This window comes from Gymnoscopelus microlampas, assembly GCF_963454915.1.
Source record: "Gymnoscopelus microlampas genome assembly, chromosome: 14".
Taxonomy (NCBI): domain Eukaryota; kingdom Metazoa; phylum Chordata; class Actinopteri; order Myctophiformes; family Myctophidae; genus Gymnoscopelus; species Gymnoscopelus microlampas.
In genome coordinates, this window is record NC_139951.1 from 37,394,105 (window position 1) to 37,466,193 (window position 72,089).

Sequence of the window (72,089 nt, forward strand, 5' to 3'; positions counted from 1 at the left end):
TGAGTACCTAGCAGGCTTTCATATAATCTATTTACAATGCCTAATGCCACTTGTATGCCGATGACAAATCCGTATGAGAGCTCAGCAAATAGCTAGATGAATCAATTAATCAGTGGTGGAAAGTACTCAAATGTTTTACTTAAGTATAAGTATCAATACTGCAATGTAGAAGTACTCTGTTACAAGTAAAAGTACAATATTTGCCTCCGAGATGTAGAGGAGTAGAAGTAAAAGTATAGACAATTGTAAATACTCCAGTAAAGTAAAAGTACCTCAAAATTGCACTTAAGTACAGTACTTGAGTAAATGTACTTAGTTACTTTACACCACTGCAATTACCAATTAATTAATTAATCAATAGATTAGAACTGGGCTGGCCAATCCGCCCCCCCCCCCCAATCGCCACTGAATGGAGCTATCCTCGCATGGCTGAGATGAATAAACAGAGAGGTTCTTTTACAGCCCTGACTGGCGAGCACATCCGTGGGGAAGTAGCTATGGGCAGAGGTCTTCAACAGGGGGTCCGGGACCCCTAGGGGGTCCTCGGAGTTACTACAGGGGGTCCGCCAATTACATCTTTGTGTGATTTTTTACATTAAGCACTTCAACCAAGCATCCCTATTCTGAGGAGAACTTTAGCCAAAAATAGCAGATCTACAATTAAGCACACAACACCTAACATTTCCAGACATTTAACCACTTAAACCATCTAAGTAAATTTAATGGGGGTCCCTGCTTTATCTCTCTCTCAGCTAAGGGGTCCTTGGGCGTTGAAGACCCCTGAGCTATAGTGTAGTAGCCTATAGGACAGTGGTTCTCAACCAGTGGTCCGGGGACCACCAGTGGTCCGTCCTTGGGGGGGTACCAGGGGGTCCCCAGCGAAATTAGTTAACATAGCGTCACAATCATTTCAACCACTTAGCTTTGGCTATTCAAAAATAGCAGATCTACAAGCTCATAGCGCGGCACAGAGTGCCGCACTATGAGCTTGTAGATCTGCTATTTTTGAAAAATCTTGAAAATGTGTGCATATCTTTGAAAATATATATTTTTTAAAGCGAACATTTTTAACTCAAATCTTTGCTTCTGGGGGTCCTTGGCACAAAACATTTTCAGATGGGGGTCCGCGGGCCAAATGTATATCAATTTAGGGGTCCTTGGCATGAAAAAGGTTGAGAACCACTGACAGGCCTATAAGGAGGAGAGTCAGAATGATGGTGTTGCTTTGGTTGTGTGTTTCCTGGGCTATGCAGGGGTGGCACTATAACAGATCAATTGATATTGATCAGTAACAGAGGTGACTGAAAGCCATTGGTCAGAATGTTATACCCATAAACAGCTTGAACTATAGTCCTCAATGGTCTCCTTTTGAATGCTATTTCATTCAATATGGTACAGTATAACTATAAGCCTTTAGTGGTCACTTCATGGATAATTATAAAGGTCAAAATGTATGCTTTAAAAACAACATTCAATCATTAACACCTTAAAGGACAACTTTGGTTTTTTACAACCAAGGTTTATATTTTAGTGAGTTATTGGGGGCTAGAAGAGCTACTGTAAATAATAATAAAGAAAACGCCGGGTTAATGTGTTAAAAAAATACATATTTAGCCACCGGACAGAATGCCCCCGCCCACTGTGAAAACACTGTAAAAAAAGATTGTGAAAATTGCTAAAACTATAGAAAGCAGTAAATTTAAATTTTTTAACACTCATCTTTTATTTACTTTAATTACAATCTAAAACATAAACATTGGTTGTAAAAAAACAAAGTTGTCCTTTAAGTCAATATATGTATTAGGCTGCCATATATAAGCGCGCACACGCACGCGCGCGCGCGCGCGCACACACACACACACACACACACACACACACACACACACACACACACACACACACACACACACTAGGATCCTACATACAACAGTCCAAACGTCATTGCTAATTGTTGCTTTATGCCAGCGGCACCTGTCATTCTTTCTAGATTTTTCTTTACATAATTAGATAAAAGACAGACAACTGTGAGAAAATGACCTGAAAACAGTATCGCCCCGTTATAAAAGGTGGCCTTTCATCACCAATTAACATGCACATGCTCAATTAATACTAAAGATTAGAACTAATAAAGATGTAATAATTAGTAGGCCTGTCACAATTATTACTAATTATTGTCTAATCGCAATTATTTGAGAAAATTGCAATTATTTTGTCAAAATTGTTTCCATGTTGAAAAAGGTTCATATTTTCAAACATTTTCAAAAATAGTGGAAATAGCCGATCTACAAGCTCTCAACGCGTGGCGTTGCGACGCGTTGAGAGCTTGTAGGTCTGCTATTTCCACTATTAATGGGGTTTTCTAAGTATAAAGTTATTAAATAGTTCAGTCATTTCTTTTCCATATTTACGTTATGTGTCACATTAGCCATGTGCAACTTCAACGCCTATAAAAGCCAAACAGAAATGCAATTTTCAAGACAAAATTAAGACAATTAAATCGTTAAATCGCAATTATTTGAGTGAATCGTAATATAAATTGACAGCCCTAACAATTAGGCTACATTGTAACAACAACAAAACCCAACGGACTCACGTCTCTGAAGCGGTTCCAGTGTTTGATCTTACGGCCGTACTGAGAGATCGTTGACAGCCATTTCTCATCTTCCATGAAATTTCCAGCTGATTTCTCCTTCTCTCCTCCTTCTCCTCCTTCTTTCCCGGTACTTTTCATCATCACATCTACCTGCACCGACCAGCCCGCCAGTAGGACGAGCGGCACCAGCAGACAGGCGACATTTCTTCTTCCCCCAACAACCATGTTGTTGTTATTATAGCAGCTTGTATCTCCCTGCTGCGTCCTCTGTCCAAGGTTTCACCTGCACGAGACTCAATGTGTTGCTGCTGCTGCTGCCGCTACTGAAGAATGGGTCTCTCTCTCTGCCTCGCTCTCGCGCTCGCTCTCTCTCTACGCGGTGCTTGAGCTGAGAGCGAGCAGTCTATTGAATAAGAATGAGAGAGAGAGGGGGGGGGGCGAGAGAGGGGGAGAGGGAGAGAGAGGCAGAGATAGATAGAAGGGGAGAGAGAGAGAGGCAGAGAGAGGGGGGAGAGGGAGAGAGGGGGGCAGAGAGAGAGAGAGCGAGACAGAGGGAGGGAGGGAGAGAGAGAGAGAGAGAGAGGCAGAGAGAGAGAAAGAGAGAGAGAGAGACAGAGAGAGAGAGAGAGGGTGAGGGTGAGAGAGGGAGAGACAGAGGGAGGGAGAGAGACATAGAGGGAGGGAGGGAGAGAGGGAGGGAGGGAGAGGGATAGAGAGATGGGGAGAGAGATAGAAAGAAAGAAGGGGAGAGAAGACATGGCAGCATTGGGAATCTAATTATCAAAAACAACATAAATCAACATAAACTTAATCAGCTTTGATTTGTCTTTCTTGACATTGAAAATGTGATGCCTGCCATATAACGCACTTCCCCACATGAGAAGCTATATAGGAAGTATTGAACCACATTCTTAATGCTCCCTAAATTCTGCAGTCTGCATGCTCTCTCTCTCTCTCTCTCTCTCTCTCTCTCTCTCTCTCTCTCTCTCTCTCTCTCTCTCTCTCTCTCTCTCTCTCTCTCTCTCTCTCTCTCTCTCTCTCTCTCTCTCTCTCTCTCTCTCTCTCTCTCTCTCTCTCTCTCTCTCTCTCTCTCTCTCTCTCTCTCTCTCTCTCTCTCTCTCTCTCTAAAGTAATCCAATTCACGGCTCAGATGACTTATTATTTGGGTATAAGCCAGTGGTTGTCAATTTTATTTATTTCAAGGACCCCCAGTTTGTTATGCATTATTAGGGTAACTCTGAGAGCGTGTAAATGGAACCATTGGATCCATTTGTACGCTCTCAGAGTTACAGACCTGTAAAAGGCTCCATTTAGTTCCCCCTGGGAACAACCTCAAGGTCCCCCTGGTTTACGGTTTACGGTTACCAATTTTGGGCAAACAGTATCGCTTTCCCTGTGTTGTTGGTGCTTTAGCTGGCCCCAGCCAGTGGTGAAAAAAGTACTCAAATGTTTGACTTTATCAGTAAAAGTATCAATACTGCATATGGAAATTCTCTGTAACAAGTAAAAGTCCGGAATTCAAAATGTACTTGAGTAAAAGCACAAAAGTATTTGCATCAAAATCTACTTAAATTACCAAAAGCAGATCTACAAGTTCGGCTATTCGAAAATAGCAGATCTACAAGCTCTCAGCTTGTAGATCGGCTATTTTCAAATAGCCTACGTATAAAATAGGGCTAAAGGGGTTAATGTATGTTTTATTAATATAATAATTTATATCTGCAGAGTAACTAGAAACGTTTTCAAATAATTGTAGAGGAGTACAATATTTGCCTCTGAGATGTAGTGGAGGAGTAAAAGTACTGAAAATTGGAAATACTCCAGTAAATTAAAAATACTGTACCTCACAACTGTACTTAAGTACAGTTCTTGGGTAAATGTACTTAGTTACTTCACACCACTGGCCCCAGCTAACTGTCAGTGTCATCAAAACATGTGGCAGACGCAGACATTGCTTTTTTCTCTCTCTCCCTCTCTCTCTCTCCCCTGAATCTGCAGAACTATGTGGGAATGGGGAAGGAGGGCAGAGGGAGTCAGCGTCCCGCAGAGGCAGCCAGCTGTGCACATCAACCCACCGTTGCCCCGGACATGATGTATTCATTAAGGGGATCATCATTATTCACGTCCCGATCAGGATGGATGTACCGTTACTGTTACAGCAGAGGCGCGCTAATGGCGATGATGATAAAGTTGGCACCGGGTTTCTCAAAGGCATATTAACCTCATATTAATCTCTGCTCCATTTGGGCTTAAAATAATTGTTTTAGGACTGAAAAAACGCTGTTGAGATCCTCATCCTATGCGGGCGTCAGGAAAAGGCATTCTCTCCCAAGAGAGAAACCTATACACGTGTAAGAATCGAAATAAGTGGGGGGGAAAACAGTTTTGGCTTGTTGACAGATAGCGGCTTTGACGAGGGTTTATTGGCTAGATGGAACTAGGCTGCCAGTTCCTATGGACTGGACTCGCACAGATAACCTCTCTCAGTGAAGAAAGCTCCTGTGAGCCCAAAGGCTGCCTCTTCTAATCCATCAATATCTGAAGTGGAAAGACAATGGCCCTCACATAGGAGCCCATAGGAGTCAGGGTAAGCCTATTTCTGGTGAATAACACAATAGTACGGACACCAAATAATAGAGATTTCCCTGAGGGGATGTACGATAGCTTATATATAGGTAGGGGATCTTGATTTGTCCAGAAATATCTTTAGTTCACTCGTCTTGTCGAGGTCTCGTTGAGGTCAACACCAATCAGCACATAGTAAGGTGTTTATCTGGCCCACGCATCCTTATGACAGCATTGAAATATTGCAAAATATCTGTAAGCTTTTTTGCGTTATCCTGTTGATTATGGTGGGTAAGATGTTTGTTACAGATGTATGTATGTGACATATATGATTTTATTTCATGATCAATAAATACATCAATCAATCAATCAATCAAATGCTCAAATGAGTATTTCTGATGACTACAAGAACACTTGCCCCAAAAACACGCTCGCCCCAGGTCAAATCCGGTGACCTCGGAACGGTCGCCACCAGGTATTCCTAAACTTAACCTCAGTAAAACTATGCCTAAACCTTAACTTATTTCTAACCGTAAAACAAATACGATAAGAATATAAGAATCGCTGGGGGTGAGCGGTCCGCGAAAGAATGGTGCAGACACATTGGATCCGTTGGCGGATGTCAAGTCAGCTGATCTCCTTCATTGGAGATCCAGCCGAGTGGTGCATGATGGATACAGCGCTGCGATTTGACGGGCCAACGGCTGTATCTGAATTTGCATAATCACAACTCACCCTCAACTTCATGCAAATGAGGTGCATCCAGCACAACACGGCCGGCTCACTAAACTCAGGTCAAACTATCAAACGAGGCAGTGCTGATCAAATATGAATCAGGGTTCTGTTACTGCATGGATTATTTTACGCCGCAAGTGTACCGTTTAGCTGTAAAATGAGAGGGTTTTTGACGCAGAGGAAAAACCGAGCACTCCTCTTGTTCGCTCTAGACCAAATGTCTTTGTCCAAAATAGCCACTCAAGGCGTGAGCTTGTAGATCGGCAATTTTCATCAAATGTTCGTCGCCAGAACAGGGATGCTTGGCTTCATGTGGTGAATCATGAGTTTGCATAAAATAAGTTGAAGGGACAAGGGAGGGGCCTTTGATTTGAATAACACGAGACTGCACACTTTGCATTATTACAGAATTGCTTATCTATAAGTATATGCCATCCGCAGAACACAAGCAAATCCTGTCCTGTCTGACAAATGCGCCATGCATCCCCACAAAGCCCAGATGCAGCCTTTTGTTCTTTATCCCGGCTGTGCGTATTGCACACATGACACAATACCTCGGTTAAGAACAGCTTTAGAAATTCTAAAGCTGTTTACAACACTTAATTACAGGCAGGCCAAGCATAGCTGGTTTGCAGTCTGTTGTTTATTTTGGCAAACGTTCAACAGCCTGTACCAAAAAAAATACAGCATCTTATGGTACCCAAGAGGGAGAATTACAACCCAAAACATATGTACATACTGCTTAATTTCATGTTCAAGCAAATATGCATAAATGCCTCAGATAAACAACTTGATGGAGCCTTTGCGTGAGCGGCGGTGGTGGTGTTGAAGTGATTAACGCCCCTCCATGATGCAGACAACACCCGGTGGCCCAGGCCATATGGACCGTTGGTCAAGGAATGGAGGAACAGAGAGTTCCTCCGCCTTCGACAGCAGGCCTGGCTGAACACTTCCCATCTTGTCGCAGTATTCATCTGTGACCTACACAACACATAATCAGCAGTAATATTAATTATTTATCATGCGGCTATAACTGAAGCAACACACGTCCACTCCACACACCAACATACAGTACAAGTCGTTCATACAGTGTGGAAATACCCATACAAGGGGCTACAACAGAGAATGGATAATGAAGGAATTTGCATTTATTTCAGCATTATTTTGTCAGGCACATTAGTTTTAGAATTATGTACGGTTTACAGCAAAAGTCTGCATACAAGGAAAATAAACAAAACAAGTGCACTATCTGCTGTAATTATTAATGTGTTTCATTTCCTAAGGATCCCACTCTCAACTAATTGTTTCAGAACAACAGCCATAAGTCTATAATTGCTTTTTCACAAAGCAGTATTAGCTCAAGGGCCCTACTGCTGATATACATAAAAAGTAAACAAAACACAAATGTAATCAACTAGCCAGTAACAGTTTTTTTTGTTTGCTGGCAGGCAAATTCCATTTATTTCCACTAATATTTATACAAAATGCCGAAAAGCTTTCAGTGGACATTTCTCAGTAAGCTTCCAAGCATAAAAAAAACACGTAACTATCCCTTTAAATCAAGTCGACTCTGTAAAAAAAAACGTGTATAGATTTAATTCATCTGGGTTCAAACTGGGTCACACGGCTATTAAAAGTGCAAGAGAGCAGTCTGTTTTGTAGTGCAGGCAGCCACATCCAGGATGCCAGAGTTTGCAGTACCTCTTCAATTAAAAGTGAACAATAGACAGAAACGTGACTGATATTTCAAACTCACACATTGTCCGTCCCAGCGGATGATTTATTTTACATCTACTGCATGATCTACTGCTAGCAGAAAAACTAAACGAAATCAGCCTCATCCGGACTGACAATAAAATTAACTACAGCAAACTATACAGGGATTCTACACTTGCACGACACAGCAGTGGGTGATGGCAAGAGATGAATGAAGTGATTCCCTCGATGCACATTAAAAGACTGAAACTGATAAGAGACAACATGACTGATTGTAAGAGCTGCCGGTTGAGAAGAGAGATATTAATCAAATAAGACACACTTTCAAAAGTTCCAGCTTCATTGAAACCCTTTATATACTCTATCGCGGTCCCCCAGGGGTCTGTATTTAGCCCTCACCATTTTTCCACTACACCAAATCTGTTCAATGAAAATAGATTGCCTATTTTCTACAAGCTCACAAAATAGGTGGAACATTCACCAATTCTTTGACAAATGCTCCCCTATTATGACATGCCAAGAACAGGGACGCTAGGGTTCATATGTGGTTAATTTTTACAGGCGCCCTTACAGTATCTGTGAACTAGGGGTGTGCCAATACACACATTTCACGATACGATACACAATATTGGACTTGCGATATTGATACGATACGATATATGGCACTTTTTTATTATGAAAATATATGGGGGGGGGAGCTAATACTTCTGTTTTTGCATTATTATTATATATTGCAAAACAAAAAAAAACCATATATATATATATATACGTCGATTTCTTTTTCTTCAAAAACAGCACAACGATACATATCGTCACGAAAACGATATATCGGCACACCCCTATTGTGAACGCTTGCGAGTTGCGACCGCACCCTACAAGTAAAAGGGTCTGTGAGTGAAGAGTCCAGCACGTTTTCATCATCTGCACAGAATACACAACACAAAGCCAGCCCTTTCCCTGGCTGACAAGCTACTGTATACTGTTCAAACACACCGAGTGGCCGTGGCTCTCTTTCTCTCCTCTGATGTGGATGGATCCAGTGGTAAACACACACTGACAGCTGCAGGTAGTGTCTCCGCACTCAGCACTCTGAATGATAAAAAGACTTGCTGCCGGGGATCAGCAGCCTGCTTCGCCCCGGTAGAGAGACACACACCAACCAAGCATAGAGACGTTTCAAAAATCCTCCAGACTCGGGTGTCTGTCTGTCCATCAAGGGCCCTTTTTTTTGTTGTTGCGCCCATTAGCGAAGACGGTGATTAGTGTGGAACGCAAACGCCAGTGGCACTCAACTCGCGCGTAGCGTCAAACATAATGGAACACTGCCGATCCCGAGGAAGGTGTGCCTGTCATATTTCAGCGCTAATGATATCCAGTTAAGATTCGCTGGGATCTGCTTGAGAGGGGGGGGACATTTGTATACCGGCTCTGTTCTCTCTCTCTCTCCCTCTCTTCTCTTTTTAAGCCTGCCAACAGCCTCCTAAGGAAGCAAACAATCTTATTATTCATGCCCGTTAATAGGACAACCTGACACTATGGTTATCAGGCAAGCCTGCCGGAATGTCAGCACGGTGTTAGATGTGTGAGATTTCCGTCTTTTTATAGGTTGGTGTGTAAAACACTGGTTCTCAACGTCGGGTTCGGTGGACCATCAGGGGGTCCAAATGGACCCTTTTACGGGTCTGTAACTCTGAGTGTGTACAAATGGAACACTGTGGGACCCCCAATCTACATCGTTTAATCCTCAGTGTTCATGTAACTCACTGTCAAATTTGGACCCCTGGTGGTCTCCAGATCCTACGTTGAGAAACAGTGGTGTAAAATGCTGTGTGAACGATAGTTGGGGACCAAATGGAGCCTTGCAGGTCTGTAACTCTGAGAGTGTACAAATGGCAGGTCCATTTGGTTCCATTTGTACTCTCTTGGGCCACGTTTACACGGTAACGATCAGAACCGAAAACGTCAATGTGTCGTTGCATTAAAAAAAATCACACCCAGTGTGAAGTGGCCGGTGTGTGGTCATCACAACATGACTCACTTAAAAAAAAGTATGAATTACTTTTTTTTTAAAAAGTATGAATTACTTTTTTTTAAGTCCATACTGCTATTCATAGGGCTGCACATGTGTCATGTGTTTCGCTAGCCAATCACAGTCCTGAATTTGCAAAGTCAGCCAATCACATTACAGCTAGTGGTGATGACACTAGCTGTAATGTGATTGGCTGACTTTGCAAAAGTATAGATTTGCATTGACTGTGGAAGGGTTAGGGGTGTAGACTGCGTTGTAGACTATTGGCCAATCACGGTGGACCCCTGGTGGTCTCCAGATCCTACGTTGAGAAACAGTGGTGTAAAATGCTGTGTGAACGATAGTTGGGGACCAAATGGAGCCTTGCAGGTCTGTAACTCTGAGAGTGTACAAATGGCAGGTCCATTTGGTTCCATTTGTACTCTCTTGGGCCACGTTTACACAGTAACGATCAGAACCGAAAACGTCAATGTGTCGTTGCATTAAAAAAAATCACACCCAGTGTGAAGTGGCCGGTGTGTGGTCATCACAACATGACTCACTTAAAAAAAAGTATTAATTACTTTTTTTTAAGTCCATACTGCTATTCATAGGGCTGCACATGTGTCATGTGTTTCGCTAGCCAATCACAGTCCTGAATTTGCAAAGTCAGCCAATCACATTACAGCTAGTGGTGATGACACTAGCTGTAATGTGATTGGCTGACTTTGCAAAAGTATAGATTTGCATTGACTGTGGAAGGGTTAGGGGTGTAGACTGCGTTGTAGACTATTGGCCAATCACGGTGCAGGATTGGTCAGTGTCCAAAAATCACTTATAGGGGGCGGTTACACCGCCCCCAAAAAATCAGCGTTAACACGGACACGCCGAAATGATTGAAAACACTGTAGTGTGCATGCCAGGTGGCTAGGTGGCGCTGCCAGATAGACCAGTCACGCACATCGATCTAATAGCATACGCCCACGTGAGCCGACGTGAGTCATGACGTCACACGTTTTGCCGTTTCCCCCCGTATGTTTAAACGGAGACGCAAGGCGGAGCGTTTTTCAAAGATTTCCACTCTGGAAGGGGGTTTCACTTTGTTGCGGTTTCAACCCCACGAAAACGCCGTTGGCGTCTAAACGGAAGGCACATCTGATATTCTATGTTGCCGTTTTCTCTAGAGACCGTTATCGTCTGAACGAGGCCTCAGAGTTATGGGGGTCGGTAGCCCTCATGCATAGCGTGTGCCGCTCAGTTAAAATTAACCCTCTAAGCATTAGCGGTTTAACAGGTAGCCCTTACCCTGACCGTAGAAAGTAATTAACAGCTTAATCGGTTTCACTCAGTGTCCCTCAGTCACTCCGATCATGTACATCAAACATGGCTACCATCTTAAAATGTCAAAGGTCTCTGACACCCCCCCCACACACACACACACACACACAGCCACACACACATATGTTGCAAAACCAAATCCTTGATCAAGATTACATGTGTAATTACACCGCGGAAAGCTGGACGGTGTGGTCTTGAATATCAATTTGCAATATTTCTTGACATTTTTGACATTGATAGAGAGAGAAAGCGTTTCTAAAGCAGCTTTCGAGATAAAAGGCTAATTTTGGAAACGGGCATGAAATTAAATATGCTAATTATCAAAAAAACATGATTTTCAAGACAAACTATGAGGAAAGCATCAGTTTTCAAGGATGGTGGATATTAACCACTTCAACCCTATATACTTAGATCAGTGGTTCTCAACATTTTCATGCCACAACCCCCCAACATAATCATAATTGAACTGGGGACCCCCCGGCCTGGTAAGCACTTGGAATGTAGGAGTTGAGGCATTACATTTTGTTTGACTCAGTTCCCACAGATAAATATTGTGAAAATAGCAGATCTACAAGGTCACGACGCCTCGCAACGGTGAGCTTGTAGATCAGCTATTTTCGGCCTCTTTCATAAATGATTTGACAATTTGGCCGATGTGAGGCCAGTTTTTATTGTATAGTTTGTTGATTACTTTTGATGCAGTAATGGTCTTTTTTCATTTCACTTATTTAGGTATTAAAAAAGCCTTTAAATTGTGACTTCACCCCAGACTGTCGGGACCCCCAGACTGTCATCTGGGGGTCTATACTTTGTCATCTGACCAAGTATAGAAGACCCTCTGTCCAAGGCTGGCCACATCAAGCCCCAGATCCACATTGTAGCCACACCGTTCCCATGTGGAATTTAACTGAAGCATTTGAAACACTTTTTATCATGCATTATCATGTATTTATACATTTTGTGTGTGTGTGTGAGGGGGGGGGGGGGTAGTAGTAGGGGCTATCACGATTACAAGTTTAAATTGACGATTAATAGTCACACAAATAATTGCGATTAAGGATTTAATCGTGTTTTTGGCATTGGAACACTGAGAGATGAATAAAAACTTGATTTGTGTTTGACTTTTAGGCTTCGTATTTAAAAAAATTGTACAGGGAGGATATGACAAAAAACGTATACAGGGAGATGTAGACATATTTAATAATTTTACATTCAGTATAATTTTATACTAAATGTAAAATTAGCTGATCTACAAGCATGGCTATGGATCTACGAAGTGACACGTCGTAAGCTTGTTTATCTGCCATATGGTATTTTTTTTAAACATTTTTCAACACGGAAACGATTATGCAAAGATAATTGCGATTATCTCAAATAATTGCGATTAGGCGATTATGTAATAATTGTGACAGGCCTGGGTGACAGTTTTACTCTGGGCTTCTCTCAAAAGAAAATCCCCACAGTTTAAAACTCTGCTTTTTCCTACGCTGAACGAAGCAGAAATGTCAATGGGAGGGGCGGGGCGGGGTAGCATGTCTTATCACCTAGGGACATATAACACTGCATAGGCTTGCTGCCTCTCCGGGCAAAACATTTTACAACACTGCCCTAGTAAACATCCTACTATAATTCTAGTAACCTCTGTGCGTGCGTTTGTAGTGGTGGTGGTGAAGCTACCCGGTTCTCCCCACTGGCTGGACCAATTGCTCTGATTTTGCACACAGCCATTGACCATTACCATCTGAACTTAACTGTGAAGCCCGTTTTTCAATTTAATCAAATCTCAGCTTCTTATTAGCACTTATGTGTCAAAGAATGTCGTCCCATAGCTGCGGCTGCCCAGCTATGGGACAAACTGCCTCCCGGGTTGCCAGATCATGTGCGCATATCCCCCCACGGATGCGCTGCGCCGACCGGGTATGGTCTAGTGTGGTTAATTCTTACAGGCGCTCTTACAGTATCTGTGAACTAGGGGTGTGCCGATACACACATTTCACCATACGATACACAATATTGGACTTGCGATATTGATACGATACGATATATGGCACTTTTTTATTATGAAAATATATGGGGGGGGAAGCTAATGCAAACAAATACTTCTGTTTTTGCAGTATTATTATTGCAAAAAAAGACATTTGAAAAAAAGAAAACATATATATATATATATATATACACATCGATTTATTTTTCTTCAAAAACAGCACAACGATACATATCGTCACGAAAACGATATATCGGCACACCCCTATTGTGAACGCTTGCGAGTTGCGACCGCACCCTACAAGTAAAAGGGTCTGTGAGTGAGAGTCCAGCACGTTTTCATCATCTGCACAGAATACACAACACAAAGCCAGCCCTTTCCCTGGCTGACAAGCTACTGTATACTGTTCAAACACACACCGAGTGGCCGTGGCTCTCTTTCTCTCCTCTGATGTGGATGGATCCAGTGGTAAACACACACTGACAGCTGCAGGTAGTGTCTCCGCACTCAGCACTCTGAATGATAAAAAGAGTGCTGCCGGGGATCAGCAGCCTGCTTCGCCCCGGTAGAGAGACACACACCAACCAAGCATAGAGACGTTTCAAAAATCCTCCAGACTCGGGTGTCTGTCCATCAAGGGCCCTTTTTTTTGTTGTTGCGCCCATTAGCGAAGACGGTGATTAGTGTGGAACGCAAACGCCAGTGGCACTCAACTCGCGCGTAGCGTCAAACATAATGGAACACTGCCGATCCCGAGGAAGGTGTGCCTGTCATATTTCAGCGCTAATGATATCCAGTTAAGATTCGCTGGGATCTGCTTGAGAGGGGGGGCATTTGTATACCGGCACTGTTCTCTCTCTCTCTTCTCTTTTTAAGCCTGCCAACAGCCTCCTAAGGAAGCAAACAATCTTATTATTCATGCCCGTTAATAGGACAACCTGACACTATGGTTATCAGGCAAGCCTGCCGGAATGTCAGCACGGTGTTAGATGTGTGCGTTAGATTTCCGTCTTTTTATAGGTTGGTGTGTAAAACACTGGTTCTCAACGTCGGCTTCGGTGGACCATCAAGGGTCCAAATGGACCCTTTTACGGGTCTGTAACTCTCAGTGTCCAAAACTCACTTATAGGGGGCGGTTACACCGCCCCAAAAAAATCTGCGTTAACACGGACACGCCGAAATGATTGAAAACACTGTAGTGTGCATGCCAGGTGGCTAGGTGGCGCTGCCAGATAGACCAGTCACGCACATCGATCTAATAGCATACGCCCACGTGAGCCGACGTGAGCCATGACGTCACACGTTTTGCCGTTTCCCCCGTATGTTTAAACGGAGACGCAAGGCGGAGCCTTTTCAAAAGATTTCCACTCTGGAAGGGGGTTTCACTTTGTTGCGGTTTCAACCCCACGAAAACGCCGTTGGCGTCTAAACGGAAGGCACAGCTGATATTTTATGTTGCCGTTTTCTCTAGAGACCGTTATCGTCTAAACGGGGCCTCAGAGTTATGGGGGTCGGTAGCCCTCATGCATAGCGTGTGCCGCTCAGTTAAAATTAACCCTCTAAGCCAGGGGTCTTCAACGTTTTCAGGCCAAGGACCCCCTAGCTGAGAGAGAGATGAAGCAGGGACCCCCTACTCTATATTGTATAAAATTGTGTTTCAGATTAGTTTTTTTTTACTTACTGTAGTCTGCTCTTTTTTCCCTCTACACCTATTTGACTTTGCCAAAAATAGCAGATCTACAAGCTCTCAACGCCTCGCAGCGCGAGGCGTTGAGAGCTTGTAGATCTGCTATTTTCGGCTAATGTTCCCCTCAGAAAAGGAATTCTAGGGTTCAATTTAATAAAAAAAACAAAATCCTATGTAGAAGACCCCTGCTCTAAGCATTACCGGTTTAACAAGTAGCCCTTACCCTGACCGTAGAAAGTAATTAACAGCTTAATCGGTTTCACGTGTCCCTCAGTCACTCCGATCATGTACATCAAACATGGCTATCATCTTAAAATGTCAAAGGTCTCTGACACCCCCCCCCCACACACACACACAGCCACACACACATATGTTGCAAAACCAAATCCTTGATCAAGATTACATGTGTAATTACACCGTGGAAAGCTGGACGGTGTGGTCTTGAATATCAATTTGCAATATTTCTTGACATTTTTGACATTGATAGAGAGAGAAAGCGTTTTTAAAGCAGCTTTCGAGATAAAAGGCTAATTTTGAAAACGGGCATGAAATTAAATATGCTAATTATCAAAAAACATGATTTTCAAGACAAACTATGAGGAAAGCATCAGTTTTCAAGGATGGTGGATATTAACCACTTCAACCCTATATACTTAGATCAGTGGTTCTCAACATTTTCATGCCACAACCCCCCAACATAATCATAATTGAACTGGGGACCCCCCGGCCTGGTAAGCACTTGGAATGTAGGAGTTGAGGCATTACATTTTGTTTGACTCAGTTCCCACAGATAAATATTGTGAAAATAGCAGATCTACAAGGTCACGACGCCTCGCAACGGTGAGCTTGTAGATCAGCTATTTTCGGCCTCTTTCATAAATGATTTGACAATTTGGCCGATGTGAGGCCAGTTTTTATTGTATAGTTTGTTGATTACTTTTGATGCAGTAATGGTCTTTTTTCATTTCACTTATTTAGGTATTAAAAAAGCCTTTAAATTGTGACTTCACCCCAGACTGTCGGGACCCCCAGACTGTCATCTGGGGGTCTATACTTTGTCATCTGACCAAGTATAGAAGACCCTCTGTCCAAGGCTGGCCACATCAAGCCCCAGATCCACATTGTAGCCACACCGTTCCCATGTGGAATTTAACTGAAGCATTTGAAACACTTTTTATCATGCATTATCATGTATTTATACATTTTGTGTGTGTGTGTGAGGGGGGGGGGGGGGTAGTAGTAGGGGCTATCACGATTACAAGTTTAAATTGACGATTAATAGTCACACAAATAATTGCGATTAAGGATTTAATCGTGTTTTTGGCATTGGAACACTGAGAGATGAATAAAAACTTGATTTGTGTTTGACTTTTAGGCTTCGTATTTAAAAAAATTGTACAGGGAGGATATGACAAAAAACGTATACAGGGAGATGTAGACATATTTAATAATTTTACATTCAGTATAATTTTATACTAAATGTAAAATTAGCTGATCTACAAGCATGGCTATGGATCTACGAAGTGACACGTCGTAAGCTTGTTTATCTGCCATATGGTATTTTTTTTAAACATTTTTCAACACGGAAACGATTATGCAAAGATAATTGCGATTATCTCAAATAATTGCGATTAGGCGATTATGTAATAATTGTGACAGGCCTGGGTGACAGTTTTACTCTGGGCTTCTCTCAAAAGAAAATCCCCACAGTTTAAAACTCTGCTTTTTCCTACGCTGAACGAAGCAGAAATGTCAATGGGAGGGGCGGGGCGGGGTAGCATGTCTTATCACCTAGGGACATATAACACTGCATAGGCTTGCTGCCTCTCCGGGCAAAACATTTTACAACACTGCCCTAGTAAACATGACCCCCACGATGTCACCTCCCTTCCAGCGCATCGGCTGAAACATAAATCACGCGTCAACATTTAGCCTGTGATTAACATGCTGTACGCAGACACTCCCACTTAACCCATTAAGACCTGGATCTGTGTCATTTTTAGATTTGAACTAAAAAAGCATTATTTTACACTTTGGGCTATTCAAAAATATCAGATATACAAGCTCATAGCGCGGCACCGAGTGCCGCGCTACGAGCTTGTAGATCTGCTATTTTTGAAAATTCGTGAAAATGTGTGCAAATCTTTGAATATAAATATTTTTAAAGCGAACATTTTTAACTCAAATCTTTGCTTCTGGGGGTCCCTGGAACTAAATATTTTGATGGGGGTCCGCGGCCAAATGCATATCATTTTGGGGTTCCTTGACATGAAAAAGATTGAGCACCACTGTGATATAGAAACATACGTTTTTCAGAAAACTGTTGAGATTTAGGAGACATGTAGAATCGGCTTCAGCTCTCAATGGGTTAACATGCCGTACGCACACACTCCCACTTAAGACGAGATCAGCTTTAAAATGCCTGCAGAGATAATTGAACTGCAAAGATACTGGCCTGGAATGCCCTGCATGGGATGAGGAGAAGCGTGGAAATCTGACAAGGGAGGAGAAGAACCTCAAGAGGAGGCTGTTTGTAGCTACTGTACAGTGGAGTCAGTGCTGCTCAGTGGCGGAAAATGTACTCATGTTTTACTTAAGTAAAAGTATTAATACTGCAATGTAGAAGTACTCTGTTACAAGCAAAAGTCCGGAATTCAAAATTGACTTGAGTAAAAGTACAAAAGTATTGGTATCAAAATGTACTTAAAGTACCAAAAGTATAAGTACTAAAATGTTTGAAAATAACAGATCTACAAGCTTACGTGTCGCGATGCGACGCGTTGTGAGCTTGTAGATCTGCTATTTTCAAATAGCCTAGGTATAAAATAGGGCTAAAGTGGTTCATGTATGTTTTATAATGTAATAATTTATATTTGCAAAGTAAGTAGTAGTAATTAAAGTTTTCAAATAATTGTAGTGGAGTACAATATTTGCCTCTGAGATCTAGTGGAGTAGAAGTAAAAGTATTGAAAATTGGAAATACTCCAGTAAAGTAAAAGTACCTAAAAATTGGTACTTAAATCATTGAGTGCCATTAACGTGTTTCACGTGTTTTAACGCTATGGTGCAACGTGCCATTAACGTGTTTCACGTGTTTTTGAAAAAAATAGAAAAAAATAGGAAAAAATAGAAAAAAATATATATCTTGGGTTTTAGAACCCAAGATATCATTATCTGAAGATTTGCAGCTCCATCTACTCCTTGTTTAACTTATATCTGAAAAAGGCTGTATCTCGCTTCCTAAGCACTTTTTTTTTACTTTTAAAAAAACTGCCCAGAAATAGCCAGACACTGCCCAGAAATAGCCAGACATAATTCGGGCACTCAATGAGTTAAGTAGAGTACTTGAGTAAACGTACTTCGTTACTTTACACCACTGATGCTGCTGTATGGGGGCCGAGACATGGACGCTCACAGCACAGCAGTAAAGGGGCCCTGGATGGAGTCTACACAAGAACGCTATACGAATGGCACTTATTGTGGTACAGGGACCTATACCACGGGTCACAGACAAGGTCAGAGACCAGACAAGGATGAGGCTGGCTGGGCACTGCGTCAGGCACCCGGAACTTGGTGGCAAGCAAACTGACACTGTGGGAGCCAACGCAGTGAGGGCACAGCCAGGAAAGGAAAGAGGCGTACCCACACCTACGTAGACGCGCTGCGTCGTGACAGCGGAGCTAACAACACTGCCCAAGACCCTGATGCTCGACAAGAGCAGCGATTCGGGAGTACCGAGTTGGTGTTGGCTAGTCCGCACTCTCGCATCGCATAACCCTTAACCCATTAAGACCTGAGGCCGATTCTACAAAATGTCTTCTAAATGCTAACACTTTTTTGATTTTTTTTTTTCTATATCAGTGGTTCTCAAACTTTATCATGTCAAGGACCCCCAAAATGATATGTATTTGGATGCAGACCCCCATCTCACAATATTTTGTTCCAAGGACCCCCAGAAGCAAAGATTTGAGTTACAAATGTTCACTTTGAAAATATATATATATATATTCAAAGATTCGCACAAATGTTCACGATTTAAAAAAAATAGCAGATCTACAAGCTCGTAGCGCGGCACTCGGTGCCGCGCTACGAGCTTGTAGATCTGCTATTTTTGAATAGCCAAAGTGTAAAATAATGCTTTTTAGCTCAAATGAAAAAGTGACACAGATGCGTTCCAGGTATTAATGGGTTGTTAAATGTACGTATAACCCGGAACCCTTAAATGTATACAACAGAGAATGCACCATGTGTTTTTACATTACATTATTGCCTACAAATTCTGACCAGCTCATTGGCCTTGTCGTTAAAAGAGTGTCCACCCTGAGATTGGGAGGTCTGCAGGGTTCATTCCCCCAGACGAGTCATACCAAAGACTATAAAAATGGTACCCAGCCAGTGTCTCCCTAGCCTGGTAAACCCCCCTCCCTCCGAAAATCTCATTAGTATTTGTGAGATTTCGGAGAGAGCGTTTACCAGGCTAGTGTCTCCCTGCTTGGCACTCAGCATCAAGTGTTGGATTGGGGGTATGTCCCTGCAAAATACTAGCCTCATGTCCAGGCGGTGTACTTGTACATCGTGGCTGGGGGATGTAGTTGTACATTAAGCCGCCTCATGCTACAGAAACAAGAGATGGGCCACATGGCTTGGGAACCATTTTATTTTATTTTTTGGGGCGGTGTAACCGCCCACTATAAGTGAGGTTTGGACACTGACCAATCCTGCACCGTGATTGGCCAATAGTCTACAACGCAGTCTACAACGCTAACCCTTCCACAGTCAATGCAAACCTATACTTTTGCAAAGTCAGCCAATCACATTACAGCGTGTCATCACCACTAGGTGTAATGTAATTGGCTGACTTTGCAAATTCAGGACTGTGATTGGCTAGCGAAACACATGACACATGTGCAGCCCTATGAATAGCAGTATGGACTTAAAAAAAACACTTTTATGTTTTTTTTTTAAGTGAATCACTTCCATCACTGTGATGACCACTGTGACCACACCGCCCACTTCACACTGGGTGTGATTTTTACATTGCAAGAAGCCATTGGCTTACACTCCTTTCCGTATACTGTATGCAATTGACACATACTCAGCATTAATGTTAGCTCCGAAGAGTGTACAAATGGAACCAATTTCGATTTCACACCGAACATGTAACTCTTGTGTTGATGCTGCCGAAAAAGGAGGAATTCAAAAGACAATGAAAGATCCGAGTAAAAAAATGCCGGTGGCTCCGCGGAGCGGGCAGTGAAATGTCTTTTATCAGTCTCTTGCTGAAAGGGGACACGTTGTGCGCATTGGTGAATCCTCTAGGGTCAGGGTGGGAACATCCCTCTGCAGGAAGCAGAGAACGGACTAATTAGGCCTCAGAGAGGCATCCGGGGACAAAAGAAACAAAAGATGCAAGACTAGCATCTATGAACACACTTGAACACAAGTTAACCCGAACATCTACGAAAATGAAAAACATGTCCGTTTCACAGTCCCGGATAACAAGAGCTATCTATGAAAACTAGAGTGAGTATGTATTTTAATTTAACCCATTGAGACCTGGAATTGTCTCATTTTTAGATTTGAGCTAAAAAGCGTTATTTTACACTTTGGGCTATTCAAAAATCGTGAAAATGTGTGCAAATCTTTGAATATATATTATTTTAAAGCGAACATTTTTAACTCAAATCTTTGCTTCTGGCTGTCCCTGGAACAAAATATTTTGATGGGGGTCCCTCGCCAAATACATATAAGTTTGGGGGTCCTTGACATGAAAAAGATTGAGCACCACTGATATAGAAACATACGTTTTTCAGAAAACTGTTGGGATTTAGGACACATGTAGAATCGGCTTCAGGTCTCAATGGGTTAATAAGTGTCATAATGTGCAGTGCCATTTTAACTATGCATTAAAAAAACGCATACACACGCACACATCTAAATAGACTGCATACATGGGAAACGTGTGGCCCCCACCTTCACTTAATGCGGCCCGCAGGTTAAAATCGGAATACTGATATACTATTGATTTCAGCGGTACAATTCCAAACATGACCCGCTTTAATTACTTCAGTCTATATTAGTATACAATGTATACAATGTATTTGTATTCAAGTTCATAAACTGAACATAAGTATAACAAAATGCATTTGAAATTAAATAAAAAATGTTACTTTCCAGGATTCCAATTCAAAACTAGACGCGTCGCAATTGGCAATTGCAAAGTGTGGTTGCGCCGACGCCGGTCGGGACTCGAGGAATACGCCGGGAGGAATACCGTCGGAGACTGCGCCAATTACATTGTCACGTCACTCCTGAGATCGCTTGCGTTTCATTTTGAGAGGATTGATCCCCCAAAATGCATGTTTTTGCATCAAACGGTTACATTTTGTGCATTTGTGGCGCCCCCTATGGATCAAAGTGGAAATGCTTTTGGGGATTGGTTTAGTATACCACCCTTGACATGTGATTCAATTTTGGGATTGACCGGACGTTTCGTTGGTGATTTATGGCATTTTTGGTCAAACGGGCCCCTCCCGCTAACTTTGGAAGCCATTTACGGACGAACGGTACGGACTATCAAAATGCCGCTTGGATAGGTTTATCGTATGGGTCCATAGATCACGTTTACCGATTTTTGTGAGATTTGGAAAAAAAGTTGAGGAACAGGAGCAAAAAGTGTGTTTTGAAGAAAATTCAAAATGGCGGAAAATCTATCCTGACGCAAATGGGCGTGGCCTATATGGGGAGATGCGTCGTGACCCAAGGAATCCAGGGAAAAATAAATTTTGATTTTACGACCTACGGTTCAAGAGTTATAGGTCAAAAGGTAAAGTGGGCTGTTATAGCGCCACCATGTGGCCGACTGGTGTGATTATTTTCTTAATAATTTTGCAAAAAACTATTAACCTCCCCTCCAAGTCTTGTAACTGTAGCCCTTACGGTTTCCGAGAAAAAAATAGTTGAATGGGAGTTTTTGTAATTCCCATTAAAGTGGATGGGGAAATTTAATGCACTAATAAATCAATATCAAAAAATCTATCCTGACGCAAATGGGCGTGGCCTATATGGGGAGATGCGTAGTGACCCAAGGAATCCAGGTGAAAAGAAATTTTGATTTTAGGACCTACGGTTCAAGAGTTACAGGCCAAAACGTAAAGGGGGCTGTTATAGCGCCACCATGAGGCCGAATGGTGTGATTTTTTTTTAAATAATTTCGGACTAAATTATGAACCTTCTCTCCAAATCTGGTAACTCTAGCTCTTACGGTTTCTGAGAAAAAAATACTTGAATTTGAGTTTTTTCACTTTTACATTAAAGGGTCTACACCATGAATTTTAACTTTTTCTTCATTTTTGTGTGTTTTTGGTCTCCCCCACCTCTCTTCTGTTCCAACAAATACCCGACTTCGAGCATGCAGGCTTTCATAGGCTATCTGTGGTTTTTATGTAAATTGGTCTGAAAACAGTCCGTCAGATTTGTTCCCCCACCCTACGTCACGTCTGGGAACAATTCCTCCCGTTTTTCAGTTCTAACCAAAAAAAAAAAATCCAAAAGAAAAAAAAAATTTTTTTTTTTCATTTTTAATTTTTTTTAAATTTTTTTTTTTTTTTTTTTTTTACTTTTTCCACACAGAACCAGGACATAACATGCATACAAACTGGCTCCATAGCGCCCCGTGCCAAACAGGACAATGTGGTATTGCAGGTGAAAGTGCTTTATAAGCCAGAGAGAAGTTAGCTGGAATGAGTATATCTGAGGCTTGATTTAGGCTCAAACCTTTTGAAAAACGTTTGAGGACATAAACAATATGATATCAAATATTATTATTATTTTTTAAATTCATGGTGTAGCTCCTTTAAAGTGGATGGGGAAATTTAATGCACTAATAAATCAATATCAATTAAACTATGCAACCAATCTCTTAGCAAAATACAAGCGCACGATTCCCGATTTATAGGAATAGCGGTTTGAAAAAAAGTTTATCTATAAATAAAGTGTATCCAGAACAATAGTCTGGTTGCCCTGTTAGGGCAACCACACTAAATAGAGCGTCGCAGTTCCCGCCCACTTCCAGTTGCCGGAAGTAAATACTCAATGCATTTTTCCCATTGACTTTTCCGAAAATATTTATATAAATTAATTTAAGCCAAGAATCAAGCTATCCAGGATGCTGGTGAATCATGACCATAAAACGTTTGATTCTGTGAAAAAACTTTTTTGAAAACGGCAAAACAAAGGGTATTTATTAAACATAGTATATCATATCATTAAATATAAAATTTAAAAAAATCACAGAAAAAAAGGTTTTATGGTCATGATTCACCAGCATCCTGGATGGCTTGATTCTAGGCTTAAATTCATTGATATAAATATTTTTGGAAAAGTCAATGGGAAAAATGCATTGAGTATTTACTTCCGGCACCCGGATTCTGTGCAACTGCGATGCTCTATAGCAAAACATTATTCAGGATTCAAATAGCATTCAGGATTCCCAAAAAATAGCAGATCTACAAGCTCAAACCACGTCGCTCTGCGACGCGTTTTGAGCTTGTAGATCGGTTATTTTTGCTACTTTTGTGTGACATAGAATGACGAAGTAGGGCATTAACTACGAAAGAGGTTAAAATACGGAGATAAGAGGTTTCTGTACAGTATATGCAATGTGGCCCTCTGGAGTGAGTGTGGAAATATAGTGGCCCTCTACATTATCAAAGTTGCCGAACCCTGAAATAAAGCATGACATTCCTCCTGAAATCTCATACAGGATAAACCTCTCGCTACCACAGTATTTCCTCTGCATACACTGACTTAGGTTTCTTGGTGTGTTTTGAGCAGCTGTATTATTGGACATCTGTCTGTTGTAGGGCTGCCTACAACTATTGATTATTGTTCTATTGATTATTCTATCGATTACTTTTTGATTAATCAAGAACCTTTTTTTATCCGTTTTTAAAATCATTCATATATCAATGATTCGATTAACCACTTAAGCCCTATTTTATACTTCGGCACACAACAGTGTCATGTAAAGAATTGTGAATATATCAGATCTACAACTTGAAATGATTGATTACAGAAAATGTTTTATATTCAATTAGCTTGTTTAACTGTTGCACCCCTAGTCGGCTGCATCCTAAATCATGTCCCATACAAAGAATCAAGAGCGTGCCATCTGACTTCATCAGCTTGCAAATGATCCTGTGTGTGTGTGTGTGTGTGTGTGTGTGTGTGTGTGTGTGTGTGTGTGTGTGTGTGTGTGTGTGTGTGTGTGTGTGTGTGTGTGTGTGTGTGTGTGTGTGTGTGTTTACAAGCTAGAAATATTGGCATTTCCCAGACATGCTCGTGTTGTGTCCGTTCCATTATGCTACTAACAAGCATGTTGCTTGGAGCCAGGGCAGTAGCTGATTAGGCCCTCTTTCCATGGCAGGTCCAAAAAGTAACTTTCATGGCCAACGATGTGCCACGGACAATGCCCGGAAGGTCTGCTTGTGTTGCCTGTGATGAAGGAACTTGTGTATTCAAAACTGTAACTTTTCAGGAAATGGACAAAAGAACCGGTATTCTAATGTATCCAATGTAGTTATTTTAGTCACAAACTCTTGTTGATACTATTCATTGGTTACATATTTATAAAAACAGAAAGATAAAATTCAAGTTTCACTTTGAAAAAAAGTTTCAAAAATAATCTACACGCTCGGCTAGTTTCTCTACTTTTGCCCGACACGCTCTCAACCCATTGAAATATTTGGTCAGCAGTCCAGGGCTTGGCAGAGCAGACGGACAACGAAAAAAAGGCCCTCGGCGCCAATCAGCGCAAACTCGTGGCCAGCCTGCGATTGCCCTGGTGCATGCCAAGCAGCGGGCATCCCCCACTGCGGGGGGGTCAGAACAGGGCAACGGGCAAAGAACAGGAGTCTGGCCCAGAGGGGCCGAGCTGTGACAGGGACAGGGACCGTCTCTCTGTCTCTTGAAACCGATGCCTGTATTCAATGTCGGGCTCAGACGACCGGGACGAGATAGGAACAAGGTTATACGGACGGCACAGGAAGGACACTGCTGGCAAACAAACAAACAAGTCAATGGTATTCATGGATCAACCCATTCAAACCGGGAACGCATCCGTGTAACCACTTTATCCATTACTTTATACTTTGGCTATTCAACAGCAGATATACAAGCTCATAGCGCGGCACCGAGTGCTGCGCTATGAGCTTGTAGATCTGTTGTTTTTGAAAAATCTTGAACATGTGTGCAAATATTTGAATATACAGTAAATACTTTTCAAAGGGAACATTTTTGACTCAAATCTTACAAATGTTCGCTTTAAATATATATTCAAAGATTTGCACAAATGTTTACGATTTAAAAAAATAGCAGATATACAAGCTCATAGCGCTATATGCATGTAGTCATTTTGTAACTGTTCTATTAGATATGTCACATGCTCCATTGCAAGCAGGCTGATGGTGTTTTACTAGGAGAATGTACACTAGAGTATGCATACAATTGGCATTCTATATACAGAACTGACCAACCTACATACTGTCTCTGCATAGAGAACGATAGAGTTCTTCATTCCAACAAACTTCATTCCAAATATGTAATGTAGCCATAAAAAAACACACACACACAAAAAACAGGTCACAAAAAAGGAAAATCAGCATTTTGGATTTTATCCAAAACTCTATGAACAAAACAGAGATGATTAAAGTGTTGAACAGAGTTTGGTTCTGTTCTGCTTACTGGGGCCGGTGGGGGGTGGGGGTTCTTAGCAGGGAGCTCTCTCATGAAAGAAATTATGTGTCAGTGAAACTGGAATGTTGCCGGGTTCAATCCCCAGCTCTGCTGAAGTGTCCTTGAGCAAAGACATTGAACTGCTCCTGATTAGAGTTGTTCCGATGCCGATACCAGCATGGGAAAAGCTGCCGATATTGCCTAAAATGCTGATATCGGTGAGTATGTCAGTCTATGCCATTCCGATACCACGGAATGGCGTGCGTGCATGACTGAATGTAAAACAAAATGTAAAGCACTTTGGATAAAAGGCACAGAGTATGTAGAAAAAACATAAAAACAAAAAAAACAAATTCTCTACATAAACTCAAGTCATTCAGAATGGAGCATTTCAGAATGAGTGTGTGACTGTGCATGTTTTATCTGTTGAATAAACTCTGCTCTCTGATCAATTGCTCAGTGAGCAGAAACATTTTAGGCTGGCAACCATCCTTCATTTAGTTGATATAACTGAGGTGGCATTTAACAATAACATCCCTCTCCATTCATTTAATATCTTATACTGCCACCTACTGGACACTGATATTTAGACCGTGGCATCGCTACATTATCTTGTGCATTTTCTGCAGTGGTGGATAAAGTATTCACATTTCTTTACTCAGGTAAAAGTATCAATACTGAAATGTAGAAATACCCTGTTACAAGTAAAAGGCTGGAATTCAAAATGTACTTGTAGTATCAAAAGTAGAAAGTACTCCTTATGCAGAATGTCCCATTTCACAAGTTTTCAAATGTATAAATTGTATAAAAATCGTTTGAAAATAGCTGATCTACAAGCTCACAAAGCGACGCATTGTGAGCTTGTAGATCGGCTATTTTCAAATGGCTGAAATGTATGTAGGGTTGAAGTGGTTAATGTATGTTTTGTACTGATAATAATCCAAATCTACAAAGTAACTAGTAAAAGTATAATATTTGCCTTTGAGTTGTAGTGGAGTAGAAGAAAAAGTACTGAAAACTGTAAATACTCCAGTAAAGTAAAAAAAATACCTCACCATTGTACTTAAGTACAGTACTTGAGTAAATGTACTTTAAGTTACACCACTGAGTCTCTGCTATATCGTTTACCTGAGTAAATGATGATCATGGGAGTTTGATGCTGCCAGCAGACGTGTAGTATCCAGTGCAATCTGTAGAATACCTCTGGGACAGGTGGACAGCAGCCAGGTCAAACTCTCCAAACTGATAGGCGCCGAAGTTCTACAATGACAGAGCAAAAGATGTCACTATGAATCGCATCTAAACGCGACTGCAAAACCTCATAGCTCATTTTGTTGGACGGTGCATCGTGCTGTGAATAGCTGAGCCTGGCACCTGGTGTTAATTTCATCGACTAAAACCACGACGAAAAATGTTGTCGACTACCTTTTTTCAATGATGAAAACGAAATAAAAACGAAACTATGACGACTAAAACTAAGACTAAATATATTGACAATTTCGTCAACAAATAGAAACTAGACTAAAATGTTAGGAGGGACGTGTGGAGACGAGATCCAGTAGAACTAAAAGACGAGTCATTTTATGTTTGGTTGCACTCGGGTGGTGTGCTCTGAAAATAGCAGGTCTACAAGCTCACAACGCGTTGCAGCTTGTAGATCGGTTATTTTCAGCATGCAACCAAGTGTAGAATCTGCCATTACGATACCATCAAAGCCCGCCAAAATACATTTTTGTTGCCAAAATAAACTGTTGATTTAGTCGACCAAAAATCATACCATGACCATAAAATACCATGACTTTTCCCCCCACAGGTTTGGAATCACTGAGCTGCTACACAGTCATCTATCATCATCATATCATGATGACTCCTCCATATAATCAACATAAGGGTTATTAATATGGCAACTCTATATTTTGGAGTCAGCCTTGTGGAAAGAATGACTCGCTTTGGTTGTTATTCTTGTGATTTGGTCTTCTCTACACACAAACAAGATTGTTGGCAAGGAATACAAATGTAAAAAAAAAGAGAGAGAAAAAAGTAAACTTGCTCACAAACAGGGTGTTACTATGGTGACTGACAATTGGATATTTGGCAGGTGCTCTTGTGTGTGATTCTTGGTGGAAATAATCACAGCATAATTTGTCATATCCACTATAATGAGTATCACAAGATATAACAAGGGGATTTTCTCCCACCCTCCCCAACTGGCGCACAATGGTCTCTTGCAAATAAGTGTGTGTGTGTGTGTGTGTGTGTGTGTGTGTGTGTGTGTGTGTGTGTGTGTGTGTGTGTGTGTGTGTGTGTGTGTGTGTGTGTGTGTGTGTGTGTGTGTGTGTGTGTGTGTGTGTGCATGTGCATGACATTATAGACTTTTCACCCATAATGGCATGCCCAGAATAGGGATTGATTATTTATTATTTCCATTTAATTATCACTTTTTAAATATTATAATCGATTACTTTGATTAACTGTTGCACCCCTAGCTGGGAGTGCAGGGCCAAGCCAGAGGTACCGATGGGGACATTATTGAACTCTATTTCCACCCGGACGCCCATACATACTGAAGATTTTTTCGTTTTGGCCTGTCAGGCTGGCATTGCAGCCTAGGGTGCCTGGACCGCCACGCTACGGCCCAGGCACGCCCATACATAGGCCTACTAATCATCATCATCATTTATTTAACTCACGAGTCACAACCATGTTCACATGGTATGGAGCACAGATTCATACACAGTATACATAACAACATTCATACAGACGTGGCAAAAGGCCTGGCATGCATCCTTTGAACAGAGGAAGAACGTTTTTCAGAAAAGCACCCAATTTACAAATAACTTTTGGCTCCTACAAATGAATGTTGCAATAGGTCTGTGGAGTCTTCTGCCAAAAGTAAGATCAGACAAAGGGCATTCAGCCTATCCAAAAATCAATACTCTCACCCCGGTGCAAATTTTTGTCTGGGAAGTGGGAACATCAGATAAGATTTGTTCCTGTTTTTAATTTATGGTGGAGGCCAACCACAAGAGGGCAGGCTGATTCATAATAACAGAGGCACTAAAAATACACTCAATGTGGTGTACGGTATGTTCTAATCTAAACCGTCGCTGCCAAATACAAACTTAACCTTTTTTTTTTATAATGGGCCTCAAATTGATGCCAAAAACAGTTAAGGGTAACTATATTTCAACTGGCTAAAGGACAGAACACTAAACTAGAAATGTCAAGTGGCATTTCTTGGACATTTGGTTCTGGCCACAGTACCAACAAGTTAGCAAATATCTGGATGTTGTCATTCAGCCAGTGGTGTAAAGTAACTAAGTACATGTACTCAAGTACTGTACAATGTTGAGGTATTCTTTACTTTAAAGGAGTATTTCCAATACTTTTACTTCTACTCCACTACTTCTCAGAGGCAAATATTGTACTTTTACTCCACTACAATTATTTGAAAACTTTAGTTACTAGTTACTTTGCAGATATAAATTATCATATTATAAAACGTCCATTAACCACTTAAGCCTTATTTTATACGTAGGCTATTTGAAAATAGCAGATCTACAAGCTCACAACACGTCGTGGCACGTTGTGAGGTGGTAGATTTGCTATTTTGTACTTCTTCCACCACTGCATTCAGAAACATTTTAAGTACCGTAGCAGGCATGAGTGTGGCATCATGATGGCTGACCTTTAATACGTTTCTGGCGTCAAATGCCTCTCTGTCTTTCAGGTTTTGTCTTCCTTGTCCGCCCCTGTCTTCAGCTGGAAACCAAGTGCACAAACAAACAGAGAGTAAAATGATATGCTGAACAACTTAAAACAACACAAAACAAGTTCAACTAGCCGACATGCAGCCTAGGCTGGATAACTTAAGCCATTAAGAAGACCTGAGGCCGATTCTACAAATGCCTTCTAAATCAGTGGTTCTCAAACTTTTGTGTGTCAAGGACCCCCAAATTGATATGTATTTGGCCGCACATCCCCCCCCCCCCCGCCCCCATCAAGATTTGTGTTAAAGAATGCTACATTATTGCAGAATGCAAACACTTTCAAAAGATTTTAAAAAATGTTCTAAAATAGCAGCTGTACAGGCTCGCAGCACTGCACTAGGTGACGCACTGTGAGCTTGTAGATCTGCTATTTTTTAATAGCCCAACGATAAAATCTAAAAGACACAGATGCTTTCCCGGTTGTAATGGGTTAAACGTGCTTCCTTGCCATAAGAGAGACGAGGGCAAACTCATCAGCATCACACCTTATTTGTGAGAAACTGAGACCGCGGTATATTATATTTAACAAGGTCAACAACACTGAGACTGAGTCAACACAAAAACAACAGTCCTTGTTCCCGACCTTGCAAACATGGTCAGCAGTCAACCTGCCATGCACTCCTTTGTGTTGTGCTGCTGCTGCTGAGCAGCCCAGTAAAAACTCATGGGTCGGTGGCTAGGGCTGGACTTGATCCATGGCCAAACTGAATGAAGCAATTGTGCGAGTAGCTGGAAAACACACGGTCCGGTGCACGTCAACACAGTTGTGAGAGCAGAAGGGAGGAGAGCATTGCTGCCCTGACGCCTCTCTTCTAGAATTTGTTGTTGTAATTGTGCTGTAATTCCGCCTCCCCCCGTCCCTCCCTCCTCCCTCCCCTTGTCCCTACAGTTCCAAGTACAGCCATTAGATAAATAAAGGGGAAATTGAATCAGTGAAGACATGGATTAAAAGAGAGAGAAAATCTCATGACTGAAACATTTTCCTTTTTCTTTATACATTTTTATCCCACGATTTTGTAACCCATTTTTGTGTTTGTGTAACATCATACAATTTGCACAACAAATCTTGTTTTTTTTATTTTTTGCTTTTACCTGTGGAATCTTTCCTGAACAGAGTGTTCATGACGGTGCCGTGCAGCTTGACCCTGTCCCATTCCCTGACCATCAGCCCCGCAGAGACAAAGTGCTCCACAAGCCGGTCAGCGACCACCTGCAGCCTGAAGCACAATGACACCACACGCCTGATTTATGTGTCGCACAACTGAAAATACCCAATATATACGAGCTCACAACACGCCGCAGGTCCTCGACGCGTTGTGAGCTTGTGGATCGGATATTTTCAGTGCGCGCCACCGTCGTACATCTATAAGTATCAACATGCTCTCAGTAGGGAGTACACATATCACACACACACACGTCACACAATGACTGACCATGATGCAACTGCAGCAAGAATAAATCAATGTTAAGTATAGACTTGGCAGACGACGTGAGCCCGTAATCAAGGTCAAGAAGGCAAACTTCATATGATATTATAATTCATGTAGTATCGGGTCTCCTTACTGTCAGTCCCATCTTTCTGCTATTTTCACTTGAACCATTATTTTATACTTTGGCTATTCAAAAATAGCAGATATGCAAGCCCATAGCGCAGCACCGAGTGCCGCGCTATGAGCTTGTAGATCTGCTATTTTTTTTAAATTGTGAATAATTTAGCAAATCTTTGAATATATAACTTTTTTACAGCAAACATTTGTAACTAAAATCTTTGCTTCTGTGTATTCTACAAATGTCTTCTAAATCCTTTTTGTTTTTTAAACGCATGAGTTTGTTTAGTTTTCAAAAAACAGTTTTGAAAAATAGCAGATATACAAGCTCATTAGCTTGTATGTCTGCTATTTTTCGAATAGCTAAAGAAATCTGAAAATGACACAGATCAGATGCGTAATCAAGGTCAAGGAAAACTTCATATGATATTATAATTCATGTAGGATCGGGTCTCCTTACTTGTCGGTCCCATCTTTGACGTTGACCTTGGCATACAGAACATCCACCACAGCAGGGTCGTCGTTCATGTACTCCACGCCCGTCACCTCCAGAGGTAGAGGCTTCCCCTCAGTGATGTCTCTGGTGGCGGGGCAGTGAAACGCACATATTATGGTTAATGACAGACTTGAGACTACAGCAGTGGTGGAAAAAGTACTCCATATTTTTTTACTTAAGTAAAAGTATCAATACTGCAATGTAGAAAGACTGTAGAAAGAAGTAAAAGTCCAGAATTCAAAATTTATTTGAGTAAAAATATTGGTATCAAAATGTACTTAAAGTGCCACAAGTAGAAAGTACTCATTATGCAGAATGTCCCATTTCACAAGTTTTTAAAATGTATAAAAATCTTTTGATAATAGGGGGATAATAGCCGATCTACAAGTCATTCAGCCGATCTACAAGCTCATAGCACGGCACCGAGTGCCGTGCTATGAGCTTGTAGATCCGCAATTTTTGGGGGAAAAGATCATGAAAATGTGTGCAAATCTTTGAATATATTTATCATTTCTATCTCAAATCTTTGCTTCTGGGGGGAGGGGGGTCCCTGGAATAAAATATTTTGAGATGGGGGGTCCGCGGACAAATACATATCATTTTGGGTGGTCCTTGACATGAAAAAGGTTTGAGAAACACTGATATTATAGCAACAAGTTTAAAAAAAAAAAAAAACTGTTTAGAAGACATTTGTAGAATCCCCAGAAGCAAAGATTTGAGTTAAAAATTGCTTTAAAAAACATATATATATATTGCCTTGAAGCCAGACAGTGGGTCTAAAGCCTACCTGATGAAGTTCTGACACTCCTGGAGATGTTCATATGCTTTGGTCACTTCAGGGTCACTCAACAGAACCAGGGTGCCAACTGTCAGGTGAAGCTTGGCAGGGTTTTGAAAGATGCTGTCCTCTATTCCATGATCCTATGTGACACAATGGAGAAAAACAATATGCGACGGCAATGTTACAGTTGGGATCAGGTTTCAGGTGCACACGGTATTGAGGACACACAATACTTACTGCATCCTTTATTCATAAATGTCATCTTTGATATCATTAAATTGTCCGTGGCGCTGTGGGGCTGCAACTATCATGATCTTCTTAACTCATTCAGTGCCAGACTTATTTCTGGCTGTGTTTGCCCAGTGCCAGAGATTTTTCGATTTTTTTTGATGAGTAGTCACAGAATATTTAACTCCAGTATGATCGATCCCCTGATGGTTGCTAATCACGGAGGGTTTCACTGTGCTTCCGCAAAAAAAAAGAAAAATGTTTGCTTGTTATACGCTGTTGAAAATAGCCAAAATGTCTCGCCAAAAATACATAGTAAAACCCAGGAGCCGAGATACAGAATATTTCCCAATTACTTTAACCAGGAAGTGAATAAAAACAAAATATATACAACTTTTTTTTTTCAAAAAAAGCACAAAAACTCGTCAAAGTCGTCCTTGGCAGTCTGGACCACTTAGGTGTTACTTTATACTACTATATTTTATACTACAACTTATTTTATATACAGACAGCAAAAATAGTGAAAATATTTTCACTACACTATTTCTTAAATTCCTTTTTTTTGTTTTACCTATAATGACATGCCCGAAATATGGATTGATTCTTTTCGTAACGTATCGATTATTATTATTCTTTATAATCAATTAAATTGATTAATATCCCATTAAGACCTGGAACGCATCTGTGTCACTTTAGATTTCTTTGGCTATTCAAAAATAGCAGATATACAAGCTCATAGCGCATTTTTAGGAATCGCCTCAGGTCTTAATCGCTGTATACAGTACCTGTGAACACTGCTCCAGGACCTCCTCTTTGAACCTCAGAAAGCCTTCCTGGATGTGAGCGGCGTTCAGAGGAAACGACAGGAAGTGTGTGAACGGCTGCTTCTTGCGGAAGCTCTCGACGAGGACCTCGACTCGTGTGAGAGCAGAGGCCACCGCAGCTCTCTGGGAACCGGTGATAACTGGCAGAGAGGAAGATGGAACGTTTTAGTTGAAAACAGTGGTGGAAGAAGTACTCTGATATTTTACTTAAGTAAAAGTAGCAATACCACATTATAAAAAATAGTAAAAGGCCTGTGTTCAAAATGATACTTGAGTAAAAGTACAAAAGTATTGGCATCAAAATATACTTAAAGTACCAAAAGTAAAAGTACTACAATGCAAGATCACAACGCGACGCGTTGTGAGCTTGTAGATCGGCTATTTTCCAATAGCCTATGTATAAAATATGGCTAAAGTGGTTAATGTATTACTGTACCTACCAGAACCGGCAGCGGTTCTGGTAGGAGACACAAAGAGTATCCTTTGTGTCTCCTACCGGAACCGCTGCCTACCGGTCCGCTGGTCATCAAAGTATTGGCTTAGGAATGCGACAAAAACGAAACAATATCCATTGGGGTGAACTATCCCTTTAAGCCTATGGTTTAAGCTCACCAATCTGTCCCTCCATGCCTTGTTTTGGAATGTTGATGGTTGTTTTGGTGTCTATCTCCAGACGTTTACGTGTCTCTCCTTTCTTTCCTATGATGTATCTAAAAGAACCAGAGAAAAGGACAGAAATTTAAAAAAGGCACGTAGAGAATCTTGCTGTCCAGACACAGTGTCAGTATCAACATTAACCAGGATAAAACGGACATCAATGTGTTTCATCAACTCACTTGTAGAGAACACTTGGGACATCTATGGCACATCTGAATCCTTTATCAGTTTGTTCGATTTGGTTGCTATCACAGCTGGCTTCATCTGCAGGAAAGTCCTCGCTTTCTAAACATGACAAACAACAAGCATAATGCATATCACTTAAGTTATTATAAACACTATGATAATAATGTGCCTAGTCCTGCCTGTACACAGCTGAAGACATAGTGCATAACATTCAATACATTATGGTGTTCATATCATGTCACATTCTTCATAAGGATATGTTATGTTTGTGGTTTAATCATAATTACAACTCATACAGGCAAGTAAATCAGAGAAATCTAAAGAAATATCTCTTCTTTTTGATTACGGCTAACAGTACACATACTGCACATCGTTTAGTGTTTCTTGGTTTGTGTAGACTGAGTATATCTCTGCTTGTAAACCTGAAATTATAACTATGGTCGTTGAGGTATAATTAAGATGTTCAGTGGTGGAAGAAGTACTATTTTAGCATAGGATATTTCTCTCGATATTTTAGCAATACCATAAAATAAAATAACTTTCAAGTTAAAAGGCCTGACAAAGTATTGGCATCAAAACATAATTAAAGTACCAAAAGTAAAAGTACTAAGGTGTTTTTTTTCAAATAGCCTATGTATAAAATAGGGCTGAAGTGGTTGATGTATGTTTTAGAATATAATCATTTATATCTGCAAAGTAAGTAGTAACTAAGTTTTCAAATAATTGTAGTGGAGTAAAAGTACAATATTTGCCTCTGAGATGTAGTGGAGTAGAAGTAAAAGTATTGAACATTGGAAATACTACTTAAGTACAGTACTTTAGTAAATGTACTTTAGTTACTTAACACCACTGAAGATTATTTATGCAATGATTTTTACTACACCATATAATTGAGAACCATATGATATAATATAATTCAGTCTGTATATAATAATGTATATAATAACAATGATTTACCTGCATGTTCACATCATGTATACTTTACATTACAGACCATTTTTCAAATATATATATCCTGTATCCATCCAAATAAACTAATAAACAAACATACCAGGAGGATCCACGTAAGAAAAATCATCTTCTTCCTCTTCATAGCGTTCCTCTTTTACCTGATTCCGCCTGTACATTCTCCCATTTATATTGATAAGAGCTGGACGTAGAACTTCCATTATTATGTTGCGTGAATTTTAATACAAAACAACAAATAAAACCAGCTCAAATGTGACTCTAAATATCTGATGATTCCCTTTAACTCTATGATGGGTGACACTGCGCAGCCGCTGTCTTTAAACGTAAAGCGTTGTAGCTGACTGTCGTATGTCGTGAAATTGTACCAGCAGCACAGCGAGAGGAAAACAACAACAAAGTGCTTCAGGACGAAAATAAAAGAAGGCCTTTTAGAATTAATTCCGTCGCGACGGTAGGTTGAGTTGTTTCATAATCTAACCCACAGGGTCTTTAACAGGGGGTCCGGGATCCCTAGGCTAGGGAGTCCTCAGAGTTACAACAGGGGGTTGCCAAATGTTTGTGTGATTTCTGATATGATGTTTTTTTTTTTACATTAACTACTTAGTTGAACCGTAGCCCTATGAGGAGAACTTTAGCCAAAAATAGCCGATCTACAAGCTCACAACGTCTCGCACTAAGAGACTTGTAGAGCTTGTAGATTGGCTATTTTTGGCAAAGAGGTATAAGTGTACTGCTTCATATGGGGGTCCTTGGCCTGAAAAACGCCTAAATGTCATATTGTATATACTACTACTTAAGTTAACGTGGTCAGTTTATAAGTAATAAATAGCCCCACTGTTCTATTATACACTGCTCAAAATAATAAAGGGAACACTTTGATCCCTTAATTCTTTTGCGCAGTTTTCGTTAGCATTATGTACACAGTTCATGAAAAAACTCAAAACAATTAAGGGATCAAAGTGTTCCCTTTATTTTTTTGAGCAGTATAGTAGTCTTGGATCAAGAAAGACCAGTGGTGTAAAGTAGCTATATACATTTACTCAAGTACTGAACTTCAGTACAATTTTGAGGTATGTAACTATTTACTTTACTGGAGTATTTCCAAATGTCAATACTTTTACTTCTACTCCACTACATCTCAGAGTAAAATATCGTACTTTTTACTCCACTACAATTATATAAAAACTTTAGTTACGAGTTACTTTGCAGATTTTGATTATTATTAAAAAACTACATGAACCACTTCAGCCCTACAGTATAATAATATACATTTCGGCCATTTGAAAATACCAGATCCACTATCTCACAATGTGTCGCAATGCAACGCATTGTGAGCTTGTAGATCTGGTATTTTAACAATATTTCTTAAATCCATTTTTAACTTGAAAGGGGACATGCAAGCTTGTACATCAGCAATTTTTTGGGGCACTGGCCCAAAATATTTTCATAAGGGGGTCTGTGGCCAAAATACATATCATTTTAGGGCTCCTTGACATGAAAACGTTTGAGAAGAATCACTGGCTTAATTTATGTAAAACGTTCAAGTATCAACTCATACTGTGACCATGTTATGCAAGGTTTACAGTCGTGTTTTGTTTTGTTTTGTGAGTTTAGCTAATTAAGAAGAAGCACAGGATGGCAGCGTCCTCCTCGTCTTCCTCAGCTGGAGGTGTGAGCGGGTCCTCTGCTGGCTCAGGCTTCAGCGCTTCAGAGCTCATCCCACCCAGGAAGGTCCTCTACACCTACCCCAAAGGAGCAGGGGAAATGATGGAAGGTCAGTTAAGTGGTTATGATAATAATGATAATAATTCTCTTGATTCCCTGTGTCCGGGCAGCTCAGTCGGGAGAGCACTCGCCTTTCGACCACAAGGTCATGGGTTCGATCCCGGGCACCGTCTGGCAAGCACAGGTCAAGTTGTACTTGCCCAAAGGTTATGCCCACTTGCCCGAATACGAAGTAAATCAAATTCATGTTACACCCAATCAATAACTGGCGAGTTGCGACAGTCACTTTGTCTGAATGATCGCAACTGCTACTTGTAAAACGGTAGCATTATTTGTTCTTATATATTATATAATGAAGACCACTTGCCCCAACGTTTTATTTTATTTACTTGCCACGGGCAGTCGGGCAACCGTTAGTGTCAACCCCTGCTTAGGCCAGAAGTAATGAGAATAAACAGCCAAAACTAAAGAGACAGCAGCAGTGTGGGGCTTAGGGGCTCCTTTGTTTGGTCGTTTTTGTCTGGTAAGTATTTATGGCATTTCTGCGTTCCGGATAGGCCCATCAAAGTAATGTGGAAGGTGTTGTTGTTGGGAGTGTGTCTATGTTCCTTCAGCCTTATGTTAACACTAATCCTAACCCCAAACCCTGCAGGATTCAGGGCTAATTGAGGGTAAATAAAAGCTGACCCTGTAATGTATAACCAATTACGACCTGAGGCCGATTCTACAAATGTTTCTCAAAACAGTTTCCTGATAAACGTATGTTGCCATTTAAAAAAAAAAAACATCACGTGGATGCCCCTGGGACGTATCATCAGTGTTGTAGCCTGGGGTCGACAGGTGTTTCGGGTCTAGGGTTAGAGAAGACACTCTAACTAGGTTATCCCTGTCATTCAAGTAAAGACAAGTTGTCTGATTATTTTAAGTATAGCCTACTTATGTTGAAACGTGCTGAAAAGTCATGAGTGAGTCGTGTCATTAAAAAAAAGCCCTAGGACATTCATAAAATCGTACCACTGAACCATTGGCAAACTGTTAATAAAGTACTCAATCACGTGTGGCTACACAGCATATCACAGTATATCTGGCTCCTTTCCAATCTTTTTTTTTCAGGAGGGTTGAGCAAACCTCAAGTATATACAGCAGACTTAGTGGCCTGTTATCTTTTTGGCAGTTTATATGTGTGTCATATGTAGATGAAGTAATTGACCTAGATGCTACAGTAGATCAGTACTTTGTGGCTTGCTCCTGTATCTTTCCGACGGTTCAAAGTGTTTTAATAACATCCTGTTTAATGTTCAGTACATGAACAGTAACTGAATAATGGTACATCTGGTGAAACTACAATAGATTAGGCTAATGGCCGTGGGGGTCGAGTTGTGCCCCCACTAGCGTGCACATAAATCGGCGCCTGTGCCCAGAATCAAAGATTTGAGTTAATCCATTCAAAGATTTGCACACATTTTCAAGATTTTTCTAAAATAGCAGATCTACAACATGCCGCGCTATGAGCTTGTATATCTGCTATTTTTGAATAGCCAAAGTATAAACCAATGCTTTTTAGCTAAAATCTAAAATGACACGGATGCTTTCACGGTCTTAATGAGATGACTCCAATTTATGCTTCTGTTTACATGAAACGCATTTTGACATCAGTAGATTATAGGGTGTATGCTGTTGCTTCACCCTGGGTATAAGTGAAATGATTACTATTAGTGGCACTATTTTATTGTATTAATTTTGTTTCAAAGAGCATCTAAACAAAACTCTTTGTGTGTCGACCTATTTTTCAGATGGCTCCGACCGATTTTTATGCGAGTCCGTTTTCAGCTACCAAGTTGCATCAACCCTGAAACAGGTTAAGCACGGTAAGTCTGTGATTTTTATACGCAAATTAACCACTTGAGGGAATGTTTGTGAGCTTGTAGATTGTCTATTTTTAGGTGGAGAGATTTGGTGTAGATGGAAAAAAACATTTTTAAGAATAGAGGGTTTAAGTGGTTACGGTTCATCATCAGTGGTGGAAAAAGTGCTAAAATGTTTTACTTGAGTAAAAGTATCAATACTGCAATGTAGACATACTCTGTTACGGAATTCTAAATTTACTTGAGTAAAAGTACAAAAGTATTGGTATCAAAATGTACTTAAAGTACCAAAAGTAGAAAGTATACCATTAGGCAGAATGTCCCATTTCACAAGTTTTCAAATGTACAAAATGTATAAAAAAAACGTTTGAAAATAGCAGATCTACAATTCACAATGTGTCGCTTGTAGATCGGCTTTTTTCAAATGGCGGAAATGTATAGGGCTGAAGTGGGTAATGTATGTTTTGTAATAATAACCAAAATGAAAATTGGAAATACCCCAGTAAAGTCAAAAATAGTAAATTGTACTAAAGTACAGTACTTGAGTTACTTTACACCACTGTTCTTCATAAATCAGTAACCCTAACTACTGGATGTACCTGTTTCGTTCTCTCACAGACCAACAGGTATCTCGAATGGAGAAACTTGCAAGTTTGGTTGAAGAACTGGAGGCAGATGAGTGGCGATATAAACCAATTGAACAGCTATTGGGATTCACACCATCGTAAATTCAAATTCTTCTATAGGTGCCTTTGGTTGACATGTCAGCCACATAGACTGTGTGTTTGGTGAGGGGATTATAGAAGTAAAGAGTTTTATTCAGTTTAAAATGTATCTTGTTTGTATTTCATTTAGGGCTGCTCAGTTAAGGCTAAATTAACATCCTGCCTATTTTGCTAGATAATGATTTCAGGAAAAGGAAATTGTTTCATTAAAGTTTTGCATATATTGTGTTTTATTTTTATTTTGGCAGGGTTTTAAATATAAATAAATGTTTCACTAAAATATTTAGCAATTTTCATCTGTTGAATTAAATGCTGGTTTGCATTATTAATTGTGCAGCCCTAATTGTGTTCCACAAGAATGAACGCTTTGTTACAGAATTGTCAGCGGCCGGAAATGTAATGATTTATGAATTCATCACTGATTTACTATTATTTCCATGTACACAGTTAGCAGATATTTAATGATTTATGAATAAATCACTAATTTACAGTTTGCATGTGTACAGTTAGCTTTTGTAGCACTCATATTGTCATCTTTGAACCCATACAAACGTGAAAGAAAATCCTGTACTTAATAATATATTAGGCAAATGTACAGTGTGCCATTCTATGGTGTTAAGTATTGTGATTGACTAGAGCAATCTCCTCCAACGGACTCCTTAAACAGGCTTTAGATGTGCTTTGACAGTCCTTATTGTGCAAGGGCAGAGTATCTAGGTTGACTTAATACATCCCTTGCAGCAAGGCATTGTTTTTCCACATGGCTGCACTGTCACCCTCATAAATCTAAAGAAACTGCTGCCTGCTCCCTCGGTCTCTCTCTCCGCCCCCTTCAAACGGCCCTCACAGCTGCTTGCTCACTCTTGAGCAGAACAAAGGGAGGCTGTAAACAGAGTGGTAGACTGATGGTACATCACCAACGTTTTTAATAATTTCAAGGACCCCCAGTTTGGTATGCATTAGCTCACGGACCCCCATAACTCTGAGAGCGTGCAAATGTGTACATGTGTACACTCAAGAGTTACACATCTTTGGACGGTCCATTTGGTTCCAACTATAAAAAATGTAGCTGGGGTCCCCCTGGGAACCGCCGAAGAACCCGTAGGGGTCCTCAGACCCCACTTTGAGAACCACTGTCCTACAGAGTATTGAATCCAGGAGTGTCCACATACACAGTAAAACCCTTAGTGTTATTATGTTTAACTCTGAAAGGATTTTGCTGTATATTTCCTGCTTCATAATTTGTCCTCAATTTCTTCATTTCAAATAATCTGTATAATGATGATGATAAACTTAATTTCAGACACAATAGGTCCATATGAAAACAGAGATACAAAACAGACTACAGCAACACAGTATTACCAGCCTGAGTACCAGACTGATTCCAATCCATAAAGCCCAGATCAATGGTTTTAGAGACTAGATAAATGTCACATTATCTAGCTGGTTGAAATATATTAGAAGTCTTGCTGCTTTTTGAATGGGCTTATTGTTATGGAGGCTTTGTTATGGAAACCTAACCGTGGCGCTAGTTATTTTGGACTTTCTGCTATGTGACAGTGAGGAAATATGCTGTGCTGTGCTTCGTGTCTCAGTTGGCTGAATGGATGTTTTCATACAAAGGAGGGCTGGGTCAGTACAGATTGTACTGTACTGGGTGTGTGCGATTGTCTTAATTTTATGCATATCATGTAAGGACATGACCTCACTGGGCACACCTCCAGCTGGGTCCCACACACACACAGCACATGTTTGTTTTTCTTTTACCAATAATGCGCGACAGCATACTGTACATTTGTTTTCGTCAATACTTTTGTTCCTTTCAAGTACCGTCATAGCTTGTCATAGTTTCAGACTTTAAACAAGCTTGTAGATCTGCAAAAAAAAAATCAATCGTGAAAATTGGTGCAAATCTTTTAATATATTGTTTAAAGCAAACATTTTTAACTCAAATCTTTGCTTCTGGGGGTCCCTGGAACAAAATATTTGAGATGGGTGTCCTCGGCCAAATACATTTTGGGGGTCCTTCACATGAAAAGGTTTGAGGACCACTGACATAGAAACATCAGTTTTTCGCAAAACTGATTTAGAAGTAGAATCGGAATCTGAATAAATTGTTCTTAGAAATTCGAAAAGTTCTTAGAAATCAAAACATCCCACGGAGAACATCCTGTGCCGGCACGTGTACTTGTTGCTGTTTCTCCTTGCCATAAAGTACAGCCCGTCCCACTCTCACTCACGTGTGGCCACACAGCATATTACAGTATCTGGCTCCATTCCAATCTTTTTTCTTTTTTTGGTGGGGTGAGCAAACTTCAAGTATACAGCAGACTTAGTGGCCTGTTATCTTTTTGGCAGTTTATATGTGTGTCATATGCAGATGAAGTAATTGACCTAGATACTACAGTAGATCAGTACTTTGTGGCTTGCTCCTGTATCTTTCCGACGGTTCAAAGTGTTTTAATAACATCCTGTTTAATGTTCAGTACATAAACAGTAACTGAATGCTGGTACATCTGGTGAAACTACAATAGATTATGCACAATGAAATTGCTTTTGGAAAGTTTGCGTCATGAAGTAGGAAGTCCTGTAAATGCTTTGATTGCACTAAAATCAACACTCCCGTTAGTAAATAACTCAGAACTTGGAATAAAGATTTATGGAGTATGAAGTTCATACAAGGAATTTGGTATTTTTTGGTATTGGTGTGGACTGAGACATGGAACATATATTGTACTATCACACTTGATACTGTATACCAGGGGTCTTCAACAGGGGGTCCGGGACCGTTAGCATAGGCACCGATTTATGTGCGCCCTAGTGGGGGCTCAACTCGACCCCCACTAGCCCCCCAGGCGCGGCCGAATAAAATGTGTTGTTTTTATTTTTGTTTCAATTAATTATTTTCCTTTTAGTTTTATATAAAAGCCCTTTAGTTTACATAAACTCACCTACACATAAGTAGGCCCATCATAGGCCTCCACCGGTCAGGGTTGACCATGGTTTTGCACTGGTTTTGCACATCCTACGGGTCTGGTCTGGAGCAGCGTCTCTTATGACTGAAGAACCCTATGCGGGAGTAAGGCTATACTTAAAATAATCAGACAGCTTGTCTTTACTTGAATGACAAGGATAACCTAGTTAGAGTGTCTAGTCATAGGTGGCCTATATAACTTGATGAACCTCAAGGCTGATACCTGTTTAACCAGTAACTTTGTATGGATTGGGGGTTGATGATTCTAGGTGTTGACGGCACATTGACGGCTCTCTCGCGGGAACGCATTTGCACCTTCAGAGCTAGTGGAGCTGCGCCCCACTAGGCCCCACCACTGGCTATGGGCGAGCTACTGTAATGGTACGGTAAATCTGGGCCCCGAAATCTGAGATTGTGGTGGGGGGTCGTCATTTCTGGCAGGGACTTATGCCCCGGCCGAGGCCCCCATGACCCAGGGTGTCCTCAGAGTTACTACAGGGGGTCCTCTTAATCTTTGTGTGATAGGATTCTGAGGGGAGTGAGCCAAAAATAGCCGATCTACAAGCAAACAACGCCTCGCGTGTGAGCTTGTAGATCGGCTATTTTTGGCAAAGAGGTTTGGTGTAGGGGGGGGAAAAGAACAAACCAAGAACAGAGCCAATGGTCAAGTTTAGTATCGCGTCTTTAAGTGGTTAAATGTCTGAAAATACACATTCACATGAAATAATAGAGAAGCTAATATGTAAAAAAAAATAAACATTAATTTATACAACATTAATTAAGTGCGAATGATAATCAAACAAGCAAATGAAAAAGTTGAATCTGCAACACAATTATATACAATATGTAGTGGGGGGGTCCCTGCTTCATCTCTCTCTCAGCTAAAGGGGTCCTTGCTCCTTGGGCTGAAAAACATTGAAGACCTCTGCTGTATACTACCAAGATTAAACATGCATATGTAGATCTCACACATTGTGCAACCATAACTGCAATGTTTTTTTTTCCAACACATCTGCCCGAAATCTCTCATACAGTTAAACTGTATGAGAGATTTCGGGCAGATGTGTTGAAAAAAAAAAAGAACATCGCTCCCCACCACCACCATCAAAACAACACATGAGGGAATAGCATTTCTAAGAATGTTCTGTCCCTCCAGTGGAGTTTCACAGGGCCTTGTTGTAGCACCAACTGTACAGTATGCAGTAAGGCACTGGTGGCTAGTGGTGGCCAAACACATTATTAACTACTTAAACCAGGGGTCTTCAACAGGGGGTCCTCAGAGCTACTATAGGGGGGTCCGCCAAATCTTTGTGTGATAGGATTTCGTTTTTTTACATTAACCACTTGAACCCTAGATTTCCTTTTCTGAGGGGAACATTGGCCAAAAATAGCTGATCTACAAGCTCTCAACGCCTCGCGCTTGAGAGCTTGTAGATCGGCTATTTTTGGCAAAGAGGCTATAGGTGTAGAGGGAAAAAAGAACAGACTAAGTAAAAAAAAAAACTTTAATCTGAAACACAATTTTATACAATATAGAGTAGGGGGTCCCTGCTTCATCTCTCTCTCAGCTAGGGGGTCCTTGGCCTGAAAACGTTGAAGACCCCTGACTTAAACCCTACAAACCTCATAGAGCGGAGTCCACCAGGGGTCTATCCTCAGCCCCCCCCCTCTTTTCCTTATCTACAGTATCTATCTATCTATCTTGAAATTCTTTATGACGAATAACCCCTTGAGATGCAGCATCTGCGATCTACTACTGTAGTAGACGACGTACACTTGGGTCGAGATACGGGGACTGCAAAGGCCCTATGATTCACATCATTTTCATACTCCTCAAACCAGTATATGTACCTGGCTCCTTTCCCATCTTAATTTTATTTTTTGGTGGGGTAAGCAAACCTCAATATACAGCAGACTTAGTCTGACCTGTTATCTTTTTTGGCAGTTTATATGTGTGTCATATGTAGATGAAGTAATTGACCTAGATACTACAGTAGATCAGTATACTTTGTGGCTTGCTCCTGTATCTTTCCGACGGTTCAAAGTGTTTTAATAACATCAGAACGTCCTGTTTAATGTTCAGTGAATAAACAGTAACTGAATAATGGCACATCTGGTGAAACCACAATAGATTATGCACAATGAAATTGTTTTTGGAAAGTTTGCTGCATGAAGTAGGAAGTCCTTTATACTTTGATAGCACATCGTCACCTTATTAAACTAATGGCCTAAGTCATTTTTTGAGGAAATGATATTTTTGCCTAAATCATCTCCTCATGACACTGGCCACCTCTGGTAAAATCGCCCAACTCCTAATTGAAAAGGATCATGCTGTTCATGCCCCTTTTAGTATAAAACACGCCCCTTTTAGTATAATGGCCTAACTCCCTAGTGTGACTTAGGACAAAATAGGCCTTTTGTTTGGCCTAAGTCACGTGTTTTTTTGACTTTCTTATGTTACATAACTGACAGTCAGTGTTATTTCTATTTAAATAGTCATAATTTGTTATAAACATTTTGGGTGAAATGATTAAGAAATATCATATAGTTTTGTTCTGGATCAGTTTTTTATTTTTCCTGAAAACCTTGAAAAAATGACTTAGGCCATTAGTTTAATAAGGTGACGACATCTAAAATCAACACTCCCATTAAATAACTCAGAACTTGGAATAAAAATGGATGGAGTATGAGGTTCACACAAGGAATTATTTTTTGGTATTGGTGTCAACTGAGACATGGAACATAATACAATCACACTTGATATACTGGTCTTCAACAGGGGGTCCGGGACCCCTAGGGTGTCCTCAGAGTTACTACAGGGGAGTGAGGGGAACATTAGCACAAAATAGCCGATCTACAAGCACACAACGCCTCGCGCTGCGAGGCGTTGTGTGCTTGTAGATCGGCTATTTTTGGCAAAGAGGATTGGTGTAGGGGGGAAAAGAGAGCGAACCAAGTACAGAGCCAATGGTCAAGTTTAGTATCGATGCTTTAAGTGGTTAAATGTCTCAATATACTGTAAGGTGTTTGGCCACCACCAGCCACCAGTGCCTTGGCATACTGTACAGTAGGTGCTACAACAAGGCTCTGTGAAACTCCACTAGAGGAACAGAACATTCTTAGAAAGGATCTTCCCTTGTGTGTTGTTTTGATGGTGGTGGTGGTGTGTTTTTTCAACACATCTGCCCAAAACCTCACATACAGTAGAGTAGACGTGGGTCGAGATATGGTGACTGCAAAGGCCATAGCATATGATTCACATCATTTTCATCCCCCTCAAGCCATTCAGTGAACCCTTATGGTCACTTTGAGTGTTTCCTTTCTATTCACACGCACGCACGCAGGCAGGCAGACAGACAGACAGACAGACACACATATATATACAAGTATATACGGTGTGTATATATAGTATTGGAGGTTTGACCTGCACCCCAGTATCTGTACTGAGCTAATACTGATCAGGTCTAGAAGCTGCAGATAAGCTTGTGATGCCATTCGCTGTACTTTATCAGAGACACTCCAGGCCCAAACATATGGCATTGAAGTACAACTATTAATAAGCTACCCATTAGAATCTCACACAGATAATGTATGTATGCATCATCTTTTTCTTATTACATCACTGTATGCACACTTGCACAGCATACAATCTGTTCATGTCCTGCTTAGCTCTATCATTCATGTTTCATATCTATGTATATTTAACCTCTGTAAATGTAGTCTCTGCATGTGCTTAATATTTCAGAACATGCTGTGTTCAGGACACTTGCCTTGTGTCATCTTGTTGTACAGGCCCTTGTTTTTAGCACATTAACCCTGGCGTCCCTATTTTGGTCATGTCATTATAGGCAAAACAATTCTTATTTTTTAAATATTCCAAACATTTCCCCAAAAAATGGAATAGGATTTAAGAGAAGTAACTCAAATACAGGACCATGCATGCAGTCACTACTCTTGATTAAAGCTTGTAGAACAGAGGATTACTTAATTCACAACATTTACATATTTAGGCCTATTAATGTGTGCATGTGTGTGCGTGTGTAATGTATGTTTTGTGTACGTGCAATGACAATCAATGAAACACTATTGGTAGTTTTCTAATAAACTGGATTATAGCTGAAGAATAATGATGTAATGGTAGAGGGAGAAAAATAGATGACGTAATGTGTGCACTGCTGCAACACTGAACCAGCTGAGCTGTGCTTGCAGCCAGCCAGGGCCCCTTTTATTTATTTATTTATTTAAATAGTGGTGATACCGACCTCAGTGCCATCCATCCATATTAGTTTCCTATTTCTTTATTTTTTGGGAGGGGGGGTATTTAACAGAATGACAATATGTACCTGAGTTGGCAAGTCTAGGCAAGTTCTTCCTTGGTACATTTCCATGACACTGGGGTCTATTATTCACCCCCACCCCTTATAACCCAACTGTTTTCTTTCTTCTGTACTGGCATGTTACCAGCAGTGTTGCCAGAGTTTGTGAGAGAAACAAGCAACCAGGTCTAGGTCCACAAACCAGGAAAACAAGCCCAAAAGAAACAACTTATTAGGCCACATGAGCACTTTAAACCTATATGAGTCGTCTATTTGAGAATATCAGATCCACAAGCACACAACGCTTCGTGATGCAATAAATAATGTGGAATATTTGGAATATATATATTTTTTTAAACATTCTAACAACACATAACATGTATGAAAATACTTGAAAACCAATGTTTTAAAAAAAAAAAGCAAGTAAGTGCACTCAATTAGTTTAGAAACAAGCAAAAAAAAAACGCAACCCGAATGCAGCTACCAATTTTTACAAGCAACTTTACAGAAAAAGAAGCCCAAAGTCGCTTATAATAAGCCTACATGGCAACCACTGGTTACCAGGCAAGATGCAGCCTCCCGATGCCGTGCCTCCCTTTTCGATTGGACGGCCGGTGAGGAGTGGGTGTGTACCTACCGCGGCCCATATAAAAACATTGTTGTTGCAGGAAAAGCTGCAGAGCCAGAAGAGCTGCTGAGTTGAATGGACATTCATGGACAGAATAACAACTTTATCTGCAGCCTTTTTTAACCATAGACATTCACAATAAAAACACAAATTTGTAGCTCGACGAGTTATCGACGGCTATTGGAATACATTCGGTAAGTGCTTATCTTACTTCTGCACAATGGCGAGCTTTACAATTTGATACCAAATAGCAGTTTCTACTTTCTATGCGTTGTTTTTCCAACAAAGACTTTGTGTGGCTGTCAAGTTCAATCCGTTGTAGTTACTTGATCGGTAATGACAACATAGTTGCCTATGTTTCCTCTCTTTTATTCTGTCATATGTTGGAATAAAATAAAAACAAATGAAGGCATATTGTATATTCTAACACATTTATATGTATGTAGTTGGATGTTTGCATTAGCCCCCCCCTCTCTCTCTCTCTCTTATAATAATAAGAGAGAGAGAGGCTAATGCAAACATAATGATACTTTATGTTCTGTGGTAGATGACAATTTAATTTTCAATATTTTTTTTAGGAAGGTTTTTTTGGTTTGAAGTATTGATATTGACATGTTTTTTGTGCAGTCTTGAAAAAAAAGTCTGGATTTTAAATAGTTTTTTAATAAAATATTTGTTAAAATCTCAGTATTTATAATAGTATTTCATATTTGTTTACTGAGTATACAGCACTCAACGCTGTTTTAAATGTGCTCTATAAATAAAGTGGATTGGATATATATATTACATATGTTTTTTTGTACTTTTTGTATTTGATATGCGCCAGAGTCCTAAACATAACCTGTATCTTGTCTCCCCTGCTCAACAACAGAACTGGACACAAACAAGTCACACACAGACGTCAACAACCATGCCTTCTCTCTCTGCAACCGGTGACAGTGCTGGCAGCTCACCTCCTTCTCCGGTGGACGCCTCTCCCAGGAGGCTGTCCTGGAGCAGACTGGTGCAGAAACTCACTGACTTCAGTGCAGGAGGCAACAACAGCAGCATAGACTCCCGTTCGCACAATGGCAGCAGGAGTGATCTCTCTGACTCAGGTAAAAAAAATGTGTTTATTGTTTAAAAACCGTTCATCAGAAGTTATGTATACCAGTGGTTCTCAAACTTTATCATGTCAAGGAGGACCCCCTAAAAAGGATGCGAACCCCCATATGAAAATTTTGTGCCAGGGAGTCGGGGACCCCAAAAATAGCAGATGTACAAGCTCGCAGCGCGGCACGAACGCGCTGCCGCTGTGAGCTTGTAGATCTGCTATTTTTGAATAGCCAACGTATAAATGGATAAAGTAGTTAAAATGATCGTGAGGCTGTATTAACTACTTTTGCTGGGGACCACCCTCCGCCCCAAGGAACCCCGGGGGTCCCCGGAGTGAGAACCACTGATACACACACACACAGTTATTAATGTTCTCCTTTACTAATTTGGCACTTTCTTTTCATCAGGGTCCGACGTTTCGTGCGACTTGCTCAATCCGTCCGACGAGGACCTCTTCTACGATCCGACGGAGGAGAGCTTGTTGAAAGAGGTGGTGGACGTCATCGCCCGCAGCCTGAGGGAAGCCAAGGACTCGGACTGTGCCCTGAGGTGCACCAAACTCCTCATCCCCGAGAAACTCCTGGAGCACATAGGACACGAGCTCCTGCACCTGGCGGCCAGCGAGCCGTGCGGTTTGCGCGGGGCCCTCATTGACCTGTGCGTGGAGCACGGCTTCGTCTGCGAGAGCGTCGAGCAGATAGCCGTCGACCCCTGTCTGGTCCCGACGTTTCAGTTGACTCTGGTGCTGCGGTTGGAGTCCAGCGGACTGTGGCCCAAGATCCAAGGCCTGTTTAGCACTAAATCCAGCTCCGTCCCGGCCGTGAGGCAAGCCATTAGACTGCGCACTGGCTTCAGAGTGATCAAGAAGAAACTGTATAGCTCCGAAGATTTGCTCATTGAAGAATGCTGATGGAGATGATGGATAAACTCGCATCGAGGGACCGTTCTTGAAAGTGTTTAGTTGTAAACCTTTTTTAGACCATGTCCAATTGATACAGAACAGCTCTTAAAATTAAGCCCAGAAAAGGGCCTTATTAATGATTCCTTTTAAATGTACTGTACGCGTTGCCCTCTTAACCAACAAAAGATGTAGCCTATTGTTCCTACTGTAAGGGAACCACAGTTATTGGTACTCGGATAAAGTGGTCAACACCTTAAATGCTTTTAACGGGCATGCACTTCTGCAAATTACCAACCACTATATTTGACAAATAGGCATTTTCTTAACTATTGCTCAGAATTTGTACCTCAGTTTCTATTGAAACCATAAAGTGGCAGCTAGCTATATGGTAATGTTATTTTGAGACCATTGGTATCATTTTGCTTTCTTTCTTTTCTTTACATGGCAAGTAGTTGTGTAATTAGGGGCCTTTTAGTTACTGTTTGGATTTAAGAGAAAATTCCTACCAGTACTTTTTTTGGTATGTAGAGTATGCAAGCAGGTGTCAAATGTTACTTGATTTCCTTTTATCAACGTATTCTTGCAGAGTGTCCTACATTCAACTGTATTTATTTGATATCCATATATTCACAGCATTGCACTGTTTTGTACTTTCATGACTGCAGAATAAATTATTTTTTAACAACTTTGTGCGTTTTCCATTTGATTTGAGATCTGCCAAAAGCTATGTTATCTTCACCAAGTTTGAGTTCCCACAGAATCATCTGAAGGTAGCACTCGTTTGACGATTTCAAGGTCTTGAATGAAACTACTTAAACTACATAGTGTTCATGTGGCTAATAATACTGGTCTGATAGGGAAAACCATCCCGAGCTGCACACATACGATATGACTACAGTAACAGAGCAGCAGGCACACCGTTTTCTCACACAGTGTGGTGTATGTGGAAAATCACATGTTACGCCACAATGTAATATATCTCTGCTGTTGGACAGAAACCAGCTATGTCCAAACTTTTCAGGAAATGGAAAAACCTGTTTTTAGATCAACAAAATACTGCCTCATCAAAGTTGGTATGGTGACTGACTTTATACATTGTCAGATACTTGAATGTGTCCTTCTATTATCATCACTTTACCCAAATACAGCTCAAGTGGAGTTGGGAGGTTTTTGACCATTACTTTTTTTCGGCATTCTAATCAATGATTGAAAAAAACATCTCCAAAGTTGAAGTTAGGGCGCGGTCAGACCGAAGTTTAATTGTAACTATGAGGGCGGATTCTGATGCCGCCCTTAGGTGGTTTGACCGACAGATTTGAGGATCCAATGGAGTTAGGAGGAAGCGCTTTTTAATACTTTTCATTAGTTCAATATTTGTACAAAAGTATTAAATAGCACTGATTTGTGAAAAATGGAGATATCTGTTTATTGCCCGACAGCGACAATATACTGTAGGCTGTAGTACACTGTAACTCCAGAGGTTGCGACCACCCCCAGGCCCATGGCAGGGGGTTAACCAGTGTTACATTTTAAGACATACATTATTATCCCTTCACTTTCATCGCTATATTTGTCAAAAATAGTCCTGAAACACCTGTAGTTCTTATTGAAATGGGAATATGGGAAATGTTGCCATGCATAATATTTTCTGGGGGAAATTCAATGGTTGTAACACCCCCAATAATTACATATGACTGGGCCATACAACCATCCCAGATGTAGTGGACCCGGACAAGACTCTGCCACAACAACTCTGCCAATTAGACTCAGCTCTATTGGCACGGTAGGTTGTGTGTCGGTTTACCGAGGGGGAGACTGGGGTTCGATACCAGCTCGGTTCTAAATCACTACATATATAAGTTGCAATTAATGAGTAGGGGGCTCACAACACTTCTTGTACCCACTACCCAGGCCCCTTGTCGCAGATCTGATCCTGAACATAGTGTAGCTGACAGGTGGCATTACTGGCATACATAATATTTTATCACCAAATAAAGTAATCAAGAGAGCAGAACTCCTACTGCCTACTTCATCTGCAATCAAAACTATTTCTAATGAACAAAAGCAAAAGTTTGGTGCATCCTTCTCCTAAAATAACCAGATCCTTGACAAAGAACAAGGTCCTTGTTCTTTGTTGTCAACACAGAGGTCTTCTGTTATGCACCTGTCTCAGGTATGCGGAAGCATCACTGTTTGAACTATGGCCTTGTAAAAATCATTAGGTGTGTTAAAAGCATTACTGTTTGTGTTTAAACTCTGGCCTCGTAAAAAAAAAAATCATTAATTGTGCAGAAGCTCTACTGTTTAACCCATTAAGACTTGAGGCCCATTCTACAAAATGTCTTTTAAATCCTAAAAGTTTTCTTCAAAACGTATATGTTTCTATATCAGTGGTCCTCTAACTTTTTCATGTCAAGGACCCCCAGAATTATATGTATTTGGCAGCAGACCCCCATCTCAAAATATTTTGTTCCATGGACCCCCAGAAGCAAAGATTTGAGTTAAAGATGTTTGCTTTAAAAGAATATATATTCAAAGATTTGCACACATTTTTCAAAAATCGTCCTAAAAAACAGCAGATCTACAAGCTCGTAGCACGGAACGAAGTGACACGCTATGGGCTTGTATATCTGCTATTTTTGAATAGCCAAAGTATAAAATTATTATTTTTAGCTCAAATGACACAGATGCTTTCCCTGTTTTAATGGGTTAATCCACGGCCTTGTAAAAAAAATCATTACGTGAGCATAAGCTCTAATGTTTATTCTAAGGCCTTGTTAAAAACATAATACATTTTAGCATGTAAAATTATAGCTCAACCATGCTAGTCTAAGATTGAATAACCACTGAATACAGAGATCCAACACAAGTGCCTAAAAAGTATCTCTGAACTGAAGGTGATTTGATGCCACAATTATGTCTGGAATAGCGCCCTCATATGATCTCAAGTATGAACAGCAACTGTAACTGAATCAAACTGTAAACGTGCAGTCAGTCATGTTTCCACTGATGGCTTCCAGTCACAGTTTAATAGTTGCAGTGGTGGAAGAAGTACTCACATTTTTGAGTGGTGCCAGTCACTCCTACACTTGACCGTGTGTGTGTCTGTCCATCCATCCTTCTGTCTGTCCGTCCGAATGTTTGAGCACCAATAGCTGCAGCTGATTGCAACACAAAGATGCAACCAGTTACACTAATTAACTCATCATCACAGGCACCACTCTCTTCACACTGGGTGCGATGTTTTACTTAAGTAAAAGTATCAACACTGCAACGTAGAAGTGCCCTGTTAGGGCGCGGTCCCACCGCACTTTTATTTTAATAAAAGTGCGGTGGGACCGTGCCCGTACAAGTAAAAGTCCGGTACTCCAAATTTACTTGAGTAAAAGTACAGAAGTAGGAAGTACTCATTAGGGCGCGCTCCCACCGCACTTTTATTTTACCTAAGGGGCGGAATCTGCCAATGCTTTGTCAATGCAAATGTGTGGATTCCTGGTCTTGCAGATTTTTTCCAAGAATCCAGGCATTTGCATTGACAAAGCATTGGCAGATTCTGCCCCAGAGGTAAAATAAAAGTGCGGTGGGAGCGCGCCCTTATGCAGAATGTCCCATTTCACAAGTTTTCAAATGTATAAAATGTATGAAAATATTTTGAAAATAGCAGATCTAGAAGCTGCGACACATTGTGAGCTTGTAGATCAGCTATTTTCAAATGGCTTAAATGTATATAGGGCTGAAGTGGTTAATGTATGTTAAGTAATAATAATTCAAATCTACAAAGTAACTAGTAACTAAAGTTTTCAAATAATTGTAGTGGAGTAAAAGTATATTTACCTCTGAGATATAGTGGATTAGATGAAAAAGTACAGAAAATTGGAAATACTCCAGTAAAGTAAAAATACCTCAAAATTGGACTTAAGTACAGTACTTGAGTAAGTGTACTTAGTTACTTTACACCACTGGTCACAGTTGGTTGTTCAGACAGAAATTGGTGAGCAAGTATGTGCAGACTGTCAGTGGAATTGCTGCAGTACTCACAGAAATGTCTTTCATGTACTTTTGGATTTAATTGCCACGGGTAGAAAACCGAACAAACTGTGCGTTATACCAGATATAACGAATAACACTAGCTTTGTGCCGCAAACATGTATGTTTGCAATGACTCACAATGACTCACACGCAACATGTTTATCCGTCTGTGTTTATTTTTGCCAGTTGGGAATAAAAACAAGGTGGAAAATGTAAGTTCCGATCAAATAACCCATTTTGAAATTAAATAAATAATACATAATAAAAATAATTCAACAATAAATAGCATATTATAAACCTATAGTCTGACAAAAGACGGTTTGCTCAAACCATAAACAGGTGTTTTATCAGAGATCTTACACTCCAAAAACAGAATCTGTCAGACAATACCCAACTGTAGGTAAAGCAGTCTGTCACTACTATGGCATTCATTGTGAAGAGAGACAGCAACTTATATGACCCAAACCTTTAATACTGATAAAGGAAGAGTGGACAGGGCAATTTCCCTACAGCAAAGAGGACAAAATCGTCATTTTGGAAAGTGTCTGACAAATTCTAGACATTGGACATTGGCATCTTAAGAGAGGTTACGCGTTTATCTCTGCATAGTTTAAAAAGTTCAGAATGTGCATGTGAAAGTCAAATCACAAAATTGCTCTCGTCTCCCACAACTCACCCACCATCCTGCATTTGACTGCATAAAAAGTGAAGGAAGGAGGGAAGCATTCTTTGTGGTAGGCTATCTATCAACTGCTACATAAGGATGTCTTAGTAAGACTACGGCTTACATATTTTAGGTTTCATACTGCATTTTTTTTTGCACATACAAAAACGAAACAAAACAATAAAACAGCCATGGAGTGAAGTCAAGCTCAATCACTTTCATGGAACACGCATAAAGTGTCTCTGTGTTGTCAAAACATAAAGTTCACTTTATTTCCTAAATCTCATTATTTAAAAGAAAATGATTCTACTAAATGCTCTTGGTTCTTGAACATTTCATTTTCTCCAGGAGAATTAGAGAGAGAGAGAGAGAGAGAGAGAGAGAGAGAGAGAGAGAGAGAGATCATGGCTTGTGTGTAGTATTTCCTCTTGAGTTGTCTTCAGGCTGCTGATTACTTAAAGCGTACGTATTTACAGCCAGTGGTTCTTTTTTCTTACATTTTTTTATTTTGTGTTGATTCAGTAAATCTGTCAAGAAGGAAAACAATGCATGTAAAACTTGTTCATTATACCAACAGTGTGCATCGAGTAGGGATGGTACGATGTGATAATCGCGATAATATCGTCAATCGAAATGAAAACAAATGAATTGCTTAAAACTTAAAATGGCATGTTTGTTAACCACTTGAATACCCAGCATTCCTATACTGGGAGGAACGTTTGCTTGTAGATCTGCTATTTTTTGGGTATAGAGGGTTTAAGTGGTACTGAATTTGCAGCTCAACAAAAGCTAATTCATCCTATACTGTATGACGGAGGACAATTTCACGATAAATTTAAATCTCTGGGATACGATTATTGTGAGCGTTTTTTTTTATCACGATAAATGATAATAACGATTATCGTCTCATCCCTAGCATCAAGTCTCAAATAAATCGGGTAAAGAAAAAAATAGAAAGGAGATCAGATGTTAGTTAAAGCTTACCTATAGGTATCATAATAGCCTCAACCATGTAATGAAGCGGTGATCTCAGAGAGCTTGGCACAGCTTGGCGTGCGAGCCTTCTGTGCTCTCTGGTACAAGTCATTGTCTCCAAAGTAGCGAGCTCTATATAGCATGCCTTCTTCTGCAAGACAAAGAAAAACAACGACAACCCAGAAAGACTTAAAAACAATTGTACAAAAAAAATCGCAGTGCAGTACTTGTGTAAGGATGAGGAAAAAAAGATCTATGATAAGATAGCTACCGGTGGTGGAAAGCAACTAAGTACAGTAACTGTACTGAAGTACAGTACTTAAGTAAAATTTTGGGGTATTGTTTTTTACTTTACGTTTATTTAAGTAAAGAATTTAAGTGCCTCCACCACTGCTTACCTTCTTACCATCTGAGCGTGTTCATTCTAAACTCAAAAGTCTATTGTCAGCTGTGCATGTTAGAGCGACGTTATTAAACTAGCAAACCAGTGACAAAGTGGATTTCCACTGAAGCATGTGTGCTCCTGTTGGCCCAGATGTACTGTACTAGTATGCTGCATGCACCAGAATATCCCAAAGAGTCATGATACAGTACGTACGGTACAGTAGCTCCCCAGTGCAGTTCTATAAAAGTTATGCAGCAGTCGCATACATACATAGCAGTTAACTTGGGATCTAAAGAGCAGCATGAAATCTGAATAATTGTCGTCCTGGGTGAAGCTGGTAAATGACAGAACAGTCCTAGCCAGTGGTGGAAAAAGTACCATTTTTTTTTTTCAATACTCAATGTCCCATTTCACAAGTTATCATATGTATAAAATGTATTAAAACCTTTTGAAACAACGCGAAACAACATGAAACAATGCGACGTGTTGTGAGCTTGTAGATCGTCTATTTTCAAATAAACCAAAGTTATATATGGACGAAGAAAATTGGAAAGACTAAAGTAAAGTAAAAGTACCTCAAGTACAGTACTTGAGTAAATGTAATTAATTTGCTTTCCACCACTGGTCCTAGCCTTTGGTCAGAGATATAAACTAAAGGAGGTTTTTATAATTGCAAACGTACTCTGCTGCTTCTCCTTCCAGCAGTTATTGCGCAGGTTGGAGATGAAATCGTCCTCCACCGTCCTCTCCAGACGTTTCAGGGTCATCCCGCTGTGGTCCCTGGAGAAACTCTCCCCGACGTAGTACGGCACCTTCAGGTTCTGCGTCAGCTTCTTGATTGTGTGGCCAGCGGTCCTGATTGAAAACAAGAGCACAGCACGTGCAAACACTGGATTAGGGATCCAACAGTTAATCCAACTTTAATCAATGTATCCATTTAATCGATTGTATTTTTATTACATTTTTGAGTGGTGCCAACCACTCCTACATTTGACTTTGTCCGTGTGTCCGTATGTCCGTCCGTCCGTATGTCCGTCCGTATGTTTGAGCACGGCTGATTGGTCAAGCTTCACGTGACACGTGACAATATGTTGTCACGTGTCACGTGACAACATATTGTTGCTGATTGTTGCGGATGCAACCAGTTACACTTTCAAAGGAACCACTTTCTTCACACTGGGTGTGATTTTTTATTTGGGAGTAACATTTTAAATGTCCCTTTACTTCTTTGAAGTAAGCTTGCTCGGGGGACACATTGAATCTTGACCATCAGGTAAAGATTCGTGTCAGATCCTGTGTCTAGGTGAGACATGACCTTTGAACGATCCGAATGTCTCAATATGAGAGCAGGGAGACAAAGACGATATACAACCACCCCCAAATTATATATTGTATTAACATACTTTACCATACAGCGTGGACAAAATTACATTTTATTCATTTAAAAAAAAGGTTACATAGTTCCGCTTTAATAGTTTTTAACAAAAGTGAAAAGGTCTACAAGCTTGTACATCTATTTTTGCACATCTATTAAAATCTATTAGATCTTTTCCTGTTGAGTCGTTGATTAATCAATGGCAGAATCAAAGTTCGGTAGTGTGACTGCACCCTTATAATGTTTGTTTTGCACCCTCAATTTCTTAATGCTTAATGTTTTATGTAAAACACTTTGAATTGCCTTGTGGTTGATACGTGCTTCACAAATAAAGTTGCCTTGCCTAAGAAAAAAGTGCCCACAACAGGGATGGTTACTGTATACTCACGGTCTGAAGCTTAGGCTGTAGGAGGCACTGTTTACCATCATCTGACTGAGGGCTGACACGATGACCAGGATAAGAATGGGCATGATTTGCACAAAGAGTGCAAATCCTCCCTGCAAAACAACACATCTATATGACACAGCAGCACTGCAGGTGATTTGGGTCCATTTACCATTAACCCATTAAAACCGGGAAAGCCTCTGTGTCATTTTAGATTTTAGCTATATCCATTTGATAGATATATATAGCAACATAAGCTTTTCAGAAAACTGTTGCGATTTAGAACAGTGGTTCTCAAAGTGGGGTCTGGGGACCTCCAGGGGTCCTTGAGGAGGGGGTTCCAGGGGGCCCCCAGCTAAATTTGTCAATATAGCATCACAATCATTTTAACCCAAAAAAAATTCAGATGGGGATCCGCGGCCAAATTCATATCATATTAACCTTGACACGAAAAAGTTTGACAACCACTGATTTAGAAGGCATTTGTAGAACCGGCCTCAGGTCTTAATGGGTTGAATACATAATTTCCTCAAGTAAAGCACATTCATCATCATTCACGTGTTGCTCCCCCCTGCTGTTTTACTCATGACTCCCCCCTGCTGTTCAACATAAGAAAGTACATCATTTCAAAATACACAGTATGTACACTATGGTCAGGCTTACCTCTCGCCGCCGCTCCCTTCGCTCTGGTCTCTGATTACGCATTCTCCCATTGGTATACACATGAGCGTTACCTGAATAGACAGACAATAACTGGTATATACTCAACGAAACAAAGCAGCAGGAAGTCATTTTAGGGATGCACCATTCTATTGGCCGTACACCATAGCTGAGTGGTTAGTGATTACGATTCCAGGCCAGCAATGTGACCAAGACTCTTAATCCCTAATTAAATAACTGCACAATCGCTGCTCCTAGTGATTATAGGATGGGTAAAATGCAGAGGACAAATTTCATGTATCGTGCAAATATACAGTGACAAAAAAACACCAATATAATACTAATAAAGGATTATAATCAGTATTGGCTGATACTAACTTCTTGACTGACATCAGTTTATCGGCAAATAATACTCACAGATGCCAGTGGCCGATGTTTATCTGTTTTTCTAGAAATCTATATGATTCAATGTTTTGCTCATTAAAAGATTATGTGATGAATTTTTGTTGTTGTTTCCCTGGCACAGAAGGCGGGAATGAATGACCAAAAAACCAAACAGAAAAACATCAGTACCGGCATTGGCTATTGGGTCAACCGGCAGCGGTTCCGGTAGGAGACACAAAGAGACTCCTTTGTGTCTCCTACCGGAACCGCTGCCTACCGGTCTCCATGGGGTGACTAATCGATAGATTTTTTTATAGGGTGAACTATCCCTTTAGGGCACGGCCACACCGCACTTTGATTCTACCTATACGGGGTGGAATCTGCCAATGCTTTTCAATTGAAATGGCGTTGTTTGATGGTGGGGTCCTGAAAGTGAGTGACAGGTGCGTCACTGGTTATTGGGACAGAATGCGCTGCAAGCTACTCCGTTTTTTAGAATGCGCTGGCTGCAAAAGAGTCATCAGCGGGCAGCCATAGTTTGGTGTGGCCGTGCCCTTTAATGGGTTAAACATGCTGCATCCCTAACATTTGTACATGTCACGTATGGGGGGAAAAAAGCAAGCAAGTGAAACCTACTTGACGGGAATCCTCCACCAAAGAACATGTTAAAGAGATCTTCAGGCGAGATGTCTGCCTCAAAGGTCCCATCTTCATCCTCTTGTCTGGATGGGTGTTGCCCCTCCTCTCCACGCTGTTCGTACAGTTTCCTCTTGTCAGCGTTGCTCAGAACGGAGTAGGCGTTCCCAATAGCTGTAGAAAACAACCATATACAGTAAGTATATCAAACTGTTTTTAACCAGAATATGGGTGCTAGGGCTTATATTTTTGGTATTTGTAGTATTGTAGTATTTCCAATTTGCAATTTCAAAAACTTTTACTTCTACTCCACTACATCTCAGAGGCAAATATTGTACTTTTACTTCTACTCCACTACATCTCAGAGGCAAATATTGTACTTTTACTTCTACTCCACTACATCTCAGAGGCAAATATTGTACTTTTACTTCTACTCCACTACATCTCAGAGGCAAATATTGTACTTTTACTCCACTACAATTATTTGAAAATGTTAGTTACTTTATATATTTTGATTATTATTACAAAACATACAGTAACCACCTCAGCCCTATATGCATTTCGGCCATTTGAAAATACCGAGCTTGTAGATCGGCTATTTTCAAAAGATTTTTATACATTTGAAATGGGACATTCTGTATAATGAGTACTTTAAATGTTGGTATTTTAAGTACATTTCGATGCCAATACATTTGTTCTTTTACCCAGGTACATTTTGAAATCTGGACTTTTACTTGTGACAGAGTATAATATTTCTATATCGCAGTATTGATACTTTTACTAAAGTAAAACATTTTGAGTACTTTTTCCACCACTGGCTAAACGTTTTACTTCGTGAAGGCTACCTTTGAAAGCCTCCGTTGCACCTGGAGCGTGGTTCTTGTCAGGGTGGAATTTCAGCGCAGCTTTTCTATAGTGTCTCTTGAGTTCCTCCTCAGAAGCATTTTTCTGGACCCCGAGAATTTCATAGAAGTCTTTGCATTGTTTTATCCTGTGTGGGGAATGAACAGAAATGTTAAAGGAGTAGTTCACCCCAAAACATTACTTATTTTCTATCAATAACACACCCCATGAAGCATTTGAAATCATGGAGATTTTTATTTTTATTTTGACACATTCCTGAGCCAATAATTTGATGACCTGCGGGGTCTCTCCAGTAGGAGTAGAGACATTAGCATCTTTTCGCCGGTAATCAAATTATTGGCTTAGGAATGCGACAAAGAAAATAATTCAATGCTTCATGGGGTGTGTAATTGATAGAAAACAAGTAATTTTTTGGGTGAACTATGCCTTTAATAGCAAACTAAATGTTTTAAAATGTGCATGTCAATTCATGGCACATAGGGTTTGACATCTTTTTTTTTTTTTCACAAAGCAATACCTATGTGCATATACTGTACGTTATAAGGTTAAATACATATATCATATCATATCGTCTCTGCCGGGTGGAAACCTCATTATGTCCAAAACTGTTACTTTTCAGGATTCAAATTCAAAAACAGGAAAAAGAAGCAGATCTACAAGCTCGGAACGCGTCGCTTCGAGACGCTTTTCGAGCTTGCGGATCTGCTACTTTCGATGCTTTCGTGTGACGCTGTAGTATTATCTAGTAGGGGCGCTAATTTACGAACAAACACAAAAAAGTTAGAATATGGAGGTAAGAGGTTTCTCCCTCGACAACAGCGATATAATGTTTAACCCATGAAGACTGGGAACGCATCTGTGTCATTTTAGCTATAACCATTATCTTATACATTGGGCTATTCAAAAATAGCAGATATACAAGCTCATATCCCGGCACCGAGTGCAGTGCTACAGTACGAGCTTGTAGATCTGCTATTTCTTTGAAAAATCATGAACATTTTTGCAAATCTCAAATTTCTTTAAAAAAAAAATAATAATACTTTGTTGCCATAATATCAGTGGTTCTCAAACTTTTTTCATGTCAAGGACCACCCAAAATGATATGTATTTGTGGCCACCTCCCCCCCCCAAGCGGATCCTTCCGTAATGATCCTTCCGCAGGTTCACCTACGGAAACCTTGTTACGACTTTTTTTTTTGTCCCATATACAAGCTCAAAGCGCGGCACATTTTTTAATAGCCAAAGATATCGAAAAATGGTACAGATGCGTTCCCTGTCTTAATGGGTTAAACCTTTCGTTTTTTTTTAGTTAAGAGTACCTCATCACGGAATCCAGCTGGTCTGAAGTGTATGGCTTGGCGGTGTGACCGTCCGAGGTCCTTTCTGCAGAACCGGTCTGACGATGTCGGGCCCCTGAGTCCCCGCTGAACTCTGAATGATGTCCTTGTCCGCGAGTAAATCCATTCTTTGCTATCAACTCTAGCAGTGCTGGGTAGAGTATGACAATAGCATTATGAGAGTTATAAAGAGCAGAGAAAAAAAGCTCCAAACAGTTCAATCTATGAATTCAAGAACATGTTCTAAGCCAATAATTTGATGACCGGCAGCGGTTCCGGTAGGAGACACAAAGAGTCTCCTTTGTGTCTCCTATCGGAACCGCTGCCTACCGGTCCACTGGTCATCAAATTATCGATCTACAAGCTCACAACGCTACGTTGTGAACTTGTAGATCGTCTATTTTAAAAACGTTTGACTATTTCTTATATTATTTGACAATTTGGCCAATGTTTCACCAGTTTTTATAGTATAGTTTGATGATTACTTTTGATGCAGCAATGGTCTTTTTTTCTTTTTCTTTTTTAGGTATTAAAAAGGTCTTATAAGTCCTTAAATTGTCACTTCACTGTCATCTGGTGACCATGGGGACCCACGAGTTGAGAACCACTGTCCTATACTCTTGTCTAGGCTAGACAAGAGTATACATGGCCACAGGATCAATGCATGTGCTTCTCTCTAGTGGACAGGAGAGAACTAAATTGCCCACACTTATTTTAAAAGACACCACAGGCAAACCGCAGAATTATATTTACCATAATTATGCCGTCAACGCTGAATGGTAGAGATAATGATTATAGATAAACAAAGATGTTATGCAAGAGGTCATAAATCATTGAACAGGGGGGAAAACATCCTTTTCACTGAGGATGAATCATAAAAAGATATTACACAAGTGCTGTCAAATTCATACTGTATCATCTTCTTCAGTGGCATAAATAAGAAAAGGCTAACCAACATGTAGACAATGGTGTAAAGTAACTAAGTACATTTTCTCAAGTACTGTACAATTGTGAGGTATTTTTTACTCCAATTTCTTCTTTCTTCTAATCCACTACATCTCAAGAGGCAAACATTGTACTTTTTTACTCCACTACAATTATTTGAAAACTTTAGTTACTAGTTACTTTGTAGATTTTGATTATTATTACAAAACATGCATTACCTACTTCGGCCCTATATACCTTTCAGCCGTTTGAAAATAGCAGGTCTATAAGCTCACAATGCGTTGCGAGGCGACTCATTGTGAGCTTGAAGATCTGCTATTTTCAAAAGATTTTTATACATTTGAAAAGTGAAACGGGACATTCTGCATAATGAGTATTTTCTACTTTTGGCACTCTAAGTATATTTTGATGCCAATCCTTTTGTACTTTTACTCAAGCACATTTTGAATTCCAGACTTTGACTTGTAACAGAGTATTTCTACATTGCAGTATTGATACTGTTACTTAAGTTTAAAAAAAGAAAGTACGATAGGCCCTGTCAAAACCTGTGGTATCCAATCCACTGCCCTACATTAGGGGCTCTAATAACAAAAACAGGAAATATACTGTACCACAGAACAACATAACGTGTGAACCTTATGGGGGGGGCTCTAGTGTCGTCTAACCATCCTTTTGTTTCTGGAAGGATATGACAGTCTTCCCAAACCACAAAGTGTAATACTGTGCTCAGGGAGTGCCTGGAGTTGTTCCTTGGTTGTCTGCATCACTGGGGGATTACTGAACAAGCAAAACGTCCTGTACTTTGTCTTATACACATCTATCTACCTGTCCTGTTCCACTACTATAAAGAGCACCTGTCATGCCGTGTGAGCCATAGAGCCATGCAGCGCTTCCTCATTCTATTGTCTACTGTACTCGGGTTTCTTTAGATAACAAGGGTTTAGTCACTGACGTGGAAGTCAACAACCACTGGTGCGCTGAGTGCCACCGGCATTCTGGAGCGGTGGTTCCCAAACGTTTTAGCTCGAGACCAAGGGGCTTAGCATCCGGGTTGTAAATTGAGGCTATATAGGAAGTGACAGTTCATATGAATGGCCTGTAGTCTCGCTGTTTCACCCCTGCTGGAGTCAGAAGCAATTATGCTCTATTCAAGCAGATGGCCGAACTTTACACTTGATTTTATTACCTTAATAAACATTGTCATAAATACTATATGCTTCCAGTTGCTAGTTTAAAGTCTCCTTTCAAGATTTGGAAGCCTTTAGTCTCCTTTCTTAAAGGTTGAAAGGCTAATCCTTGTGGATGACCCGTGTCGCACGTAATCTGGGGCAGCACTTCTGGGGAGGGGGAAGGGAGGCGGGAGGGTCTCTTTGTTTTTTGTTTAAGTTTGAGTGTATTCTTTTCATGTTACCCGTCTATTTTGTGTATATGTCTGTTTGTTTTTGTTTAAAAAAAAAAGGAAGCAATCCATATATATGAACAGAAATGTATAATCCTACCCTGTGCTTCACAATAAAAAAAGATTTGAAACATAAAGTCTTCTTTCAATCACCATGATATGTGTTTTGGTAAATTATGTTCCCATTTATTCTAAAATTGATGGGTATGCTGGTATACTGTAGGAGGGGCGTGGCTACCTTCTGATGATTTTGATTGACAAGCTACACAACCAATAGCATTAATTCCCCACCCCCAACTCTGGTCCCAACCAATAGCATTCATTTCAGAATACATTTTTCGGACCGGATATAGAAAGATGGCGGATTTGAAATAGCTTTCATTTACGGTCTGTAGAAACCAGGGGGGCGTGACAATGTCCATATTTTTTTACGGCCTATGCTCGAGATCCAAAAGAGAAATTAGACGTTTGCCAGGGACCCAACCAGTGAAAATAGCAGATCTACAAGCTCACAACGCGGATATGCTATTTCTACTTCTTAACTGTTTTTTTTTTTAATTAAATACTGTTGAAAATTGTTTGTAATTGATGAACACATTTTATTTTTATTAATTTTTTACTCAAAACCCATAAACATTTTTGGGAAACAGTGTTCTGGAGGACTTCCATGTTGTTAAAGCAAAATTACACTTTGGTAGAGGCTTTTGTAATTACCTTTCCATGATGTAACTACTGGAGACAGTGAAACTGTTCTCAAAGTCACTCTTTCAGCACGTAAACAAATGCAAACAAAGCACATTCTGACAACACGCATGTAACATTAGAAAACCTGACATGGCATTTTCTTTAATTAAAAATGTCACGGTAATCATACAACCCAAAGTGTCATTTTGCTGTAAAAACATAATTTTTTCCTTGTCACTGACATTGACTGTACAAAATAAATTACTATAACTCGATTAATACTAGGCTACATACTGTATTTGTTTCAGTTAAGCTGTAGTCTTCAATACTGTATGTAGATGTATGTACTCTATGTAAAAACGAAGATGACAGTGAAAATGCACTTCGGATTTGTAGGGCAGTATTGACTGTACATGTTCTGTGAAGAATGTTCTATTCCTGTAATTAAAACCCCTAATTTGGATCAATCAATGCCGGGTGTGGTTAAACTGAGCATAATTATGTAGCCCTTTCTTTTTTCTGTCACTGAGGAAGATGTGACACAATTGTCACAGCATTGGTAGTCAACAAACAAAGGTGCCCTTTGGAGGCAAGGGTTAGACATGCAAAGAGAAGACATTTTCCATGCATGCAGCACTCAGAGTTCTGGTGTAACAAAAGTTTAAAAGCCTTTATTCTATCATAGACAGGGAATAATAATATGATTGATAATAAATTAATCCCAGACGAAGGCTCCTACCAAACGGTATCAGCATTTTATTGTATTAGTATTATTTTTTAATTAATTTATGTTTCTTGTATTTGTATGAACATAATGACATACTGACTCATAGTCATAGATGATTAACAATGACTATCAGGACACACACACACACACACACACACACACACACACACACACACACACACACACACACACACACACACACACACACACACACACACACACACACACACACACATTGTAGGCTACTGTCTCTATACCTTAATTATATTAGCAGATGGGATGTTTTAATTAGTAGGCATATGATATCTCTTGTGTTAATCATCAGTAGTAGACCTACTATGGTTAAATGGATCAGTGGACAGAGAGTGCACTGCACTGTGTATCTATAATATAAAGCTTTTAAATGACAGAGAGATGAACAAAACGAGTTGATGGTATTAAAACAATGATATTATGACATCCTGATCAGATGAACTGAGTGAGTGAGTGAGCTAACGTTAGCTACAGCCTGCCATCAAGGCCACTGTCGAGACATATACTAAGTGCTCATCATCATGAGACATTGGTTCTCAACCAGTGGTCCGGGGCCCACCATGGGGGGGTGGGGGGGGGTACCAGTGGGTCCCCAGCTAAATGAGTTAACATAGCGTCACAATCATTTTAACCACTTAGCTTTGGGCTATTCAAAATACAAGCTCATAGGCTATGAGCTTGTAGATCTGCTATTCTTCCTAAAAATGTGTGCATATCTTTGAATATATATATTTATTTATTTTTCCTAAAGCTAACATTTCCAGATGGGGGTCCGCGGGCCAAATGTATATCAATTTAGGGGTCCTCCTTGGCATGAAAAAGGTTGAAAACCACTGATGTGAGAAGGATGCTGACCAGATGATGCTGATGCTGCTGCATAGGACTCTGTGCTGCTGCTGCATGCCTTCAATCAAAGGCATCGTCTTCTCTAGTCTTACCTCTGGCTTTATCCGTAGGGAAGAGTCTCTGTGCCTTCTCCAGAAACCTCTGGGCTTTCTCGGTCTGGTTGTCGGCCAGCGCCGCGGCTGCGATGTCAATGCAGCGCTCCGCTTCGTCCCTGTTTACTTCCATCGTTTATATTATTATAACGGGGAGAAACGGACGGGACGGGGGGACGGCCTCCTCCTATGGACGGCCTTTACTGCTGGACCAGAAGTAAATAAAGACGCCCGCTGATGACGACGACGACACGGCGGCGGCTGCCGGAAACGCGATTATTCTTTTTGCTGCTGCACGCCTGAGGATGCTTGACCATGATCGTGGAAGACGTGCAATTATTAATGTGTAAAAAAAATGGTGTGGAGACTGTTAATTTACACCTGCATTATTCACATCATCCCACTGCCTTCTGCATGTGAAGCAGTGTGCCTATTACCTGTCATATGTTGCTTCTCCACCAGAGGGAGTCAGGTTTTTTGATTGATTGATTGATGTACTTTATTTAGTAAGACATGAGAACAGTACATGACAGTACATAACAGTACATGGAAGTACAAATTCGCAATACAAGGTCTACTAAACTGGATAGCTCAGTTAAGCACGTAGCTTGTTTAAGGTCACCGCGCTTTCAAGGATGTGTGCAAGCCGTCAGAGTTATATGGTGCAAGCAAGCATACATACCTCAGTCCTCAGGCGCAGGTGTGCCTACTTTCTCCTTCTCTGAGCCTGTGAAGCAAATACACAAACTATAATCATTAATAGGAGGCTGAAGAGATGATTGTACTGTATTATATGTAGACTTAAAGACAAACACTTGTATGCCAATAGCTTACAGAGTGGCTATTCGGCTAGTTTGTTTGCTAAATAATAATAATAATAACAATGATAATATTTGAATTCCACATTAAAGGATATTTCACTTTCAAATAAAATAAACATTACAAAATTATATGGAAAATTAATGAAAAGATAATGGAAAAATCACGGCCCCCTCAAGCATTAGAATGTTCCACCAAAGGGTGAGGGGGCCGTGATTTTTCCATTACTTTTTCTTTTATTTTTTATATATTTTCTAATGTTTATCTTATTTGAAAGTAAAATATCCCTTTAAGTTTACAAAGTACTTGACAGAAACTGATATGATATGAAATGATATTGGGTTTAATACAAATAATATATACAAAATAATAATAAGTAAAACAGTAAATAAAAAATACATAGAACATGTAAAAACATAAAACCAGGGACTCCCTTTAATGCATTGTATCCACCCATAGGCCTAGTTTAAAAACAACTGTAACTAGATGTGTTTTAACTATGTTAACTTTTCTTTCATGAAAAAAATATTATTTTTGTCCAATTGGAATGGTAGAGTATGTGTACAATATAATTGGGGTGGTTGTATTTTGTCTCCCTGCTCTTTTATGGAGAGTATTTGAGACATTTAGATCATGTCAAAGGTCATGTCTCACCTAGAAACAGGATCTGACGACAATTATTTTCCTGATGGTCAAGATTCAATTTATCCCCTGAGCAAGCAGGCTGGCTTTATTAGCTCAATGGAAATACAAATTCAGCACTTGCGCAGTAAACCGAGTTCAAATCCGAGGTTGAAGAGGAAAGTTACATAGTGCTGCAGCTGCTTTAAGTTTGTTTTTGAAACTGGTGTGTTGATGACTCTAAGGTTTTCTGCAAAATAATTTCAGAGTGTGGAGCCATAGCTATATGTTGCCAGCGTCATACTGGTTGCAAATTAAATCCATTCCGTCAGGTCTCGCTAGGGCGCGCAGCACTAGCCAACACACAAGAGGGGGTTGGGGTGCGCTGAAACCAGCACACCCCGAAAAAACAGGTTGAGAATTGATTGCATGAAACAATCACCTGTGCATCCAGCCTCAATGTTAGTAAACAAATAATTGCTCTATACACAAATCCACGGAGCGCTGCCCTGCGCGCAGCCATTGCTGCGGTGTCAACGCTCCGCGGACACGACACCGCAGCAATGGCCACCTACAGGCAGCGCGTCTGTGGATTCGTCTATTCACCTGTTTCCTAGGCTGTGTGTTTTCCACTTCCTGTCGGATTTCATTGGATATCATTAGTCATCTGACCAGTTTCATTGGATTTCATTGGATCAAATCGACAGGAAGTGGAAAACACATAGGAAGTGGAAAGCCTAGGAAACAGGTGAATAGAGCGTGCCCACGTGTCGTCACCACGGGGGGGGGGCGAGGCATTGGGCGTGGCATTGGGCAATGTTAAGTCAACCTGGTTTTTACCCCTCAAAGATGTCTGCAGCTACCAAAAGACAATTGTTGACGCCCCCTTCAGGATTTTTGGCAGGCTCTATAGCTAGCCTACTGACTTTACTAAATTATCAGTAAATCTATTTTTTTCCCTTCTTCTTCGATCGCTGTACATTTGCACATACATGAAATGTATGGAGGATGGTGGCACATTCATGAAATGTATGGAGGATGGTGGCACATTCATGAAATGTATGGAGGATGGTGGCACATACATGTGGAGGATGGTGGCACATACATTAAATGTGAGGAGGACGGTGGCGCATTCATGAAATGTGTGTATGTGCCACCATCCTCTTTACCCATCATCCATCCTCCATCAAGATCATTTCATTGCTAAACCTATACATTACTCATCATTGCTAAACATACGGTCACAGGTGCATCTCTACTTCCATTCTGCTCTTCTGCCATTCTCTTTTTAATTTTAAAATAGCATGTGTTCCTCCAAGGGGCTTGAACTTTGCCCATCTGGGTTTTCAATACAGGAAGCAGCTTTAACATATTAACATATTAACCACCCAGGATCTGTATTGTGGGGAAAGCTTTCCCTTTGGCAAAAAGCCCTATCTTCTTGTGTTTTATTGCTTACTGGCAGTGTTATGATTGTAACAATGATTGATTGCAAAAAAGTTTTTCTCAGCTTATTTACAATGAGTGTAGTTTGAGTGATAATAGCACAAGCTCTTATGGTGTGTTCGAAGTGGGTGAAGATGGAGAAGCTGGAAGATGGACGAAATCCACACAAAACTAACATGCTAATGGATGCCACTTGTTATCTGACGACAAGTTTCCCAACTTGGGAAATTTGATAAGGCGACAGGTCATCCCTTATTATCAATACTCTTTGTCGATATACCTATAGGGCATGTTAGGCCTTATGACAAAATTATCTGAGATTGCTACAGCCACATATATATATATATATATATATATATATATATATATATATATAGAGAGAGAGAGAGAGAGAGAGAGAGAGAGAGAGAGAGAGAGAGAGAGAGAGAGAGAGAGAGAGAGAGAGAGAGAATCAGATATTTTTATATATGTTTCATGGTTCCTCCCTTACAATCTTCAAACAACCCTACACCCAGCTAGAGAGGATTGCCTTCAGATGACCACAATGAACTGCTTTTGTCTTTTTGGATTAGTTGTTGGTTGTCTCATTGTTTATTTCAAACCAATTTCCTTTTGGTCATGAGGAGGTATTAGTTTTAGTCAAGGTAACCTTTAAGGCTTATACACAAGTTTCACAATACTATTGTTTTACATTATAACCAGGAGAATAATGGATAAAATCCATTGTGACAGAAAATATCACTATTCAGGTTTGTCTTTAAATGCAGGAATTAAAATATTTATTAAAAGGGTTTTGTGATACAGGATAGAAATATGTCATACAGCATAATAATTGTTACCAATTGAAAAGTGGTAAAATAAAATAAAATAAAAGTCCATGGCAGTAATCTCCCTATCAGTCTGTATCTTGATAACATAATGCAATTTAGATAGGTGAATAAAGGGTTGTGCAGGCCCTTCTCGACCTTGACAGTCTCCTGCTATTCAGCCAAACAGTTGGAGAGCTGGGGGTTCCTCTAATCTTCCCAAAGGAGGTTTGGCCGACCTTGGGTACTTTACTTCCGATGGAGTTCATGTTCTTAACCTGTTGATAAGCTATCCTCTACATGAATGTTTCCAGACAGCTATTCAACCAAGGGACGGACGATGCCAGAATTCTCAGCTGAATCTGAACCTGAAAGGATAATAAGGATAATTCCTTTTAACAGGTCGTTCATGAAAGTCCTTGCGGTCTTGTTTCCAATGAGAACCTGTGAGCAATTAGGGGTTAAGAGTCTTGCTCAGGGACACATTTCATTTCATCGACACATATGCTGACCTGGCCTGGAATCGAACCTGGGGCATCCAGGGCCTCTGGCTCCCTAGGCGGGCTCACTAACCATTCAGCTAAATATCCTAAGTGTGGTAGTTGATGCCTCCTCGTAAAGCCTCATCCTCCTCGGGGCAGGCGTGACCCGTCCCTCAATGGGGTTGGAATCCTCTCGCGTGCCTGTTGCGCAGCACCTTTTATACCCCCTGATGACCATGTCAATAGTACAACCCACCACATTCCTTCTACCCATCACCTGCTTCTTTGTCATCCTCACTAACCATTACATAATTTCAAAACGTCTTTCTCCCCCCAGCTTCCTGACCTCTGAGTCATTGGGTTACGTCAGTGTCTCCAATGTGAAGGTGACAATGCTCAAGGTTACTATGACGCAGACCCCATGGCCTTGCACCTGTGTCATGCTTAAAATACCCACCATCTTGAACTGGTTTTACAGTCATAATAATATGGCCTTGAACATTCAAACAACTTACACATGATGTAATTGTTAAAGTCACAGTGTGACTCTCTCTACAAATGTTTGGGCATCCCTACCATTGTTTCCCATAACACAGCTTCCCTAACAAACCTCCGCTTACAGTAGCTATAGTTTCACTTTTGATACTTATTACATATTTTAACACCAGATGCTTTTCTTAAGTACATATGAGGTGAGCTACTTTAACACTTTGACCCAAGTGATTTTCTTTTGGGTGACTTACTCACCAAAGATTAGATTTACCCGTATGTGGGTTCTTGTAGCCGTGTCTTGAATGCAAATGCAGTACTGTAGCTGGTAATTTGGGACCCTGAGTGAGTCACTAACATTCCTTCATACTGTAGTAGCCTATCTTTTATTCTTGTTAATGCCTGATTAACCATTAACGAGCTTTATGAAAAACGTTCAAATGGGTGATCCTGCACAACCAACCATCTCATTTTACATTGGAACAGGTAATATGTTCCAGGGGCCACAAGAAAGCTCAGCTATTATCAATGACCGGACTAAATGCATTTTGTAGTAAAGTAACAGGTACCAATTTATTTTAGTGAGACCTTGTAGACTGCAGTCATGTGTCACTACCTGATCTCCTGTCTCCTGATCATTTCTAACCTCGATGGAGCTCTCACATGCCGCACAGGTACCCTGGAAGAATGTGTCACACTCCCGTTCGTACCGGGGTACGAACGAGCAGGAGAGGGCTACGATGTGGTGAAGCTGGAGCGTAAAGGTGCTTATGTGTTTGACGTCGACAAATACCTGAGCCCAACAACCTCCTGCATGATTTGTGCTAATCCTCTGATGGGTGGCCAGTTGCAGAAGCTTCCTTACTACATGGTAGACTGGCGTGCTCAGGACCAATGCATGAGAGTAATTCAGACCTTTTCCTCGGTTACCTCTGTGGTGGAGAGTGCCAGTTCTGTGATAAGGAATGACTGGGGTATCGGCTTAGGCCTGGAGGACCAACAGAGTGCGGGGCAGATGGCGGGCAGTGGGTCTAAGGTGCATAGTTTTTCATCCACTTCTTTCCAGTCAAAGAAAACTTCTATCATCGTCAACCAGTTCCACTGCAAACACTACAGGTCAGATCATGTTTTTTGCTCTTTGCTTCTATCTAAAGTCATTAGGGCTGATCCAAGATCATCCCCATGTCTCTCCATCATCTTTAATCACTTATAACCCTATATAAATGAAAATCTTTATTTCAAACATGTTAAAATTAGACATCAAAGTCAAATAATTAAGAATAAATGCAATATAATAAAAATACAAAACAAATGAAAAACAAGCCTCACAGGCAACAAAATGCTATAATTCTACATGTTAAAAACGAGTAGGATGAAGTAGGATGAAGAATAAAAAATCTAATCCTACCCCTTCATTCCTCGTACTAGTATTTATATATTCTATAAATATATATAATTCTATATTCTAAATATATTATCAACAATCATACTGTGTTCTAGAGAGGGGGGCATTTTTGCCCCCCTCTCTAGAACATCACCTGAATATGTCCAGGGAGTTGATTATTCCTTGCTTTATACATAAGGGCAGTTTTATATTCTATAATAACAATGCATTTTCAAATATTTTAATGAAAAAAATAGTATATTAATATGATCTCGATATCCATACAATTATGTATTATCCTCATAGCTCTTTTTTGAAGTATAGTTATTGCATGAAGTGAAGATTTATGTATGCATTTCCCCAAACCTCTGAACAGTAATTTAGATATGGTAAAACCGGGGAACAGTAGAGAATGTGATTTATAGTCCATTTATAGTTTTTCTTAGCTCAGAACTGAAATACTTCTTGATAGTTTAGTATATATTTTATATAAGATTTCCAGTTAATTCTATCATCGATTATCACCCAAGAAATGTTTTCAAAACTCAACACCATCTACCTGAATATTTACTTGA

General features: G+C 40.3%; 5 protein-coding genes across 5 annotated transcripts in view; 3 read left to right on the forward strand and 2 right to left on the reverse strand.

Moving 5' to 3' along the window:
- Positions 1-6,530: 6,530 nt before the first annotated feature.
- On the reverse strand, positions 6,531-35,099 carry ascc1 (activating signal cointegrator 1 complex subunit 1). Its single transcript, XM_084077951.1, has 10 exons — positions 34,901-35,099; positions 33,843-33,948; positions 33,619-33,716; positions 32,968-33,146; positions 31,961-32,094; positions 31,138-31,257; positions 30,223-30,347; positions 29,049-29,122; positions 26,489-26,620; positions 6,531-6,874 (listed from the first exon to the last, which is right to left on the reverse strand). The coding sequence occupies exons 1-9, from the start codon at positions 35,016-35,018 to the stop codon at positions 26,504-26,506; spliced, it is 1,071 nt and encodes a 356-aa protein (XP_083934077.1). The 5' UTR covers positions 35,019-35,099; the 3' UTR covers positions 6,531-6,874; positions 26,489-26,503.
- Positions 35,100-35,160: 61 nt separating this feature from the next.
- On the forward strand, positions 35,161-39,626 carry anapc16 (anaphase promoting complex subunit 16). Its single transcript, XM_084078075.1, has 4 exons — positions 35,161-35,269; positions 36,433-36,592; positions 38,337-38,411; positions 39,027-39,626. The coding sequence occupies exons 2-4, from the start codon at positions 36,454-36,456 to the stop codon at positions 39,134-39,136; spliced, it is 324 nt and encodes a 107-aa protein (XP_083934201.1). The 5' UTR covers positions 35,161-35,269; positions 36,433-36,453; the 3' UTR covers positions 39,137-39,626.
- A 7,485-nt stretch (positions 39,627-47,111) lies between these two features.
- On the forward strand, positions 47,112-49,732 carry ddit4 (DNA-damage-inducible transcript 4). Its single transcript, XM_084078588.1, has 3 exons — positions 47,112-47,245; positions 47,923-48,148; positions 48,554-49,732. The coding sequence occupies exons 2-3, from the start codon at positions 47,962-47,964 to the stop codon at positions 49,054-49,056; spliced, it is 690 nt and encodes a 229-aa protein (XP_083934714.1). The 5' UTR covers positions 47,112-47,245; positions 47,923-47,961; the 3' UTR covers positions 49,057-49,732.
- A 3,856-nt stretch (positions 49,733-53,588) lies between these two features.
- Positions 53,589-65,600, reverse strand: dnajb12b (DnaJ heat shock protein family (Hsp40) member B12b; the record flags this gene model as incomplete). The annotated part of the gene is made up of 9 exons (XM_084079022.1): positions 53,589-54,267; positions 54,725-54,866; positions 55,783-55,955; positions 56,864-56,973; positions 57,524-57,594; positions 58,541-58,714; positions 59,386-59,531; positions 60,724-60,892; positions 65,468-65,600. 8 exons carry the CDS (start codon positions 65,598-65,600, stop codon positions 54,745-54,747), a joined length of 1,098 nt encoding a protein of 365 aa, XP_083935148.1. The 3' UTR covers positions 53,589-54,267; positions 54,725-54,744.
- Positions 65,601-70,734: 5,134 nt separating this feature from the next.
- The window catches only part of LOC311060190 (perforin-1-like), a gene marked incomplete at both ends in the record, with an annotated part of 7,985 nt that continues 6,630 nt past the window's right edge, over positions 70,735-72,089 (forward strand). The window contains one exon of the mRNA XM_084078322.1: positions 70,735-71,246. Within this exon, the coding sequence (XP_083934448.1) occupies positions 70,735-71,246 (512 nt within the window). The remainder of the gene's footprint in view (positions 71,247-72,089) is intronic.

What these genes read in the sequence shown, in the direction of transcription:
- anapc16 (XM_084078075.1), top strand. Translation starts at nt 36,454, where the DNA reads ATGGCAGCGTCCTCCTCGTCTTCCTCAGCTGGAGGTGTGAGCGGGTCC. An exon ending in AGCAGGGGAAATGATGGAAG is followed by an intron (nt 36,593 to 38,336) that starts GTCAGTTAAGTG and finishes CCTATTTTTCAG; the next exon opens with ATGGCTCCGACCGATTTTTA. An exon ending in CCTGAAACAGGTTAAGCACG is followed by an intron (nt 38,412 to 39,026) that starts GTAAGTCTGTGA and finishes GTTCTCTCACAG; the next exon opens with ACCAACAGGTATCTCGAATG.
- ascc1 (XM_084077951.1), bottom strand. Translation starts at nt 35,018, where the DNA reads ATGGAAGTTCTACGTCCAGCTCTTATCAATATAAATGGGAGAATGTAC. An exon ending in GTCCCAAGTGTTCTCTACAA is followed by an intron (nt 33,717 to 33,842) that starts GTGAGTTGATGA and finishes TGGTTCTTTTAG; the next exon opens with ATACATCATAGGAAAGAAAG. An exon ending in ACGCCAGAAACGTATTAAAG is followed by an intron (nt 26,621 to 29,048) that starts GTCAGCCATCAT and finishes CTGTCATTGTAG; the next exon opens with AACTTCGGCGCCTATCAGTT.
- ddit4 (XM_084078588.1), top strand. Translation starts at nt 47,962, where the DNA reads ATGCCTTCTCTCTCTGCAACCGGTGACAGTGCTGGCAGCTCACCTCCT. An exon ending in GAGTGATCTCTCTGACTCAG is followed by an intron (nt 48,149 to 48,553) that starts GTAAAAAAAATG and finishes TCTTTTCATCAG; the next exon opens with GGTCCGACGTTTCGTGCGAC.